Source organism: Neovison vison, chromosome 9 (assembly GCF_020171115.1).
Source record: "Neovison vison isolate M4711 chromosome 9, ASM_NN_V1, whole genome shotgun sequence".
In the NCBI taxonomy this organism is placed as follows: Eukaryota; Metazoa; Chordata; class Mammalia; order Carnivora; family Mustelidae; genus Neogale; species Neogale vison.
In genome coordinates, this window is record NC_058099.1 from 31,771,590 (window position 1) to 31,843,419 (window position 71,830).

The 71,830-nt window shown below is 38.7% G+C and overlaps 1 protein-coding gene across 3 annotated transcripts; it reads right to left on the minus strand.

Moving 5' to 3' along the window:
- Positions 1 to 889: 889 nt before the first annotated feature.
- TGFBR1 (transforming growth factor beta receptor 1) lies at positions 890 to 58,298 on the minus strand. Of its 3 annotated transcripts, none has more exons than XM_044265268.1 (9): positions 58,165 to 58,297; positions 28,025 to 28,270; positions 25,596 to 25,826; positions 20,184 to 20,414; positions 15,688 to 15,855; positions 13,839 to 13,995; positions 11,839 to 11,963; positions 10,692 to 10,822; positions 890 to 5,331 (listed from the first exon to the last, which is right to left on the minus strand). In XM_044265268.1, exons 1-9 carry the CDS (start codon positions 58,247 to 58,249, stop codon positions 5,206 to 5,208), a joined length of 1,500 nt encoding a protein of 499 aa, XP_044121203.1. In that variant the 5' UTR covers positions 58,250 to 58,297; the 3' UTR covers positions 890 to 5,205. The 3 variants fall into 3 exon arrangements, with proteins under 3 accessions (XP_044121203.1, XP_044121202.1, XP_044121204.1); XM_044265267.1 differs by having other exon boundaries at positions 25,596 to 25,838; XM_044265269.1 differs by lacking the exon at positions 15,688 to 15,855 and having other exon boundaries at positions 25,596 to 25,838; positions 58,165 to 58,298.
- Positions 58,299 to 71,830: the final 13,532 nt, after the last annotated feature.

Consider the following 71,830-nt stretch of genomic DNA (forward strand, 5'->3'; position numbering starts at 1 on the left):
AACTGGTTCTGCTGTTTCTCTACATCTGTGTTTTAAAAATAATTTCACTTTTTTCCATGTTTCGACAAAAGCTCTACATGCTGGTGATGTGTCTTCTTTACTATGGAGAAGGAAAAAGAAAATCCCTAAATCCAGTCTTCGAACTGAAGTGACAGTCTGTAATGCAAGAGCCACAAGCCAGTCCGCAAAACCCCTTCCAGCGGTTAGTCAAGAGTTTGGGGGCCACATCTCCTCATCCATTCTCTGCTCCGTCTTCTCATGAGCCAAGTTCCCACTCCCCGCATACTAACTGTTTAAATCTACTTTAAACAAAGGAGGTCGGGGGGTGCCTGAGTGGCTCAGTAGTACGGTTAAAGCCTCTGCTTTCAGCTCAGGTCATGATCTCAGGGTCCTGAGATCAAGCCCCACATCGGGCTCTCTGCTCAGCAGGGAGCCTGCTTCCTCCTCTCTCTCTGCCTACTTGTGAGCTCCATCTGTCAAATAAATAAATAAAATCTTTAAAAAAAAAAAAAGGAAAGGCTATTTTTACAAATTATGCCAATTCTCACAGATCCTTAAATTAGGAAAAGATGAGAACCCTCTAAATTTCCTTTGGAAACAACTGCAAAACTTTTGAGAATCAAAATACTTTCACTTTAACACAACCTTAGCAAATTTGCTGAGCAAGAGACAACGTAGTTCACAGGGAGGCAGGTCCCATCCTGCCCACCGACAGGTCAGCACCCCTGCGCATGTGGGAGGCACCTTGGGGCTGGGGCACTTCTCAACCATGTTAACCTGTACTGGGGAATAATCCAAAAGTTCTAATGTCTATCTACAGCAACTACATTTCATAACAGCATGGCTCGGTCAAATATACACACTTTATTTTAAATTATGCCACTAGTACTTGGGAAAAAAGTCATTTATTTGCACTGCTTCCATTTTTCTACTGTAGTGTTAGGACTTGACATAAGCATCGCTCTTCTACTTCCTATTTACAACTCATTCAGAATATTACTACAAATACAATATACAACTTTAAAAACTTATGGGGAACTGCAGTTTTTGTTTTTCTTTCCTCTTTACAGGTTTCTCAAAATCATTCAATTTATATGGATATTTTCTGTACACATCTGAAAGGGCAGAAATCACACTGATAAAGCCAAAAGAATTTTGCACAAATACAATAAAATACAGAGAACAAAAACTATAGAAGATGTTATTTGGGGTACAAATATAAACAATACAGTACCATTTGAGTAATTTAGCAACATAACACTCATACTGTATAGAAATAAAACTGCAAACCTGGAGAATGCTCTGACAAATATTAAACATTATATATACAATGAGGTAAATGTACCTTGGTCTCTTGAGAGGTAATTTAAGTTTAAAGCAATTGACATTTTGAAGCATCTCCTTGACATATAAAGAAATACCAAACACCCCATTCCATTGGCACAATGTGAAAAAGGGATATCAAAACATGGTTCATGATATTCAATTCACAAATCTTGTCAAAATATAAAAACAAATTCAATTAAGTTCTTTTTTTGAGCTTTAAGAAACAGGCTGAATGTTATTAAACACATTCTTTAAAGTTTACAGTTACAAATAAGATTGCATAATGGTGCTGACAAGTTTAGGAGTACTGACAATCCTCAGAAGGTCTTAGAATTTCAGCATTCCTAGAGAGAGGGCCTGTGGGTAGTCCAGCATTCCAAAGCAGACACAAGGAGCTACAGGTTACATGTCCAGACCCATTCTTTAGGATCTCAAAAATATCTGAACTGGCATTTCCTGCCATGCTGTAACAGAACCATTATTTGGAATCTCCATCATTTGGAGCCAGAACACTGCCACAGTCAAGAAACAAAAAGAAAGCTGACTTACAATCACTCTTTCAGTGCAAGGATAAAAATAAATGTCAACAGGACATGTCCAACAGGATACTGATTTTGTTCTGCATTTTAGTTGGCACTATGCCATCTTGTTTTAGAAAATATTCTATACGGGACAGCTCTCAGATGTACAGGGGGAACTGAAGGGAGCTCACGTGTGAGCTGCAGAATGGCCAAGTGGCCACTTTGTAAGAAGAACTGCAGTGTGCAATTGCTGACGTCACTAACCATGTCACTGTGCGCGGACTCGAGGCCCTTTTTGAGCCCTCTCACTATAGCAGAACTACAGGCTCCTCTCTTCTGACAGCGCCCTGTGCCCCTGCTTTGGGCACAATGAACTCCTGCCGCCGTAACTGCTACCTTGCTGCCTTCCACTGCTTGGCCATAGCCGAAGTCACAAAGCAGCCAGCAGGGCCATCATCCACCCCATCTCCAAACTTAGAGAACCCTCCCAGCATCATCCAGTGACTCAAGGAAATGAAAGCATGTTCCACAGCTATTCAAAAGGCTGCTGAGGGGAGATGGCTGGGGTGGTGGCAAGGCAATCTGTCTCTGAGTCAGGGGCCAGCAGGAAGGCAGGCTGAGAGAAATGTAAGCTGAAGTTAAGAAGGAAGGACCGGGGATACCCGTGCCCCATGGGGTCTTACCTCCCGCATCCCCAATCCTCCGGGGCACTGACGAAATGGATGTGGACAGGTTATTGGTCTTAAGGTATATTTTAAAGCAAGTTTAATTTTGAAAGGTGAGCATGTGAAGATGGGCAGTATAAACAAAGGCTTGTGTATCTAAATGACAAAATTAATATTCTAGTCAAACATATCTGCAGTTACAGCCATAGTAATCATGATCTATTTCATTTTTAAGTGACTTTCATTTTCAATAATAACTAATCGGGGTTTATCAAACTGTCATTACCCATAAAAGGAATCTGCTGCAGTAATTTGTAAACTGAATTTAGAACTAAACTCCAACTTTTAAAAAAAGTTCCCTGACTCACCAAAAGTACATTTTATCCACTTAGGCAAGAAGAGTATAATTATAATTCAATCTTTGATTTAATAAAGAATATCTTTAGTAAAAGTTGATTACCTTATATGAGAGTGAGAAATCATGTATCTCAATTTTAGATCAGACAAGAACTTTTGGTATGTTCTCAAAATTATATAAAAATAGTTTTAGCATTGGTCCCCTGGATTTCATAAAGCAGATGTGGCAGGCTTAGAATGGCGGGGGGGAGGGGGGAAGTACCTAATCACAGAGCTAGAGATTAAACAGGAAATAAAACATAATTATAAAACAAACCCCTCAAACTCATTCATTTGCTTTGACAAAATCATGGTAACTACAGAAAAAAACTCAAATTTGGAGTCAAAATATTAACCTCTAAGCACATTTTCCCCATGATGTTTTTAAACACATGAAACTGACACTAAATTCCTATGCATATGTCATTCATTCTAAAATTACTTTGGCTTTAAGACCAAATAGTCTTTCAAATTTATTCTATGTTTAAGAGATAAGACATAATCAGAATGCAGCTCAGTCAGTGTAAATGGCCACTATCTCTTATTGACCAAATACTATAAAGGTAATTCTGACCCTTTCATTTGGAAATTGATAGCACTATGAAGTCAATGTCTTGCCTCACTGCTATGATAGTTTTTCTCCCATCAGAATAAGATCACAGTGATAAAGAGAACTCTGAAAACTCTGAAAAGCCCTAAGACTTCAAGGACTGGAAGAAAAAATCAATTATAAGCTAGTTTCAACTTACTGTGAAGAGTTGGCTTCAAACATTGAATCTGACTGAAAACATCTGTTAAATGGAGAACCTATACCCAGAACGTTCTTTAGCTACCACTCTCCCAAATGTTAAGGGTGTACTAAACTTATTACCTAACCATGTAAATAAGCAGTTGCAGTATCTGCACACAGAAGGAAAGACTGAATTAGAAGCTGCCTTCCTCAAAGTGTAGTGAGACCTCAGAACCACGCTAACTCTAACCTTAGTTACAAAGACAGAAAGTCCACTGAACACTGACTCCTACATAACAAATGTGACTCTTTTGCACACCTGTTATCTACTCAAATGATTAACTACCTTTACCTTCCTAGAAAAAAGGCCTATTATTTAACATTAACCATACCCTAATTTTTAATGTAACTCATTTCTTAAAAAAATAACACTGTCTTTGAACAGATAAAGGAAAAAATGGCTTACAGAATGCCACACAACTTTTCACAAGCAGCTAGACAAATTTTCCCTTTTAGAAAAATCAGTCTGTATGCTACAAGTTTTAAATTATTAGAGTACTATAAGCATCTACAGTGCCACTTGGTTTTTTTTTAAGGTATACTTACAGACAACACAATTTAGATGCAAAAACTTGATGTGAGAATATTCAAAAATGGCCATGATAACATTTACCAATTAATGCCACTTCATTTCTTTAGTGGTTTAAGCACATTTTGGTAGGAGAAAGGCATTTTCAAAATGGAATACCAAATGACATACTACAAAAAAACCTTCCAAAAAACAAAACAGAAAATGTCTGGGTTACCCAGATAAATAAACTTTTTGAATTAAAATACTACAGCTTTTAAGACACACAGACTGTAAGCAATTCTACTCATTTTCATTAGAAAGACACAGAAGCGGCACTTACTGGTATAGTACAATCCCATTTTGAAGGCATGTAATGTTCTGAATATGTGAAAGAACAGTAATAGTATACAAAATACAATTGCATAAATTATGTTCCTCACTACTATATGAGGTCATTTTTAGACTCAAGAGAAGAGTTTTATAAGTGTTAGTTTTAAGATCCTGAAAATTATAGAACAGTACATTCAAAGTCTGAATCAAGGAAACTCTTTAGTGGTTCAGAATCCTCTGAGAATGTACTAACCAGGAATAATAAATCACTTTCTTTAAAAATAAGAAATGTTTTGTATTAACTCAACAATCCAGCTCCTTTACCCTTAAAGATGATCTTCAGCACAGCAGAGTTAACCTAAAGTTAAGACCAGCAATCATCTTTAAAAAAAAAAAAAAAAAAAACACCCAAGTTTTGTGTTAATAAAAAATAAAGGTAGACTACACAACATTTTGTAACTGTCCTGGGAAAGAAGTGTTCATAGTGCACAGAAAGGACCCTGGGTCCAAAGAAATCCTGGGGCGTTTCCGTTGACCTTATTACACTGCTGCAAAAGGAAGCAATATCCTTCTATTCCCTCTCAGTGAGGTAGAACAATTGACCTCCCAAATTAAAACCCAGGAGCAGATCTGAAGGAAAAGTAAAGTTCAGGCAAAGCTGCAGAACTACATTTTGATGCCTTCCTGTTGACTGAGTTGTGACAGTGTTTTCTTAATACGCAAAGCCGTAAGTCTTGCTGCTCCATTGGCATACCAACATTCTCTCATAATTTTAGCCATTACTCTCAAGGCCTGCAAAAAAATAGAAGAAAAATAATTAATGAGTGCCAATGAGTGCTCTCCATTCATCTGAATAAGATCCTTACTCTGTACATCTTATTTCCAAGTATTATATGTTCAATTTTTTTGTTTTGTTATATTTCCACATTATTTGTAATAGCAAATGAATAGAAATGACTTCAATTCCCATGAGAGAGTACTGGTGTCAGCGGCTGGAAAGCAGATGGATGAGGGCCAACCAACTTAGCAGACCTGAAAAAGCTGAATCCTAACCCGGAACTGTCAAGGCACAAGAGGAACCTGACTCACAGAAACTTCCCTAGAATCAAGGAATTAACTGCATTGAATTCCTCTGATGTGAATTTCAAGCTAAAAACAGGAGAATCAATCAGCTACAAGAGCTGGAACCCCAGGTACTTGCCCCTCCCCAAGCTTCACACAGTTGGATGACTGCCCCACTCCGACCCCAGCAAAAGATTAGAGGTTGTATCCAAGAGGGTAAAACAACTTGGGGAAGGTGGGGGCAAAGTTCCATACTGACAACTCGCTAAATGACAAGACCATAGGTTTTCTCCCTCAAACACGGGCAGCAACTTGTAGATACTTCTCCAGGCAAGAGACTGAAAGAGTCTTATTTGGGAAATGTGAGCCCAAGAGGAAAGACCTGAAGAAACCAACACATCAGTGACTCCCAATCACTGACAGAAGTAACCCAGTTAGGTCACTCTAAAGGTCACAGTGCATAAGCTCCATTCACATGCACAAAGTTTCCATCAGCTTCCAGCATCCTGTCCTTACACATGAGGAGAACAGGAGTTTGATTGGACGTCGGAGAAAGCAGTATGAATACAGAAGCTGATACAAAGAGACCAAAGTAACTTGGACAAAATAGTTGTACAGAGAAGAAAATATCAATAACTTATTATTAATATCCTCAAAGAGATAAAGAAAATACTCAGAGTCATCACTGACAGTTTTTTGCTTCTTGTTTGACTTTGGACAAATGTGACAGAAGAATTGGAAAATAAACCTGATTTTAAAAAAAAGATAAAAGTTGATAAACCTCTCAGAAATTTTAGAAAAAAACCTGATGGATAAGAGGGAAAAGATAAGAAAATGAGAAGGTCTCTTCAAGGGGCCTAACATTCAAAACTAGAGTGCAAGAAAGAGAATGGAGGAAAACAGAAAGGAACAAATCAAAGAAATACTTCTTTGTACTTCTAGGGACACTTCCTAGAAATGAACATTGGTTTCCATATAAAAACAACCAAATGCCCATCACATACATATACTTATTCCACATAATTATACATTTATGGGGAGCCTACCATTTATCAGATACCATCTTGGGTATTGTGGATACAAAAAAGAACAGACAAAATATCCCTACCCTCGTAAAACTCACGTTCTAGGGAGCCGAAGTATCTCATTAATAAGCAAGTGAGATACACGGACAGTCAGTGGTAAGTGTTAAGGAGAAACATCATTTAGGGAAGGAGATAAAATATGCCAGGGAAAGAAGGTGATATTTTAAATGGGTATAATGTCTACTAACAAGGTAACATCTGAGCAGAGACTTAAAAGATGGGGGAAGTTGAATACACCAAAAGACAGGAAGTCACTGGGGTCCAGGAAGGAAGATTCACTGTAACAGAAACAAAGGGAGGGGAGCCTGGGTGGCTCAGTGGGTTAAGCCGCTGCCTTCGGCTCAGGTCATGATCCCAGGGTCCTGGGATCGAGTCCCGCATCGGGCTCTCTGCTCAGCAGGGAGCCTGCTTCCTCCTCTCTCTCTCTCTGCCTGCCTCTCTGCCTACTTGTGATCTCTCTCTCTGTCAAATAAATTAAAAAAAAAAAAAAAAAGAAACAAAGGGAATCCCAGGACAAAAGGTGAGGGATATTCCAAGATGAAAAGTACACAGCTGGCCTAGGGAGCTATAGTTCCTGACTGGAAAGGATCAGAAGGTTCTGGGAGATACTTCCTCAGTTATTCTATCGGTTTCATGTTCTTAATGTATTTCAACTATTGAGAGGTGATTTATAAACCACAGAAAAGTGAAAGACTGACTTACTGTAAAGTGAAATAGAAAACTAAACAAATAGAGAAAAAACAAAAATGACAGCAATAGCATTAATTCAGTACACTGTGACAGTAACTGCAAATTGCATTTGTGCTCTTCATGTTTTCTGTTAACTTTTCCTCATGCTTAAAAAGAAATCTGCTTAATGCTCTACTTATTTAATGAATGCATGAATACTCTGGGTTTGAACTCCATAATATCAAGATCAAATTTGTAAAAGACAAAATCTAGCCCAATTTCATTTGTTAAACATGCAAATTCTCTGACCACACTAAGAAGTATTTTTATCTGGGCCTGGATACTTGATTTCATTGAAACTCTCTCAATGTCTTGACTATTGAGTCCTACATTAATTTAAGATGTAAAATCAACTACTTAAGTCACCAGCTTTTTATTCCTCTTAAGCTATAAAACTTCACATCTGGAGGAAAAAGTTCCGCCTTGCCAATATTATAATAGTGATGGCTAGCAATTGCATAAAGATTAAATAAAATTTGTCTAATGAATTCTTTAAATTTACGAGTACAAAAGCATTCTTAAATTTTTTTTTAAGAGCTGGGGTTGAGAATCTCAGGCACTGCTGGAAAGCATTTTCCCCACATTCCAGGTGAATGGTCACACAGGAAATCAGGTGAGTAAGATGTCAAATCATCGGAACCATCCTCTCAATCACCTTACCCAACTTCCTCCTTTTAAAAGGCACGTTAGGGTCTGGAACACTGAAATGATTTGCCCAAAGTCAGACTCTGAAATGGTGGCCAGGCTAGTCTAGAATACAGTTTTCCTAATTTCTATCCAGCATCCACCCTGCTGTTCTGGGCTGCCCTGATAAAAGGACGTATCCATTTGAAATGCAGGTGACTTCTATTTGCAGAAGACATGATACTATACATAGGAAACCCTGAAGACTCCACCAAAATAACTACTGGAACTGATAAATAAATTCAGTAAAGTCACAAGATACAAATCAATGTACAGAAATCTTGTTGCATTCCTATACACTAATAACGAAACAGCAAGAGTGAAATTAGGAAAACAATCCCATTCACAATTGTACCCAAAACAACAAAATATCTAGGAATAAACTTAACCACAGAGGTAAAAGACCTATACTATAAAACACTGCTGAAAGAAGTTCAAGATGATGCAAAGAAATGCAAAAACATTCTATGTGCATGGGTTAGAAGAACAAATATTGTTAAAAATGTCTGTACTGCTCAAAGCAATCTACAAATATAAAGCAATCCCTATCAAAACACTAGCAGCATTTTTCATAGAACTAAAACAATCCTAAAATTTGTATGGAAATACAAAAAAAGCCGAACCAATCTTGGAAAAACAAAACAATAAAACTGGAGGTATCACAAATCCAGACTGTTTTATTACAAAGCTGTAGTAATTAAAACAAGGTGATACCTGCATAAAAATAGACACAGAGATAAATGGAATAGAACAGAAAACCCAGAAATGAACCCAAGATTATACGGTCGTATCTTTGACAAAAGAAAAATGAATATACAATGGGAAAAATCTCTTCAACAAACGGTGTTGAGAAAACTGGTCAGTCACATGGAAAAGAGCGACACCAGACCACTTTGTTAAACCACACACAAAAATAAACTCAAAATGGATTAAAGACCTAAATGTGAGACCTGAAAGCACAAAAATCCCTGAAGAGAACACAGGCAGTAATTTCTCTAACATCAGCTGCAGCAATAGTTTTCTAGGTATGTCTCCTGAGGCAAGGAAAATAAAAGCAAAAGTAAACTACTGGGACTACATTAAAATAACAAGCTTCTGAACAGCAAAGGAAAAAATCCACAAAACTAAAAGCAACCTACCGAATAGGAGAAGATTTTTTTTAACTAATTAATTTATTTTAGAGAGAGAGAGAGGAGTGGGAGAAGGGGCAGAGGGAGAAGGAGAGAGAGTCTTGGGCAGACTCCGCACTGAGGGCAGAGCTTGATGGGGGGCTCGATCTCACCACCCTGAGATCATGACTTGAGCCAAACCAAGAGTCGGATGCTTAACTGAACTGCACCATCCAGGCACTCAGAGATGATACTTTTAAACGACGTATCGATAGAGGGTTAGTATCCAAAATATGTAAAGAACTGATACAACTCAATACCCCAGAAAACAAAAAAAACAATTAAAAAATGGGCAGAAGACACGAACAGACATTTCTTCAAAGAAAACATCTAGATGGCCAACAGACACGTAAAAAGATGCTCAACATCATGCACCATCAGGTAAATGCAAATCCAAGCCACAATGAGGTATCACTTCACGCCTGTCAGAATGGCTAAAACCGAAAACAAGAAACAACAAGTCTTGTCGCGGATGTGAAGAAAAAGGGACCCTCTTGTATTGTTGGTGGGAATGCAAACTGGTACAGCCATTGTGGAAGACAGTATGGAGGCTCCTCAAAAAATTAAGAAGAGAAATACCCTATAATCCAGGAATCACACTACTGGGTATTTACCTCCCCCACCCCAAATACAAAAAACATTGAGGGTTACAAGTACCCTATGTTTGTTGTAGCATTATTTTACAATCGCCAAACTATGGAAGCAGCTGTGTCCATACATAGATGGATGGATAAAGAAAATGTGGTATATATACAATGGAATATTAAAAAAGAATGAAACCTTACCACTGGCAACAACCTGCATGAAGCTAGAGGGTAAAATGCTAAGTGAAGTAAGCTAAGTGAAGAGAAAGACAAATACAATATGATCTCACATGTGGAATTTAAGAAACAAAACAAATGAGCAAAGAAAAAAGCTAGAGAGAGAGAGACACAAACCAAGGAACAAACTCTTAACTACTGAGAACAAACTGATGATAACCAAAGGGGAGATACATCGGGGGAATGGGTTAAATAGGTGATGGGAACTAGAGAGTGCACTTATTTTAAAACAAAAAACAAAAAAGGTAAACTTAGATCCATCCATACTGATAAGTGCATTTAATGTAACTGGATTGCACATTCCATGTAAAAGATAGATAAAATGAAAATGCAACTGCTTTGGTTCACTGGTAGATTTAAATACTATTCTGATACACTGATGGCCACTACAAGTGCTGCACAGCCCTTTTGATGTCCTTGAGACTGAACCTGAAAACCAAATTATTCCATTTTTCACTCACTGGTTTAACTGCCATGGGGACAAAAAAAAGAAAAGAAAAGAAAATTCTTGTGTCTATTTTCCTTAAAGAAAGGTACCAAATTTCCACACACCAAGCAGAAGCAGTTTAGAAAATTGTGTAGTATCCAAAATAAATACTCACTTCACAACTCTGCCATCTGTTTGGAATATTTGGCCTTAACTTCTGTTCACAAACAACTTTTCTCATTTCTTCAACTGATGGATCAGAAGGTACGAGATCATAATAAGGCAGCTGGTAATCTTCATGAATTCCTATATTGGTTAAAGAAATTTTTTTTGAAAAATTTACTCAGATAAATTTTATTCTTTGTCTAGGAACACCCAAGAGTTCTATTTCAGGGATTCATTAATTAATTAGTGAAGTGGAACAGGGCTTATAGCTTGCTCTCTCATAGACACCTGCCATCAACAGCCCATCTCTCTGAGTTGGTACTGGGCCCATACCCTGAAACTAAGTATCACTGTGGGATCAGCAAAGACTCTTTTAATGATGGTTAACTACGAGCTGTAATGACCTGATTATCTTTTCCCAAAGAACCCTCATGTGAAAAAAATGAGAGTTTTTATTCTGTGAGTGCTCAGCCTTGGTATAAGGATAGACACTTTACCATGAAGATGTAAATCCTACAAGCAAATCTGAGGTGTAAGTCCTTTACCTCTACTTGGATCTGTCCTCTTTGCTACAAAACAGAGACACAGTCTCCCTCTTATTGCCACATAAACCTGAGTCCCTAATCTCAACCAAGCCTGGACCCTGCAAGGATAAGAAACTACTGCTCAAGCAAATATCCAAAGTGCTCAATCTAAAATTTACTTAAAATAAACTTAGTTTAAAAAGTACTGAAATGGCAATGTAACTATATTCTGTATATATAACTTTCAGCTAAGAAGTTAGACAAAACAACAACATTCTTGGCAGGGGAGGGGAGAGGGAATGAATTTGACCCAGGTACATGCTAGAAACAGCTTCCTGGGTGGCCTCTCCATTCTAAATAACTATATTCCAAGATAACAAGGGCTTGGTTTCTGATGCTTCCCAAGAAGCATTACGGAAACAGTAAAAGAATATACTAGAAGTGTGTCATTGCATTTCCTCTTACTGCAGGTTTATCTCCTTTACTTTCTTTGGCACTTTCAGTGATCACCTGGTGAACATAATTTTAGACTATTGATGTATATGATTTCATTCAGGAAAAAAAAAAAAAAAAAGGCTCTCCTGGAACAGTCTCTGTTCATGACAAACTGTTGGGGGAAGGGGAGAAATTTACCACCAATGGAACATCGTCGAGCTATTTCCCAGAATACTAAGCCCATTGCATAGATGTCAGCACGTTTGAAGGATTCAAAGTGTTTCATATTTATGGAATCATCTAGAACTTCAGGGGCCATGTACCTAAAAAAGAAGTCAGCAAATTACTCTATGGAATGGTGGTCACATTACTTTTGAACTGTTTCATATATTTTCTTTTTCTCCTGAGAATTTTTTTAAAAATCAGTATTAACTTTAAGACTTTTCTCCCCTTTCAGCATGGTTCTGCTACTTTTTAAAATGACTCATAACTCTTACGGAAATTTTCCCGAAGTTCATAAAGTACAAAGTGAAAAATCATTCCATTATAACCACCCAGTGTTAACACTTTGATCAACATTCACAAATATTATATAGCCAAGATCATATTAAACTCAAGAAAAATATTAAATATTCAAACTGATTTGAAAATTAATGATGTTAACTAAATGCTATGAAAAGCTGAAATAACAATTTGATGCTATCTAGCTGTCTTATGATCTTAGTTTCCAATGGAAGACACATATGTGGGGCACCTGGGTGGCTCAATGGGTTAAGCGTCTGCCTTTGGCTGACGTCATGATCTCAAAGTCCTGGGATCGAGCCCCACATCGGGCTCCCTGCTCAGTAGGAAGCCTGCTTCTCCCTCTCCCCCTGCTTGTGTTCCCTCTCTCGCTGTCTCTCTTTCTCTGTCAAATAAGTAAAATCTTCAACAAAAAAAGAAAGAAAGACACATATGTAACAATCATGACTATTATCAATGTCTTAACATATACCACCTACTTTGTCAAGTACTATGCAGGGACCACATAATTTAATTTAGAAGTCTTCTCACTAAAACAGATGGAAGGCAGGATGAGGACATAATCCAGAGAACAAAATAATAGATAAAAAATGAATGCTGGGCCTCCTACTGATGACACATTATAGGGTTCTGAAGTTTTAAAAATGCTACTAAGGTTACAGATCAGGATTCCTGAAGACCTGCAGCAACCACTGTCCTGAACCCCTAAGTCAAGAGTTCTGAGAGTCCTTGTTGAATCCAGAAATCATAAATACAACTGAGATAGAACGAAGCTTGGCTCTACCTAAGGCCAAGGCAGTAATGTGAAGATACGCTGTGGCAACATGCTGTGACAATACACAGAGTAAGGCCTTTTGGGTCAGAAAAACTTAGGTTCAGTCTCAGCTCCTTAGGTTACCATCTGTATGAAGCTGACCCCATTACTTAATTTCCATAGGGCTGTTTCCTCATCTGTGAAATGAGGGCAACGACACCTACCTAGTCATGTTCCTTAGAAAACTCATGGATTCAACAAATGTTTACCGAGGATCTAGTATGTATTGGCACTATAATGGTCTCTGGTAAAACAAGTCTACTCTCAAGCAGCTTGCAATCCAGTGGAATACACAGACAGTAAATGGAGAGTTAGAATACGCTAAGTGCCTTAATGGTCCAGGTTCAGCCTGCTATGAGAGCCCTTGGTAAGGGTTTCCTCTGAGAAAGGGTGAGTACAAATCAGGGAAACAGCAGGGCAAAGTCTACTCTAAGATACAGTATATGCAGAAATTCTAAGGAAGAAAGAAAGGTGTATCTCCAGGAACTAAAAATCAGAAAATGGTTGGGCTAGCTATCATAGAGCATTTGAAGAGATCATTAACTGAGATTATATATATAAATTATATATGACAAATTAAAATGATTGGCACATATTGGGAACTCTATAAACATCAGCTACCATTACTATTATAACTAATATAACGAATGATAATATTTTCTGGAAGGGCCACCTTCATCAGCAGGCATCTTTAAAAGTCAGGTAACCTTGGCTTCAGAGCAGGCAAGACCATGAGATCTTCTACCTGTGGGCAATCTAATAAAGTAGAGGTTTGAGTTTCAGAAGATATGTATATACAAACAAGAAGGAAATGAAAAAGAAGTTGATTTCAGAAGATATTAAACACTCTTCACAAGCATACCTTTTTGTTCCCACTCTGTGATTTGGAGCAATATCTATCGTATCTGTGGCTGAATCATGTCTCACTGCCAGTCCTAAGTCTGCAATACAGCAAGTTCCATTCTTCTTTACCAAGATATTCTTGGATTTCAAATCTCTATGAGCAATGGCTGGTTTCCCTAAAGAAACAAAAAGTAAATGTGATTGCTTAAAAGGTGGTACCAATCACAGTTCTACCCTTTAGGCTCAAAGCCTCTACTCCAGCATTTCAGCCCACATTGCCCGCAATGCCTAACATGACTAAACAACCTCAAGTAAATCGTTATACCAAAAGTTGCTGAAATTACATTTCTTCAAAGAAAAGAGAGAAAATAACATGCTCCAAAAGATGGTGCTCAAAAAACACAAGTCTATCAACTCAAAGACTGGGAGTTAAAGATGTTTGTTTGTTGATATCTTATGAATTATTTATGGAACTCTTGTCGCAGACTGGTATTTCAGTCCAAGGACCAAGCATCTACACCACTTCCTTTACCCACCAACTGTAATATATGCAGTATAAAATTTACAACCTTTAATACTAACAGTGGAAATCCTGGAGTCCTCCTATACTGCTGGCAGGAATGTAAAATGCTGCAGCCACTTTGGACAAAAGAGTCATAGTCTAGTAGTGCCTCAAAACCATTAGTTACTGTATAATCCAGCAACTCCACCGTATAAAGGAACTAAAAACATATACCCACCAAAAAAGTGTACACCAGTGTTCATAGCAGCATTATTCACAAAGGCCAAAAGTGGAAACAACCCAAGTGTCCTTCAACCAATGGACAAATGCAGTATACCCAATTAATGAAATACTACTCAGCCATAAAAAGGAATGAACTACTGATACATGCTATAACAAGGATGAATCCCGAAAACATGCCAAGAGAAAGAAGCCAGTCACAGAAGACTACATATGATGTGATTCCATTTACAGGAACTATCCAGAATAAGCAAATCTAAAGAGGCAGAAAATAGATTAGTGGTTGCTCAAGATTAAGGAGTTTGGGAGGAAATGGGGAGTGACTGCTATGGGCATAGTGTTTCTTCTTGGAGAGATGAAACGTTCTAAAACAGACTGTGGTGATGCACAACTCTGTGAATATAGTAAACGCCACTGAATTATACACTTAAAATGGGTGAATTATATGACATGTGAATCATAATGCAACAGATCTGTTATTATCAACAGTAATGATTACAGAGATGAGGGAGGCTAAGATGTGAAACAGCATGTGTGTAGTAATGTGGGGAGTGAGGGAGCCACCAGGTGGCAAGGGGATAATCACTAGAGAAGAGAGATATATTGGCATTTGATACCCTACATGGCACAAAAATTATACCATAACAATTTCATAACCAAAATTTAGTATATAATTTATAACTATAAAATGATTTCAAACAGTCTCCTTATCTCAGGGTCAAATATAACTATTAGATGGCCAGATAACATTCGGTGGTGGCATGCTGATTTTTAAAAAGCATGTTTCATATTACATTTGATACTACACATAAAAACACACATTCTGTCAGACTTGAATTCTCAAATCGAGATCCTCAAAAATCACAAGACCAAATGCTACTTTTAAGAACTCATGTATCAGTGTTGCTACAATGACTAGAGACTCTCTGAACAAATTCCCCTATTCCTAACTCCACCTGAAATTTTCAACAGAGAGATAAAATAATTTCATCAAAATTTTAAATCATTTTAAATTTAAAATTCATTTTAAACATCTTCATTTAGGCTGACTTCTTACAAAAATTTTCTAACGGACATTAGATTCATGGGAATTTCAAGCTTAAATAACATAAGTACTTCGAGTTACCTTGGGTACCAACAATCTCCATGTGGAGATGGGCAAGCCCGCTTGCTGTGGACAAGGCAAGTTTTATCATTCCTTCCACAGTAACTGTATATCTGTTCAAATAATCAAAAAGGGATCCATGCTCATGATAATCTGACACCAACCAGAGCTGAGTCCATGTACCATTGTCTGTAGAGGAGAATAACAATGTTTCAAATGGGTTGCAGAACATCCATTTATCCATTCAAAATATTACTACTTTTACTCAGTCCTGAATTCCATGACTACAACATGAAGACGGTAATTAAGTCTGTATGTTATTTCCTTCATATTTTCCCATTGTCTCACACTAATACATACATAGCTTTTAGATCCTCTGAGTAAGCCCCCTATTCTTGAGATAAGGCAAGGAGAACTAATCCCACTTAAGAGATAAGGAATCAGGGACGCCTGGGTGGCTCAGTTGGTTGGACGACTGCCTTCGGCTCAGGGCGTGATCCTGGAGTCCCGGGATCCAGTCCCACATCAGGCTCCCAGCTCCATGGGGAGTCTGCTTCGCTCTCTGACCTTCTCCTCGCTCATGCTCTCTCTCACTGTCTCTCTCTCTCAAATAAATAAATAAAATCTTTAAAAAAAAAAAAAGAGATAAGGAATCATAGTTCAAAGATGGTGATTTTCAATCTACACAGATGATAGCAGAGCTGGGACTCCTGAGTAGTTAGAAAAATGTTTGGTTCAGGTTGGGTGCTCAGTGGTTCTTTCTAGGAGGAAAGGAAAGGGGAGCATGAGGAAGATGAGAAGTATCTGGAGCCCACTGTGGCCACAGTAGGTAGGAATGGAATAGTATAGGACAAAACTGAAAGTGAGCTTAAATGAAGTAATGCAAGCTTTAATCACAGACTGTACATTCAGTTCACAAAGAAGTCAGATAAGAGGATATGATTCCAAGGTTTCCAACTCAGAAAAAATGTAAAAATAGTGGTATCATTGATAAATGGGAAAGCCGGGACAGGTCAGGAGGAAAAAAAGCTGGGGCTGAATCCAGTTTTACATAAGGTGATTTTGAACCTCAACAACCAGGAATATGTATTCCAAATATTTGTCTATAAACTAATACATGGATTTGAAATGTGTTTTCCCATGGAAATCGTGGTAAAGTTTCTGGCTAGGCTTCTAGGTTAGGCTGGTCCACAAAAACTTATCTAGCATAGGAATAGCAAGAAAACCACATACTAGGAAGCAGCTCAATTCAGTAAAAGATACACACTTGGGGGTCATCCTGCCCTGGGATGAAATCCAGGGCCTAGTTATTATTGACTATGTGACCTCAGATAAGTGAGGCTCTGTTCCTTCTTTTACACAGCAAGAACACCTTACTTTTGCAAAACTGCTAAGAAGATTTAAAAAACAGGACAACCTTAATTAAGCATTTAGTAGAATGCATGGCTCATAAGAACTTAAAATGGGTTGTCCCCTCCCTAATGGTTGCAAAAAACAGCAACGACAACAAAAACCCACCCCAACTGACATAAAATAGATTCTATATTTTAAGGCTGTTACTTCAAGGAAAGTAACTGATTAGATGAGATTAAGAAGGGTATTTTCAGAAGATTCGGGAGGGGATTTCTGGGTACTTTCAAAAGAATTTAGATACTCAGGACACTAGTTCTTAGATACTCAGGACACTAGTTCTTTACAAACTTTATATATAAACAAAGTTTATTCTTTATAAACTGATTCTATTCAAACATATACCTTTTCTTTTCCCTGATACAAATGCATCACCATTTGTATCTGCATGCTTATTAATCATGACTGAATCCTGAAAGGCTGACAAAGAGGAACACAGGCAGATGGAAGAAAGAGAGATTTTCTGAGGTAATTAACAAGAGAGGCAGAAGAAGGATATGTAAGAGGCTGTGTAATATAAAGGGTTGCCTGAGGGGGAATTAACTAAATTAGGAGGATAAAGATAAAGGAGAAGGGAAGTGGGGTGGATGTAGCCCATCCTACAATGTTTGTAGGATGGACAAAGTCCATTAACCCCTGACAAAGAAGAAAGAAGAGGGTAGTGAAGACTCAAGAGGGTGAGCCAGTTCCCATGGTGACCACCAGATGACAGCATCAGCTTGGCTGCTGCCTGAGCAAATGGGAAAAAAAATTTCAGGGCACAGCAGCAAGGGCATTTTCTGCCAGGCTGTTTGCAACTTGGAACGTGCCTCAAACATGCTGGGCCTGGGTGAGGTTTGAGCCCCAAAAGGCAGATTTAAAAGCAACCACCACAGTCAAGTTTGAAACTATGCATGTGGCTAAGTCCTTAAAGGGAGCAATTACTGTTTGTAGACCTAGAGCCTTCACACAAATCAATAAAGAGTTTTTAGAAAACAAACACAACTACTAAGAAGTAAGAAATGAACACAGAAAATCTACAGTCACAGAACATTGTCTGTAAGGTTGTTTTAAGAGTTAGAAGGGAAACTAAATGGTGCCAAAGGCAGAAGAAAATGAAAACAAAGGACTTAATCGAACTATAACCACTGCTTTTGTTTTTACATTAAGTAATACTGAATTGGAAGTAACCACTGACAGATCACTTCCTACATCCATCACATTCATCACTGCCCCAAGTCACAAAAAAGAGATAATCAAGAAGTCCCTGGGAGGCTCAGTCAGTTAAGCATCCAACCCCTTCTTTTCCGCTCAGCTCACAATCTCAGGATTGTGAGATCAAGCCCCAGGTGGTGCTCAGAGTTCAGCCGGGAGTCTGCTTAAGATTCCTTCCCCTTTCCCCCTCCCTGCCCTCCCTATCTGCTCTTCCGCCCTGCTCATGCTCTCTCTCTCTCTAAAATAAATAAATAAAATATTTTTTTTAAAAAAGAAAGAGGTAACCAAATATTGTATGGCTCCTAATGTAATATATATATCGATATGTAATATACAATATACAATATATTTTATACAAGTATATCATATAAAGTGCATAATATATAGGCAGGTATACAATATTTTCAGGAAACCAATAAAATGACTCAGATTATCTCTAATCCTAACTACCAGTTTTTAAATACAAGGAGCAAGTTCAAAGGTACTATGGAAATTCAATCAACACAATCCAGAATGTGATAAGCCCTACAGGACAAACAATCCAGTTCTTCAAGAAACCACAAGGTAAAAAAAAAAAAGAAGAGGAACAAAGGAATTTTAAGGGATTTAAATTAAATATCAACCAAATGCCATGTGTGGATTTTGCATCCTAAAAGTGAATAACCAATTTTTTTTAAAAACAGAATACACAACTGCAGAATGTGAAACTAACTGGATACTGATGACATTTCAAAAATTAACAACAGTAGTGTGGTCACGCTGCATTAAGATTCCTTAATCTAAAGATACAAATGAAACATGTTTATGGATAAAAAGATATATTATCATATCTTTGGCTTCAAATAATTCAGAGGCAGAGTAGGTAGAATCAGATCAAATATGATTGGCAATGAGCTAATCACTTTTGAAGATGGGTGATAGGCTCTATTCGCTCCACTTCTTATATATTGGAAATTTTCTAGAAATAAACTCTAAAAAAGAAACAAGTAATAACTGCTTACTTATAATAAATTCAAAAATATGGGAAAGCAAAAGGGAAAATCATAAACAGACCATAGTTCAGGCCAATCTCAAAGACAAAGTGACAGCATGCATCTGATTGCAGGCGGGGATGAGAGTGCTAACACGAGTCTCTGATGAAGTTACAAAAGCAGGAACTATGGGCACAACAGTAGAAGCCGGAGCCAAGACGGCAGATGAAGTACAGGGTGAAACCACTGGTCCCCATCAGCACTCATTCTGACTCTCCACTGACATACCTTCCGTGCTTCTTACAGCATCGAACTGAGGCCAGGGCCCCAGGCACCTGTACCACAGGCAAGAAAGCAGCTAGACGGTTGGTTACCTATGGGCACGGTGGCCCTGGAGAAACTATTTCTCTACTTAATGGAATTGATTTAAAAGTTTGTTTATTTAAAAGACTACTTAGCCCCTGCCAACTTAAAACACAGAATACACTGAGAAGTTATTTTTAATAGATAAGGTCATTAGTATCTATTAGAATGCCCTAATGGTCATGAAGAAATGTAAAGGAAACAGATCTCTGGGCTCTAACTTACCTCAAAATTTTGAGCACCCAGAGTTTATAAAACTCTATCTTTTCTATGCTATGACTATACTCAAATAACTAACTGCCTAAAACCAAAATAACAAAAGCACATCACTTTTAAATTTAAATATAGCTCTTTTATCTTATAGAACAATTGGAGATTTAGAAGCATGTCATGAGTCAAGAAAATCTTTAAGAAGTTCCTGTTTGTAAAGGTTTCTCATATATTCTATTTGACTTAATGGGTTTAATCTGTATGACAAACATTTATTTCTCATCAAATCTGACAATGTTTAGTAGCCGTATTTGTAGAAAGGCTCAAGCAGATTTCATTATACTCAAAGGAGAAGCAGATGTTACTGACCTTTATTGTCTGCTGCTATAAATCCCAGGATGTTTTCATGACGTAACATTACGGTCTGATAAATCTCTGCCTCACGGAACCATGAGCGCTCTTCTCTAGAGGAGAATATTTTAACAGCAACTTCTTCTCCTCTCCACTTTCCCCGCCAAACTTCCCCAAATCGACCTTTGCCAATACTTTCTTGTAACACAATAGTTCTTGCAATTGTTCTCTGAACAAGCAATGGTAAACCTGAAAATGAAAATAGGCATTAAGGAGTGACAGAATAACTCCAAAAGCTCTATCTTTAAAGAACTTACAATCTCACTGAAGAGTGACAAACTACATTTGCAAAAAATAGTAATTCATAATAAAATGAAAATAAGATAATAAATATAATAGAAGAATCTAGAATTTGCCTAGAGAGTCCAGGTAGGCTTTATAAAGTAAGTTGAATTTGACTGTCCTTTACGGAAGGGATAGGACCACAGGAGAAGGGGAGAGAAGGTTTTCAGGTAGGAGGAATATTAAAGCGAAGGTAGAAGAGGGAAATGAATGGATGTTTATGGAACCAGCTCAGTTAAACAGAAGGTGATATGTATGGTAAAGCAGTGGAAGAGAGGAAAGCTGTCAGAGTATGAAGGGTACTGAATGCTGAGCTCAAGATGACCACCAAGAAGGGTGCCTGGGTGGATCAGTGGTTAAGCATCTGCCTTTGGCTTGGGTCATGATTCCAGGATCCTGGGATCGAGCCCCACATTGGGCTCTCTGCTCAGAAGGGAGCCTGCTTCTCCCTCTCCCTCTGCCTGCTGCTCCCCTTGCTTGTGTGTGTACTCTCTCTCTGTGAAATAAATAAAATCTTTAAAAAAGAAAAAATGACCAATGAGAGCTATGGATAAAACAGGAACTACTAAAAATTTCTGAAAAGGGTTTATGAATGAGAAGAAGCAATTTAAAAATCTTGTTTTAGAAGGATGAATCTGGTAACGCTTTTATTGATGGGAGGAGAAAACTATGTGAACACAAACATAAAATCAGTATGTACAATCCATACTGATTTTAAAAAATCAGTAAAAATTACCACACAAACCATTTCAAGACAAGTAATTTATGTGCTAGGAACTGGCTGCATAGGCAACATTAGTATCTTAAAGAATGATGCCAAGTAACTGAAAGTGGTGACAGGACGCTGGCATTATTTCACCATCTGAACATGCCCTACTCTAAAATAAGTATTTTTAAAATATTGCCACACTTACTTGTTTACAGAAAAGGATTTTTCACTACCTACAACATTTAAGTATCACTATGTATGGGACTATTCCAATTCACTCAGTATCATATCCCCTCATAGACTAAGTTAAGTGTTTTATTATACTGACCCTGACAATAAAAATACCAGTATCAACCATGTTCTGCAAACTACAATTTCTTTCAGACAATCTATACACATAAATTTGTATAATTTATAATCTATATTCAGAGTTCCTTGCTAGACCAAATTAGCCCAATGGTAGTACATGAAATTATGTGCTGTCTTTGGTTTCCTGACGTGAAATATTTCTTAATTGAAATGTTAAGTCTTTAAAGTGATCAGAAGTTTTTTCTCTTTTCATCTCTAAGTTTCTCAAATGGGTCCTTTTCCTCTTCTTGCTCTCTATCCTCCCCACCTCCGGCAAAGCAGTTAGCAGTCTGATTATAAATAATTGTTCTTATGTTATAAGGAGGCTGCTAGCTAAAAATAGATCTGTGAAAAATCCTTATTTAAATCAAGGAGCTCTTTTATATTATCAAGATTCTTTTTTTTTTTTTTAAAGATTTTATTTATTTATTTGTCAGAGAGAGAGGGAGAGAGAGCGAGCACAGGCAGACAGAGAGGCAGGCAGAGGCAGAGGGAGAAGCAGGCTCCCTGCCGAGCTAGGAGCCCGATGTGGGACTCGATCCCAGGACGCCGGGATCATGACCTGAGCCGAAGGCAGCTGCTTAACCAACTGAGCCACCCAGGCGTCCCTATATTATCAAGATTCTTAATTATGTGGTTTAGTATAGATACTAATTTATGAAATTTTCTTACAGCCTTTGAATGGGGTTATACCATATACTTAAAGATTTAAAGTATACTTAAGAGTTAACTTCAGGAGGCTACTCTGGAAGTTAGAAAGACAAGGAGTACAGAAGAAAGGGGAATTACACACGGGAAGTCTGAAAATGTCTAACACATTCATGTCCCATGTAAATGATATGGCCAAGAAAGGCTACCAGGACAAGGAAAGTTTTTGTCTCCCCATTATCACTGGATTCTAGATCCCAAACTAAAATTCAAAGCCAAATCGAGATTCATCATATTATCTATATTTAGTTACCATAACCGACACGAATACATGTGCATTTTTAAAAAGTAGTAATTTTCTTCTAAAGAGAAAAATAAATAGGCCTAATTCAAATCTCTATGTTCTCTGCTTTCCTCTCCTCTATCCTTACAACTGCTTGAGAGAAAAACTTCCATAGGGAAACAGGGTTTGTTGCAGCTTTGCATGCAGTGAACAGCAGAGGTAAGACCCGAACAACCTGCATGCGCTGTTGTGAGAACACAGGCATGAACAAGCATAATGAGCAGTGGGCCTAAGAGACTCACTCTCTTTCAGAAACTGGCACATGTGCACACACACTTTAACAGCAGCTTAAATAAGGGCACACATACAACATGTGATTCAAATTTACACAACAGGGATTAGGTTAGCTTCAGACATAGAGCTGCCCACAGTTCCCAAGTTAAAGATACAGTCTTTGAGAAATAGAGATAGACCTTTCCTCCACTAAAGTCACGGTACTGAATAATAAACATATGAATATAACATGAAATGTTTAGTTTTACCTTTTCTCAATGAGCAAAAGAACTAAAGAGGGTATACATAAAGCCACTGTACTGATTCACAGTCGTGAGTCCCATGCATGAGACAGCGTTAAGGCTTTATAATGAATAGAAGGGAAACAGGTGGCATTTTCTGCTATCATTCAACACAGGATAGCTTCTGTCTCAATAAATCTGGAGGCCATTCAGCACATAATGAACTATGACGGGGAAAGAAGGCCTTCAACTAAGTTTTTTTGGTACAACGCAGCAAATTAATACCATATGTCAGATTTTTCTTCCAAGTATCTTTCCAATAAGTGTAACACCTGTCATTTGGACAGAACTACAATTTATCAAAACATCTTGTCTCATTTGAACCTCACAACAATCCAATGACGTTTACAGGGCAGGGTTCATTACTTTCAAAGATAAAATAACTTGGGCATGAGACATCAGCTAACTGCCCGAAGTCACAGAGCTAGCAAACAATGTAGACAAGTTTTTGCAGAGTAAGGCATAAAAGAAAGAGAGAAACTCTCAGATAACAGAGCTGTAGTTCCTGATGCATCTAAAAATACAGGTAAAATGGAAAAAGAGTGATTTCATCCTTGACTTCATGTCTGCATCCTGAAAAGTAAATAAATGTATTCTTATTCAGAAATCAGCTGCCATCCAGACAGCAATTTCTTCTAATCCTTTAGGTAGGCTGATTCCCCCAGAGGCCTGATACAGCACTACCGTGCCAAGTGGCATAAGCAGCTGTGATTTCTCTGGGTGGAAGTCTGGCAACGAGGGACTAATTCCAAATGAGCTTTAGACACCCTGATTTTCTGGGACTTTGGTCTTTGTTTATCATAGTTTTTTGATCTAGGATGACTTCTAGAATGAGCCAGATCTCCTTTGGGAATGCTTTGGATTAACTCAGAATCAACTGGAAACTCCAGGGAAACCCTAAAACAAGCTCTCTCCTCTCCTCTACCACTCTGGCCCAAAGACTGTCACATCTTCAGTGCCAAGGCTGTTCCATCTCAACCCAAATTCTTGCTTCCTCCCTGCTCACTGTGGTCTCAGGGATCCTTAAAGGCTGTTTTGAGGGACCTAGGTTCCAGTGGCAAGCCTGTGTGTGTCCAGTGTCATGGACAGAAGTCACTTACTGTATATACATGGCCAACAGACAACTTCAGGCCAAGAAGTCAGTTTCTTCATACTTTTATGACTCAACAGATATACATATAATATATATTCATTTCCTTAAAATAAACAGACATTTGTCATTGCATGAACTTTTGTAGTACTGTATGTGATTTCATGCTTCACTCATATTCTCCCCCCAGTCATAACTTCTGCTTTAATGTTCGTTTAGTCACTAAATTATAAAATTATAATATATAATTATAAAATTAGTGAGATTTTCTTTCTTTTTTTAATTTTATTTATTTATTTGACAGTCAGAGATCACAAGTAGGCAGAGAGGCAGGCAGAGAGAGAGGGGGAAACAGGCTCCCCATTGAGCAGAGAGCCCGATGCAGGGCTTGATCCCAGGACCCTTGGCATCATGACCTGATCGGAAGGCAGAGGCCTAACCCACTGAGCCACCCAGGCGCCCCTAGTGAGATTTTCATTATGTATATTTTCAAATCTTCATTTTATCCACAAACCAGGGCTTTCTTTGAAGTTGATTTATATTTTTCAAAAGACAGTATATCTCAGTATCTGTTCCATATTTGTGATGAGGAAACAGAAGCCCAAAAGAAGAAACACAGTTTAACAAGGTCAGAGCCAATCAAAGACAAACTTGCACTGGAATCTAGATCTCTTGATTCCTAGCCCAGTGTCAAGTTACAATATTGTGGAGGACAGGGGTCTGCCTCTCTTAGCATCCTTTCAAAGCACATGCAAATGGAAAAAAATAAATCCCTTTCAGTTTAAAGATGAAGCACTGCTGTACCAAAATCTACTTCAAGGAACAATTCTGGCAATTAGCCAGTCTATTTCTGAAACCACAAGAATCAGCAAATGGAACTGAGAAAAGCAAACATCACAGAGGCCATGGATCCATAAAACTATATGAGATAACAAGGTGGTTAGACATTTTTTAAAGTGAGAAAATCATTTGTTTAATAAAAAAAATAGGTCTGAGCTAAAGACAGCAATTTCATATGTTAAAAAAGCAAATAAGCTTCACAATTCCAAACACATTTTCTGTCATGCTTGCTTTCAAGTATAAAAATAAAGCTGCTAAACAATCCTGAATAGAATAGGTAGCCGCAGATCATTTGAGTATCTGTCAACTTCAGCCTCATCCATAAGAAAATAATTATCCTTATTCTTTCTATCTCATGGAGTCAAAAGGTGAGAAAGCTTTGCAATTTATACAAACAGGAAGCTGACTTACTTATTTCAACAGTAAAAGTACATTCTAATTTTCTATGCTAAAATAGTCATAGACTTCTATTGGGCTTAAGGTTGAACTAAGTTTTAAACACACTAAGCCAAATTGGCTTAACCAACTAATAAAATAAATAATATAGCTAACTTTTAGAAGATTCCTTAGGAAAAAGGAAAAATAATTCCCTTACCTGATCCAGAACCTGATGTCGTCATATCATAAATTAAATCTTTTAATGTAGTGCCCTCAGAAATAAAAGGGCGATCTAAGGAAGGATCCTCTTCATTTGGCACTCGATGGTGAATCACAGTACGGTTATGGCAGATATAAACCATCAACATGAGTGAGATGCAGACGAAGCAGACTGGTCCAGCAATGACAGCTGCCAGTTCAACGGGACCAAGGCCAGATGATGGCTTTCCTGAAAAAGGGCCTCAAATGAAATAAACATCAACAATAGCAAAAACACTGAAGGTGGCAACCGCAATTTCTTAATCCTCCCTATTTCCTCTACTTGGCCACTACTCCCATTAGTCAGAGATCCATTCCAGAAGCTCACAGGGCTCAGATACAGAACAAGTGAATCATCCAGTCTTCACCCATTGCCCCCCTACCCGCTTCATGATCACCAGCTCAATCAACATCCACTTACTCTTCCTCTGCTCTTCAGCCTTCAACTAAGGAAGTAACTTTCCCATTCTTGGGATATTTATTTGATATCTTATGATCCAATCCTAATTCTAGTAATTTCTTTTAAGAAGAAGGGTCCTTATACACTGAATACTTAATTATCTAAAGATGGCTATTGCTTTTATATATGGAAAATCTTGGCTTATCTCAAGAATTCTGGTTAACAATTAATATATGATGTTTCACTGCCTTTTGGTATTTAAAAAAAGAAGAAAATCTGAACTTTTTCTTTTTTATTATATGTATTTGGGAAAGTATTTTTTTCACTAATTTCATTAATTTTGCTAGCACATTCTTTTCTGTCTGCTTCTATGTCATTTTCTGGAGTTTTTGCAGTAAGTATTTGGGTCACCTAGGTTTATCCTCTATCTTAATCTGTTTATTATCTTTTCTCCCTGAATTGTAAACACAATTTCTCAAGCTTTTCTCACACTAGGCTATAAAATATTAGTCTCCAGTCTGCTACTCACTTTCAATATTACATTTTTTAAAATAATCAATTGAGTTTTCCATCTAAAAAAGTGATCTTTAACCAAAAACAAACTTTGGACTATCTGAAAGTTCTTCCCTATCATGACATCTACCCAGTTCAGTTCACTTCTTTTCAACCACTGAATCTTTTTAGTTGGTAATTTTTTTGCTGTTTGCTTAACAGAAACCTGGGAATGAGGGATTTAGGTATGCTTAGCATTAGAAATGAAGTTAGTTCTTCACAGGCTTTATGAGCCCTCATTTAGAAATTTTGAGCCCAAACAATGGAAATGGGAAATTCTGGAATTAGAATTTTCTTTTTCATATTAGAATTGCAGATACCCTGAACAGAAGTCGGAAAAACTATAGTCCGATAGAAACTTGCCATGGGGAAGCTTCCCTAGAATGCTGAATATCTGGTTTTTCTCTGCTGTTAGCACTCGAATGAAGTGCAGGACTGCTTCCCTCTGTAACCTGTGGAACTGGCCCTTTTCTGCTGGGCCACAGCAGTGCTTCCTACTTCAGTTAGCATCATGCCTGGAACAGCTGAGTGGAGAGTGCGCAGTGGGTCTGCCTCTCAGAGCAATGAAACCAGGTGATTCTTCTAAAGGAGAATGGAGCCTTTGCTTCTGTAACGTCCTCACCTCAAACCCCTCAGAGTTTAAGGTTTGGTGGGATTTGTAAGAGGTCCTTTCACTTACTTCTTTTCATATGGGTAGTCAATCTTCACTAGTCTGAAGTTATCTGCAGTATAAATTATAGAAGTTTTCACAAGCACAGGAATGGGGGTGGTATTCTTCCATCAATTTGGCTAGCATGAATACAAGTTTCCTGCATTTTTATATTCCTTTGATTATGACAGTAGAAATTTGGGATTTGAGGAAGGATAGGATCAGACTAAGATCTTAAACCAGAACCTGAAAATTAAACTAACCCTAAGAGGGTATAAAGCCTTCAAATTCCTGGCTCTGCTTGGACACTAGAAAATGTAAACTACTACAGTGAAGGACAAAAAAATTTAGAAATCATATGATTTATACATAAAGATCATAAAGCAAGGTTAAAATTACAAAATAAAGGCATCTGGGCTGTTTAGTGCTGCCCATTATCAATTACTTTAAAAGGCTGGATGATTATACAAGGAAAAGAAACCCACTCTAAAAATAAAGTAGGGACGGCCTGAGGACATACTGCTATGGCAGCTTTGTCAGAATTCGCCTTTAAGGGGCTAGCCTTTTAGACCTAAGTGACCTCAGAGAAAGTCTATTACTGGAACCACGTTGTCAAACAACACAACACCCAGAAGTTGGGATCTTGGCTACTCCTGTAACTCTACAACCACTGACAAGTTCCTTCTTGCCTCTGAACTGGATTCTAAGATCCCTTCCAGTTCTAAAACCATAGTCGGAATCAGCTTTTCTTGTAGTGTTAAGAAAAAAAAAATCTTATACAACTTACCAACAGTTGGGAGTTCTATTTTATTGCAATGGTCCTGGTTGCAGCAATAGGTTGTAGTAACAGACCCAGTTTTTGAAGACGGTGCACATACAAATGGTCTGTCTCGAGGAATTAGGTCAATTTCAGCTATACACATGCTATTGTGTATAACTTTGTCGGTGGTCTCTGTGACAGAGACAAAGCAGAGCCCATCTGTCACACAAGTAAAATTGTCTTTTGTACAAAGGTGGCAAAAACACTGTAATGCTGGAAAAAGAGAATAAGATTCTCTTAGAAAAAAATTCTCCAGGTTAACAATTTGAAATTATCCCATATTCCCTAAAATAATACATTCCTGATCCTATTATAATCATACAATTTCTCTGCACTGTTCAAAAAACAAAACTCTTATTACTCTCAGAAGTTCCAAATTCTGTGAAAACCATACATACGTATGAGCCAAATATGGTAAAATTGGACCCAGGTTTTTTTCTAAAACCTTTTTGCTTCCAAGTACAAATTCTGACAAGTAATTTCATTAAGTTAAGGCAAGCATTTGCACTCCTATTTGAAACACAGTACATTTAAATTTTTAACGGTCATACTTATTCTTATTAGTTGAAAGCTATGTATTCACATATTCCCCCCACTGGGTAGCAATGTGTGAAAGTACTTCTACCTACTCACAGTAGGTCAGAAATGTCATTTGGGTGGATTTATGGCAATGGAGTAAAATGGAAGTAGATTTGTACTAAGCCAGACACTCTTTCCTCTTGTGCAAATGCTAAGAAGCACATACATCTTCTAGTTAGGGTTAGTGTACTTGCTCAGTAAGCCAAGAAGACTGCACCAGTAATACATAAATGCTCCAATCACACACCCAACCATACACTGGAGAAACACAATGCTCCATGACCATTTGTATCTTTTGATCTTCGTGGCTCAAGAGGTGACTCCTTTCAGGAAGTCTTCGCCTAATTACCAACACCTTCCAATATACACAGACACACGGACACCCTCTCCACCATGTTCTCCAATGAGGTAAAATGCTGTCCAAAGCACACACTGCTTACCAGAATTGCTAGTTTTTTCTCTCCACTATGAAACTGCAAGATCCATAGTAATCATTTCTGTAAATCGATATTTAACATGAGGCCTGGTAAAAACCAGCATTCAAAAATTTTTTTTTGTTAAATCAATGATAGAATGGGTACTTACAATCTCATGAAACTGCAAAACACAGGTATGTCCTTAAGTCCAAAGAAACTTGCCAATTACTTTTTGGAGAGGAAAAAGTTACAGTTCAGGTAATGTAGTATACAGAATGGCTACTTATGATGAGACCAAGGAGGTCCACAAAGACTGTGTATTTAGAAAAAGAACAGCTCTGCAGGCAGGCCAGAAGAAAGCTAACTCTCTGCACAGCTAACTTGCTGTGCAGGAAGGGTTAACTCAGCAGGGTTGAGTTGCTCAAATCCTGCACATTCCCAAGAAAGACCTGTTTTCAGGCTTGGCCCTTGGCCAGCCCCTAGGAAATGAGCTCTGAGCCCTTGAAATACTCTCCATGATAAGAATGGAGTCACAAGCCTGTGTCACTGAGCTCCAATAAAACCACTGAGCACAAAGGCTCTGCTGAGCTTCCCAGGCTGGCAACACGGTGCACGTGCGGTCACACTGTTGCTGAGCTATGGCATGCACCTGTGCTACTGCACAGGCTGAGGACACTTGGAAGCCGGCATCTGGTTTCTCCTGGGATTTGCCTTTCCCTTTTGATAATTTAATGTGTATCTTTCCCAGTGTAATAAACCATAACCAGGAGTACAGCTTTTCTGAGTCCCATGAGTCCTTCTGGCCAATCACTCAGCCTGAGGGTGGTCTTGGGGACCTTACCTCACTTGCTAAACCAAATTCAGGAATGTCAGGATCCCTTGAGAAAGTGATTCTTGGTTGCTGGATTAATTAATATACTTGTTTATTACCTTTACAGATTAGCAAAGTTTTACCTTAATCATTATTAAAAAAAAAAAAAAATTTTGTTCTTTCTTCTTAGACGTTCAACTGTTTGAATTAACTCCTCCCAAACACAGTAAGAACTCAAAATGAGTATTTAAAAAGACACAATCATAGTTTAACATTTACAAATTATTTAATTTTTTCAATTTTGTTATTTAAATTCTATTTAGTTAACATACAGTAAATTGGTAGCTTCAGAGGTGATTTAGTGATTCATCAGTTGCATATAACACCCTGCTCATTACATCAAGAGTCCTCCTTCATGCCAGTCACTCAGTTACTCCAGCCCCCACCCACCTCCCCTCCAGCAACCCTCAGTTTTTTTCCTAGAGTTAAGAGTCTCTTATGGTTTGCCTCCCTCTGTTTTCATCTTATTTTATTCTTCCTTCCCTTCCCCTATGTTCATCTGTTTTGTTTCTTAAATTCCAAAAGTGAAATTATATTAACATATAAAGATTATTAAAAGAGATGGTGGTTATTCATGGTGAGGTTTAGGGGTGGTTATTATAGATTCAATTCCCTAAAGAGGAATTCTGAATAAGAAACCCATGGACTGGTTTCAGGGATACATGAATGCCATGAAACTGCCAAATGTTGTATGTATTTGCATTTTGGAGGTTCATAGCTTTCAAGAGAATCACAAAGGGGTCTATTACCCACAAAAGATTAAAACCACCACCATAGGAGATTATCATCATTCTCTCCTGAATCCCCTTTACTTGTGGTTAGTCAACCAATATTTTCTAATCATTATTCTTATCAGTTACTGTGCCAAAAGCTTAGTGTACAAAGATTGGTATAATCCATGGTCACAGCCCTTGAAGAGCTCCAAAGCCTACAGAAGGAGGCCTTGTTAGTCGATACATTACTTAATTAATACATAATTAATTAATAATACATAATTAATAGTATTATTATATATTAATTATTAATATATAAGTGATTAATAATACATGATACAATGTGGCAATTGCTATATATATATAAATACTGTCATGAATATCCTCTAAGTTCTAAGATCTTCATCTTCTCCCTTAGCATATATGAAATGAGACCTAAACACCTGGTCTAACAATTAAGACTTTTACTTTTGGGGTCCAACTTACCACTCACATTATAAATGCAATCTAGGGCCTCATGCTTCTTACCATTATAACAATCATGTCTTTCATGGCCATGGTCTTTACATGGTCTTTACACTATGCCTAGTACAAATAAGATCTTTTCCATGATAGGCTCTAAACTCTCCCCTACTCTTAAGGTAAGTGGCAGGTCCTTACAATATGTTCCCATAGTCCTCTTTGTATACCTTTCAGATAGAACAAATCAATCTATTTATAGTTTGCTGTTAAAGTGTCTCTCATTACACTAAGAAGGGCCAAGTTTTTTAAAATTTATTTTCCCACCACTGAATCCTGAACTCGGTGATCACAAAAATGTATACTAAAACAAGTGTTTCCCAAACAGGAGGTCACAAGTATGTTGGGAGAAGGGGAGTCTAAGAATTGTGTACAAAATTTTGCTAATGTTTTCATTTAAAAGATAATCTAAATAAGATAATCTAAAATGAATGATAAAAATGCTAACTAACCACAATCTAAACAAATACTATCAGAAGGCGTTCACTGATGTTTCTTCAGTTCTGTTAAAATCTTCTTCAGGCCAAATGTCCTAATGGCACTCTGTATAAGCAAAGCTCTCACAGTAACTGTAACCAACAGTGAAAAATAAAGGAATCTAGAATCATCACAGCATATGATAAGACCGGCATGGTATATTCAAAGCTAATACCATACATATGCTACCATAATTACATGGATCCTATCTTTGTAGTACAATTGCAAAAGTTGATTAGAAGTAAATGTGATTGAAGTATCCAGTGACATTTTTCCATTCCCATTTCCAGCATGAGCTAGTGTAGAGAACCACTTAATAAAGATTTCAGTAATGACATAACGTTAACCTCATCTTCAAATGAACACCACAGCTGACATCTCATTAAAATTGGTATTTGAGGAATGCTTGCTGGCAAGTGTTTTGGTTAGATATGAGGTCTGACAATCCTGAACTTAGAAACAAAGCCTGAAGTCATTAATAGCACCTTGCACAACGTTACTTAGAATGGGTACTTGCAGCTTTTAGTATCACTGAAGTTAAAATACAGAAACAGATTTAAAATGGAATGAGACCTAAGGCTCTTTTTTTTCCTACTGTGAAACCTAAACATCACCTGTCACACTGAATAACAATATTAACTTGAAATCTGTTAGTTGTGTAGTCGTCTTTATATTTAATTTGCAGGCTTGGTTTATAGTTTTAAATGAGCCAAAAATAAAAAATTTTATATCTAGTTTCATAGCTATATAATTTAAGTAACATGACAAATACATTCCATATGTTTTCTTTTAAAGAGGTCATTACTTATGGCAAGTATGAGAAAGTCTGTGCTAAAGGGATTCTCTTAACAAGAGTCTTTCAGTAAGAACAGGTCGCTGGACAAATAGAAACATTACTTAACATAAAGCTTAACCAGGTAAGGGTTTACCTCTTGAAGAAATTTTAAACTTCTATTTTACCACTTTAAATCAGAGTTGAGACTGAATACAAGACTGCTGTCAAATATGAGATGCAGTAATATAGTTTAGGGAAAAAATAAGGTAATTTAAAAATTCCCATGAACTCATGAACTTTAATTCCCATTTTTAAAAAATTCAAACTTACTTTATTAATAGATAGATCTGACCTCTCGTTATCTCCCTTTCTTAATTAGATTGTTGTTTCTGTTGATTTTCAAATGCATGTACAGGGCAAAATTTCTACCTAACAAAGGTATACAACGATGGCTTCTTCCCACCCCACAGCCCATAATTTCACGCCCCATGCCACCCTATCCCTTAACATCAGCCTCTCCTCATCAACTTGACTTTCATTTAATTCTGCCATTTTTCATTGAGCATACCCACAGGCCAGATGCTGAGCAGGCTGTGGGGTGGAGGGATAAATAAGACAAGCTGGACTGAAGGAGCTCACCAGGGTGGAAGAGTAAGGCATTAAACAGATCATTAAAATCCAGATGCTGGAAGAGAATGATCAAAGTGCTTTAACTCTGCCAACATAGAAGGGAAGGCAAGGAAAGCTGCCCAGGACATCCAAATCAGAACTTGGAGAATATGTAAAACTGATCAATAGTTGAAGGTGAGAAAGCAGTCCTGATAGGGTTTTCTTTTCTCTGTGGTAGGATTTCATCATTGGTGGCTAAAATGTGTTACTGAGACTATCAGATTTAAATAACTATTCAAGATACTAACCATAATGGTTTCATTTTATCAACAAAATGAACATAATACATTCCTGACCTATTTCATCATCTCAATGAAGTCATCAAATGAGATACTGTATATCAGCACATTTTGAAACTATTAATATAAATCATATGTGGCCATATAGAATTATCAAATATAATAAATGGCATTGTTCCAAACACAATTTATTTGTAGGCCACTAGAAAAACACATCTTCCCCAAAGTAACGTGTAAAATTCCACTCTACAATCTAGACAAACAGGGCCCTAGGAAACCTCGAAGATCATCTCATTTTAATTCAGTTCTATCATTTTATCAATGAAAAAACAAACCTTAAGAGTACCAAAAAAATTTAACAATACTCCATCCATATTAGAGGTCAATGTAAATCCCTACTACATCACATCACAAATGTGATGGTGTTGGTATCTGTACGTTTCTGTGTTGGTATCCTGAGTTAAGTAACTCAAAACTTTCAAGACTCCCCCTGTGGTTCAGCAGTACAGCTTCCTGTTTGGACCTCTAGTTTGACTCTTTTGCCCGACAGCAAAGATAAGAATGAAATTCCCTGTTGAGGACATTTCTCCTACCTGTGCCCTAATATCTACCAGCAGCCAAAGCTTCCTCCATTCTAAAATGCATATTTGCCCACACTTAAACTTCTGAAATTTGCATCTGCACTACAATCAAGGTAATAAGAAAACTCCAGTTTCTAGACAGAAAGTTAAGACATGATTACAGTTGTTGCGATTTCTGCATGTGCAAACTTGGCCACGTATGGAAGGGATTATTCATTTAATCACTATCTTACTCATCTGCATTGGTAGCTCTCCTGAAACTAAAATTTAACTTAACCTTAATCCCCATTAGTCTTCATAAAGATTTCATTATGGCTCAGCACATATCTGTTGTATTCACAGAAAATTGTCAATCCTGTGCCAGGAAATAAAATTACTAGCAATAGAAATTTCCAAAGATTGCAGAATAAATCAAAGAATTTTCGAAATTTGAAGATGTTGGTGTGATGTGAAAGACTGTCAGAAACTGAACATCTAGATGTCATCAAAGAAAGCGGCAACAGTAATGAGAGATGGCAGAATCCTTGAGGTTATCATCTTCAGTGATGGTGATATATCTCGAGTTGAGATTCTGGCTCTTCATCCCAACTATAAAGGAAATTTCCATCATTGCCTCATTTCAGTGTCTGGAGGTCACACATCAAAACACCATACTTCTACCAAATGCTAGGGCCACCATGGGTTGATTCACAAGCTTAAGTATCTGGCTAGACAACTGGGATAGTAGACAGCCTGTGAAGAGTATACAAAACAGATATCTATGACCTTCGCTGATTAAATAAAAACTAGTATCAGAAACCTTGTCTTCCAGGCCAAGAGTGATAGTGTCTATAAAGCTTATCCCCCTCTTGATGTATATACTTCAATACTCTTTCCTTTTTCAATCCTTCCTTTCCTCTATCAAGAACTTGACCAAAACATCTGGAGAAACTCACTCGTGAATTCACAATGTTCTTTTCTAAAATTCTTTAGGATATGAGACACACTGACACAACTTTGTTAGTTTATATGACATCACACTTCCCTAACTTAGTCGATAGTCCTTTGGGATATTTCAGATCTACGTCTCTATACTTCTTGACCTTATACTTGTGCTCCACACTCATAATGCAACTTCCAAGAAATGCTCTGCTTGGGCGCCTGGGTGGCTCAGTGGGTTAAGCCGCTGCCTTCGGCTCAGGTCATGATCTCAGCGTCCTGGGATTGAGGCCCACATAGGGCTCTCTGCTCAGCAGGGAGCCTACTTCCTCCTCTCTCTCTGCCTGCCTCTCTGCCTGCTTGTGATCTCTCTCTGTCAAATAAATAAATAAAATCTTTAAAAAAAAAAAAAGAAAAGAAAAGAAATGCTCTGCTTGGCTTGCTTTTTAGTGCAAAATCAAAACATTTAAAACCAAATACAACATTATTCCTCTAATAGTGGTATATGTGATAAAAAAAAAAAAAAAAAGACCCCTTTCTTGCTGAGACAGCTCAGCAGTTAAAAAGGTACAGAGGGATGAAGATTTCTCTCACCAGAGACTGAATTCTGATTTTGCTGGTCATGATCCTTCTTTTCCTTTCCTTTCCCATTACAGCACAATTATACTTTACTATATAGAGAGTATTTCTAAATATTACAAATATGCACCAACAGGCTGGTGAAGGACATGCACAATGCCTTTTATTCAGTCTACTTACCTACTGTTAAAAACAAGCTCATTTTTTGACATGATTATGTTTTTCGGGTGTTGAGTTTGAGGAGTTCTTTATAGATCTTGGATATCAGCCCTTTGTCTGTGGTCATTTGCAAATATCTTCTCCCATTCTGTGGGTTCCCTCTTTGTTTTGTTGACTGTTTTCTTTGCTGTGCAGAAGCTTTTAATCTTGATGAAGTCCCAAAAGTTCATTTTCGTTTTTGCTTCCTTTCCCTTTGGAGACATGTCTTGAAAGAAGTTGCTGTGGCCAATGTCGAAGAAGTTATTGCCTATGTTCTCCTCTAGGATTTTGACAGATTCCTGCCTCACACTGAGGTCTTTCATCCATTTCGAGTTTACCTTTGTGTATGGTGTACACACCATATTCGAATGGTCAATTTTCATTCTTCTGTACATAGCTGTCCAGTTTTCCCGTTTATTGAAGAGATTGTCTTTCTTCCACTGGATATTTTTTCCTGCTTTATCAAAGATTAGTTGACCATAGAGTTGAGGATCCACAGCTGGCTTCTCTATTCTGTTCCATTAATCTATGTGCTGTTTTTGTGCCAGTAATATGCTGTCTTAGTGATCACGGCTCTGTAATATAGCTTGAAATCAGGCAACGTGAAGCCCCCAGCTTTTTCTTTTTCAACATTTCCTTGGCAATTCGGAGTCTTTTCTGGTTCCATACAAATTTTAGGATTGTTTGTTCCAGCACTTTGAAAAATGCTGGTGGAATTTTGATTGGGATGGCACTGAAGGTATAGATTGCTCTGAGCAGTATAGACATTTTTACAATATTTATTCTTCCGATCCATGAGCATGGAATGCTTTTCCATCTTTTTGTGTCTTCTTCAATTTCTTTTATGAGTGTTCTGTAGTTCCTCAAGTACAGATCCTTTACCTCTTTGGTTAGGTTTATTCCAAGGTATCTTATGGTTCATGGTGCTATAGTAAATGGAATCAATTCTCTAATTTCCCTTTCTATATGTTCATTGTTAGTGTATAAGAAAGCAACTGATTTCTGTGAGATTTTGTATCTTGCCACATTACTGAATTGCTGTATGAGTTCTAGAAGTTTGGGAGTGGAGTCTTTTGGGTTTTCCACATAAAGTATCATGTCATCTGCAAAGAAAGAGAGTTTGACTTCTTCTTTGCCAATTTGAATACCTTTTATTTCTTTTTGTTGTCTGATTGCTGTTGCTAGGACTTCTAGTACTATGTTGGACAACGGTGGTGAGAGTGGGCATCCTCGTCATGTTCCTGATCTCAATGGGAAGGCTGTCAGCTTTTCCCCATTGAGAATGATATTCACTGCTGGTTTTTCATAGATACATTTTACGAAGTTGAGGAATGTTCCCTCTATCCCAATATTTTGAAGAGTTTTAATCAGGAATGGATGTTGTATTTTGTCAAATGCTTTTTCTGCATCAATTGAGAGGACCATGTGTTTCTTCTCTCTTCTCTTATTGATTTGTTCTATCACATTGATTGATTTGTGAATGCTGAACCACCCTTGCATCCCAGGGATAAATCCCATCTGGTCAGACACACGAAAAACCGTTCATCATCATTAGCCATCAGGGAAATCCCAATCAAAACCACATTGAGATACCACCTTACACCAGTTAGAATGGTCAAAATTAACAGGACAGTAAACAACAAGAGTTGGAGAGGATATGGAGAAAGGGGAACCCTCTTACACTGTTGGTGGAAATGCAAGTTGGTGCAGCCACTCTGGAAAACAGTGTGGAGATTCCTCAAAAAATTAAAAATAGAGCTACCCTATGACCTTGCAATTACACTACTGGGTATTTACCCCAAAGATACAGATGCAGTGAAAAGAAGGGCCATCTGTAACCCAATGTTCATAGCAGCAATGGCCACAATCACCAAACTGTGGAAAGAGGCAAGATGCCCTTCAACAGACGAATGGATAAAGAAGATATGGTCCATATATACCATGGAATATTACACAACCATAAGAAAGGATGAATACCCAACTTTTGTATCAACATAGATGCGACTGGAGGAGATTATGCTGAATGAAATAAGTCAAACAGAGAAAGTCAATTATATGGTTTCACTTACTTGTGGAGCATAAAGAATAACATGGAGGACATTAGGAGAAGGAAAGTAAAAGTTAAGTGGAATAAATCGGTGAGGGAGATGAAGCATGAGAGACTGTGGACTGTGAGAAACAAACAGGGTTTAAGAAGGGAGGGCATGGGAGGATGGGTGAACCTGGTGGTGGGTATTAAGGAGGGCACTTATTGCATGGAGCACTGGGTGTTCATTAAAAAATGAATCTTGGAACACTGAGAAAAAAAAAGAAACACAGAAGCTCACACAACTGCTAGCAAAGATGAAAGCAAAAGCAAAGTTAGAAGTTGTAACAAATCCTTTCAGGTACTAATGGCTACCCTATTATAGGCTCGTCTATGTCTGTACTCCAGCTCTTCGGCCTTCCCCTCCCCACTACTCCCAAAGCCATGCCCTCTCTTGAGGGATTTGTCCTCTTCCTCTTCCAGTTCCAGCTCTGGGGAAAGCATATATATGCTCTCTTCCTCTTTTGAATATGCTGCAAATCTCTGTGAACAAGACTAAAACCCTGACCATCAACTGAGTTTTGGTCTTCAAAGCACTCAACTGAAAAGAACTCAGTTCTTCTCAACTCCACCCCTTTAGATTACCTGGCAGCAGTAATGTCTAAGTCAGCTTGTCAAAATACAAGTACAAAATACAAAATACAAAAAACAAGTACCATACAACATTAAAGTGAATTCTCTAGTCTAGTTCAGCTAACACTGCAGTTTCAAATTTAGGGCTTCAAAACAAAAATATGATTTATCCAGACATTTCTCCAGGAAGTCCAAGCACTTAAGAAACATCATTTTTATTCACATACAACTCCAACTTGCAAGACTAGGGACCCACTTAAATTCTCAATCACTTGCTTCTCCACAATACCTCCATTTGCTAATCTCCTGAGCTCCATGGAATTAGTTGATATTATGTTAACTGATATCAGAGAAACCCACACTAAGAACAGGCTGCCTAAATGGCAAGATGAGATTTAATAGGGGCAATTAATATAAAGGCTTTCATTTAGTCTCAAAATAAAATAAACTGCACAAGTACAGAATAAAGATTTGCTTAGCAGATTTGGGGAATCTGTTTAACAACAGATTTGAAAAGAGTCAACAGCATTTACTATTAACTGTAGCCATGGTGATGGGGGAAACAGAGGGAGAATTGGACACAAAATTCCACAAATGTCCAAATAATAAGTAATCAGTACATGTTACTTGAACATCAATCTGCCGTGTAAATATGAGTCAGAAAATCAAAGAATGAATTCAACAAAGTTCAATCTGAAACTTTGGATCTGTGGAGACAACCACCTCATTTTATAGATGTAGTGTCAATTCACCTTACTCCAATAATAAATCAAATCATGAGGTCAGGATGTGGTAAATTTTGTTTCATAAAAATCATTTCCAAACTACAGCTCCTCCCTATAATGAATTGACTGCTCCACAGAAGATAATGACTTCTCTGTCATTAGAGATACTTAAGTAGAGGCTTAATAACCAGTAGTCAGAATTTGTGAAGTAAAGTAAAAGTAAAAGGTTAATCTAAAACGTTACAATTCTTTTTTTTTTTTTAAGTAGACTCCAGGTCCAGTGTGAGGCCCACCATGGAGTCCAATTTGGGGCTTGAACTCAGGACCCTGCATCAACACCTGAGCTGAGATCAAAAGTCCAACACTTAACTGACTGAGCCACCCAAAGTCACTTCTACATTTCTTTAAAAGTAAGATTCTATTATTTTACAAGTTATATCAAATATTAAACATTCATGTTTTCATTTTTTGACCAATTGAACTTAAGTTCACATCTTCAAGGTACAGCGATTATGGTAGCACATCTCATTTTATATTGTTTGTTCATCTCGTCATTAAACTGTGAACTTCTTTGGGTCAGGGCCTGGGTTAGTATTTTATGAGTACTTTATGCATCTCTGCATTACTAGACCCTGGCACACAGGAAGGGATCCAGTATGTTTCTTGAATAAACATTCAGGAGTATCTCTTTAGTATGTGGGTGGTCACTACCACCAAGGTCCTCAATAAAATGGCAAGCAAACTTTCTCTTTTATCCTTTACTACCTTCATTTTTGAAGTCCTTTTCCCATCTCTCAATGCTCTTTCAAATATCCAAAACTCCCACTTACGTACCTCCCTGGTGCCCAAGTGATAAAAAATACCCCCTTATCCAGAATAACCTATTCCTCCATATAAATGGAAGGCAACCCGACACTTTCAAAATGACAAATGAACATAACCTGTGACCCAGAAGGAATGTAGCTTATAGATATACTTTACATGTGTTAATATGCCTTATGTACATGGTTATTAATTTCCTAAGAGTTTATACTAGATTGTTTCTAATCTTGCCTATGCAGGGTGGCTCAGTTGGTTGGACGACTGCCTTCGGCTCATGTCATGGTCCCGGAGTCCTGGCATCGAGTCCCGCATCAGGCTCCCAGCTCCATGGGGAGTCTGCTTCTCCCTCTGACCTTCTCCTCGCTCATGCTCTCTCTCACTGTCTCTCTATGTCAAATAAATAAATAAAATCTTTAAAAAAAAAAGAACCGGTAAAATAACATAATGGTACCACTATAAAATGGAAGACTGTAATATCAAAAAAATGTTTTCTATGTATTAATGTATTATGAATGTGTTATATATGTATATATGTATTATATATGTAATAATGTATTAATGCAGACTGACCCCTAAGATGTATTAAGTAAAAATCTGCATAGTGCAGAACTGTGTATTTGATACAGTAACATCTGTGCTAAAAAGCAAAGGAAAAAGGGAAAATGCACACACACAGATACTATAAAGTATTTCTATGGGAAAAAAGAAAAACACTGGCTTCCAAGGAAGGGAACTGGATACCCAGAAGATAGGGGTGGGAGGAGACTTTTCACTACACACTCATTTGTACCTTTTGAATTTAGAAAAAATGTTGAGTGTATTAGATCTATTCAAAGTTACAAAAAAATTAAAAATGTCTTTCCGCTCCCATCCCTTTTCCCTATACTATCTTCAAAACTCCAACTCAGGATATTTACTCTATGGAGCATGGATACTTCATGCTGATTTCAAAACTTTAAAGTTCTTTCTGGAAAACAATTTGCCAAGTAAGAGACTGTAAAGCCTAGTTCTTTTTTTTTTTTTTTTTTAAGATTTATTTATTTATCTATTTGACAGAGATCACAAGTAGGCAGAGAAAGGAGGAAGCAGGTTCCGCGCGGAGCAGAGAGCCCAATGTGGGGCTCGGCGTTGGTGGTATAGTGGTGAGCATAGCTGCCTTCCAATGTGGGGCTCGATCCCAGGACCCTGGGATCATGACCTGAGCCGAAGGCAGAGGCTTTAACCCACTGAGCCACCCAGGCGCCCCAAGCCTAGTTCTTTTTAATTCAGGAATTCTACTTCTTAGAATTTAGTCTAAAGGAATAACAGGAGATAAGAACAAAGACATAAGCACACAGATGGTTGTTACAGTATTTTATGGTTGAAAACACCCTATATGGATGACAATATGGCAGTGACAAAATAAATTATGATACAATCATAAATGGGATACTATATAGACATTAAAGCTGATATTTCAGAAGCATTTCTAAGGACAGGAAAATGGTCATACTACTAAAACTATATATAATGGGATTACAATTTCATCACTGTCGAGTGGTCATCTTTTTTTTCCCCACGTCAACGAGTTGGGGGTTATGTTGGTATACGTAACAGATGTATGCACTGTGCCTTACCCTAGCCCCTAAAAAGAAATGGAGAAACTTTTATTTATGATTATTAGTGCTAAAACAATAATTGAATATCTTCTTTTTCCCAATCTAAACACACTTTTATAGTTTCTCATTATTATTATTTTTTAAAGATTTTATTTATTTATTTGACAGACAGATCACAAGTAGGCAGAGAGGCAGGCAGGAAGAGAGAGGAGGAAGCAGGCTCTCTGCGGAGCAGAGAGCCCGATGCGGGGCTCGATCCCAGGACCCTGGGATCATGACCTGAGCTGAAGGCAGAGACTTTAACCCACTGAGCCACCCAGGCGACCCTTTCATTATATTTTATGTTGACTAGTGGGTATTACAAAAGTATGGTAGTTAACATAATGGAATTCAGAGACAAAAAGACTTAAATCCTATTTTTGCCAGACAGCCTCTAAGTAATCTTGGGGAAACTGCTTAACTTTTTTAAGCCTGTTTTCTAAATCTGTAACAATAGCAATTTCAGAAGATGTGGACTGAGATAATATATACAGATATAAGAATACTTAGCATAGTACCTGGCAGATAAAATGCTCGACAATTCATTTATGCACTCATCCAACAGGCATTTAACAGCACCTACCATGTGCCAGTTCCTGTTATATATGCTGGACAGAAAATCACAGAAAACCCTTACACAACTGTAGAAGACAACACTGACACACAATATCTAATGTAAACAGTGTGCACATAAAGCAGTGAACAGTCCCCAGAGCTATCTCTGTATCTCTGCACTCACAGATACCCACAGAGTTTTTCCAGCAATACGATTGTTTGAACAGGGTTAGGTCTAAGAACTTCACTGTAGTAGCATGAGATGTACCTACAAGAAAGTTTATTTTCAGTTCCAACCCGAACTAACAAGTGTTGGAACACAGCCAGTGTGCACATATCCCTAACTAATCATCATAACTAGGGGTACCTGCGTGGTTGAGTCCGTTAAGTGTCTGACTCTTGCTCTCAGCCCAGGTCTAGATCTTGGGGTGGTAAGTTCAAGCTCCCTGTTGGGCTCTATCGTGGGGGTGGAGCTCACTTTGGGGGGGGAAAAATAACTCATAAAATGCTCATGCAAAGAAGAACCTGATAATTACCTGATCTTAACCTCCTGTTTTACAGATGAGGAAACAGAAGTGCCCAAATAGTTACATCTACATAATCTAGATATAATCTAAAGGCACAGGATAAAAAAGGATTGTTAGAAAAATCTATGGTGATTTCCCCCAAGTAGGACAAGATGAAGGACTCAAGCCTTCCTCTGGAGAGCAAGAGTGGCTATAGGTGATGTAACTTGGTTGCATAGGTACTGAGGTACAATGATGAACCTAAATCAAAGTGGCGAATCATTGTGGGGTAAAATAAAGTTGAAACAGAACTGTGGTAAGAGAAGGAAGTGGTAACCACCCACCAGCTGCCTTTGAATTAAAGGAAGAGCAGAGTCAAGAGTCACACCTGAGCCTGCAAACAGCAAAAGGCCTCCTAGAGGCACAGCTGAAAAAAAGAGCTGGTGGCACTACGCAGTTCACTATTTTAGAAGCACAGAGTAAGGCCTAAACATCTTTTACCAGGAAAGAACAGTGTATACAACCTGTATAGGAACAAAAAAAAGACCTTTAGGAGGGGAGAGATACCTACCATGAGATTCCTGCTCTTGAGGAGCTCACAACGTAAGGTGAAGAAGAGCCGACATGCTACAGATGGAGGGTAGCGCACACAAGGGGCTGAGAGAGCAGAGAGAAGGGACACTTACAGATGGTGCCTCCCCTGAGCCTTATAGAAGGCTAAAGAAGAAAGGAAAAAGTGTTCCCAGGAACATGTTGTACAAAGATTTGTACATAGATTCGGAATAAGAGAGTTAAGTAGTTTAGAAAAATGTAAATGGATCATATAATCGTGACATAAACAAAACTAAAAACAAAACAAAAAAATTAACAAAATTCAGCACCTATTCATGATAAAACACAAAAGTCACTATATAAAGAAAGCCAATTTCTTAAACAAAGTGCTTTTCTTAAACAAGCAATAAATAGAAAACAAAAATTAGGGATGCCTCAGTGGCTCAATCAGTTAAGCACCTGTCTTCAGCTCAGGCTGTGACCCCAGGGTCCTGGGATCAAATCCCACATGGGGCTCCACATGAGACACAGGGAGCCTGCTCCTCCCTCTGCCTGCCACTATCCTCTGCTTGTGCTTACTCTCTCTCTCATTCTCTGACAAATAAATAAACAAAAATGTTAGAAAAAAAAAAGAAAAACAAAAATTCAAAAATATATCATTTACAAAAGCATCCAAAATCAAATATCTAGGAATAAATCTAACAATACATAAGACCTGACCTCTAAAGGGAATGCTTCAAAGCATTGCTTATTTGACATAAATTATGAAGGATATAAAATAAAATTTATTTATTTGTAAATGGAGGAACATGCCAGTCTCCTCACTGGAAGATTCAATATTATAAGATATCAATATTCTGCAAAGTGATCTGTAAATTTTAATAAATGAATGTATTATTTATTTTAACTTTTTCTTTTAGTTGTTATGAATTTCTACTTTGGGTATTCTTTGTAGACCTTCTTATCCTCAATTTCTGGAAAAACTCAAGAAGTATTTTAAAAGAATACTGTTCATGATCAAAAACTGGAATGTACTATATCTTTACTATTGTTATTCAAATATTCTTTTCTTCATCTATAGTGAATTTATCAATTTCTTATTGTATTTTTAACAGTTCTGGCCTTATATATTTTGACATTATTAGTTGCACAAAGATTCATGACATCTCTTGAGAGACAGTACTTCATCAATATAAAATACACCTCTTTCTTCCCTTTAATGCTTTTATTGCTTGAATTTTTGTCATGTATTAATCCTACTGTATTTAATCTTTTGGGGTCAGATTTGCTTTTTTCTATTCTACTATTTTCAACTTTTTCATGTCACTTTAGGTGTCTTTTGAAAAAAAAAAAAAGCTAAGTTTGAAGCCCTCCATGTACATATTAATCCAACCTGAGAATCTGACTTTTCAACAGAGAAATTCAATTCCTCATTTTTATTAAGCATTCATAGACTTATAACTGCCACACATTTACCACTTATTTTTTTAACCTGGGTTTTTTTTTTTTTAAGATTTTATTTATTTATCAGAGAGAGAGAGGGGGAGAGAGTGAGCACAGGCAGACAGAATGGCAGGAAGAGGCAGAGGGAGAAGCAGGCTCCCTGCCAGCAAGGAGCCCGATGTGGGACTCGATCCCAGGACGCTGGGATCATGACCTGAGCCGAAGGCAGCTGCTTAACCAACTGAGCCACCCAGGCGTCCCTCCTGGGTTTTATTTTTGTTAAAGTTATGTATGTATAGAGTTTAAGGTGTCAAATAGTTCTACAAGACTGTTATCCACACAACAAAAGAAGATTTCAGCCCCCCAACAGCCAGCCCTTCCTATTCCTGCTCCACAGAAGGAATCACACTTTCTGTACTTGAGTCTCTTAGTATTTAGCTTTATGTCATTCCCATACATTTTCAGAACAAAAACTTACTGAATTTAGCTAAAAGAGGGATGGTAGAGACACTGCTGGAAATTTCAGGAACTTGATGAACCACAAACACAGTTACTCAAGTTTTAATTTCTTGACTTCCCTAGTCTGAAATTTTCATCTTGCTTGTCAAACAAAATATCAAAGCAAGTTGTTCAATTCTGGTTGCAGTCTCCTAGAGGAATATGGCTAAATTAAACCAAGCAAGGACAAGAAGGCCATCTAAAATGGTGGGACTTTTATACTTTTACAATACTCATGTTTCTACAGTATTTTATAATATTTCTCACCATTAAATCTATGACTTCTTTGGGGGCATGAAGATGTGAGCATCTAGTGCTGTCTGAGCTCCTTTCAGAAGAACCAACCAAGGAAAGTTTTCAGACAACACGAAACAAATATCCAGGGGCTTAGCACTGTGAATATAGGTTTCAAATTGCTGTTAGCATTGATGCTACCTAGCATTTTGGTTACTGAAGAAGACCTCTAGTAGGGGGTTGGTTATTAAAAGATAACGGTCTGCCAGGGCTTGATGTTATTAGCCTTTGGAGAACTGAAGATAACAACACTGAATTATGCTGTACAGAATTATGTAGCATATGTATAGAATTGATGACATCTATACAGAAGTCAGTAATTACTGGGCCCCAGCTATGGTTTAGAATGTTTCACAGGTGATTGTACCCATTTGCTCCATGAGATTTTTTCTCCAGTTCCAGGATCTCTCAGCTAAATTAGATGCAAGCACCCAATTGCTTAGAACAGCTATTTTCTTAGGATATACCATCTGTTTGCAATGCCCAGCTAATTCTGAGTCTGTTGCTCCCTGAAGACCATCCCCCACAGTTTCCTGCCTGACTCCTAAATTCATATTTATTGAAACTCCTCCCTTCTTCTCATTTTCCCATCATAAGGCAAGGGAAGGATAGATCTAACAAAACTTAAAAAAAGTTTAGCAAAAGAATACGTGGCCATGTTTTTTATTTTTTGGTTTTTAAAGAATAAAGTGGAAGAAATGACTGTGATCTTGGAAAAAAAGACTACATGAAGGGAGAGAGGCCCAAGCTTATGAATGCATTATAAATAAGGAAGAGAACAAAAGTTAAAATGTACCATGGGAATGATGAAAGCAAAACAATAGAAAGAAAAAAAATTAGAGCATTTGTTCATAGGAAAGTGATCTACAGTGATGACTATGTTAATTGGTTTGTTTGTTGGTGATTAGGGAATTTCAAATTCGCATTGTACAAATACCCTTTATAATTAAAAAAAAAAAACAGGAGAGAGAAAAGAAAGAAAAGGAAAAGAAAATGTCATGACAGATCTGTGGTTCCCAATCAATCCTTAAAGAATGTCAAAGAAAGGGCCTAGAATGTGTATACCAGAGGCACTGGATCCTGATTGTTTTATTTCCTTTGGCTAAAGCAAGTACTGCTGGTTTGTCTATATTTAGAAAGATCAATGACAGAAACACATCCGGGATGATAAGGAGATACTACAGATTTATTTAAAAATTTTTTTAAAGATTTTATTTATTTATTTGACAGAGAGAGATCACAAGTAGGCAGAGAGGCAAACAGAGAGAGAGGAAGGGAAGCAGGCTCCCTGCTGAGCAGAGAGCCCAATGCGGGACTCGATCCCAGGACCCTGAGATCATGACCTGAGCCGAAGGCAGCGGTTTAACCCACTGAGCCACCCAGGCGCCCCTACAGATTTATTTAAATTAAGCTCCAGCAACTTTTATTATGAAAATTTTCAAATATTCAGAAAAACTGACAACTGCGAACAACTATATACTCACAACCTAAATTCTATAGTTGTTACTATCTTGTTATATAGATTTCATCATTATTTATCCATCTATGTATCCAACTGTTGAGGGTCTTATTTGATAGCATTTAAAAAGATCTTCCACAAATTTAGGTAATTAAAAAAATCATTCTCCCTAATGGAGACTTGGGTCATGATGAAAAGGGATGCTAAGTGAGGTTCTAAGTGAGGAAGACGCTGGATTCCTGTTTAGTCATTAGCTTAATTATTATCCTGAAATTACCCTGATTATCCTGAAATACCACATACCTTCTGAGCTGGTTTCCTCATCTGTAAAATAAAGTGAGAAAAAATGATAATCATGATCCCCTTAGTTATGATCCTTTCTAGCCTAAAAATTCTGTTTCTATGAAAAAATAGTTTCCTCAATAACTGCCATTTACTTTGTCTTCTATGTAGCAGGAGGTATGCTATAATTTTATTTACTCTTCACAGGTCCTTTAAAATTTTTGAGATACCACATGAAAACTACCAACTGTTTTTAGTAGCACGTAGCCAGTCTGACCTATTTCCAGTTGTACTTCCCCTTCACATTTTCAGTACTTTTTATTAGCATCAGTTTTGTACTGCTTTGATGAACTAGTTGGAACCAGCAAACAGAAATTATCTATGCTCACTGAGAAAAACAAGCAACCTCTAGTCCCTGGTTTGTAATTTTTTTCCAAATGTGAAATGAGATAAAACAGCTAAAACTACTTTAACTTGTTTATTTTGGTAAAATAATTACATATAATTATTGTTGAAGAAAATCTACAATACACAATCTTGGTGTTTTTATTTAAATCTGTTGCACACTGAATAACAAAATTAAAATGTCAGTTTTTCAATTGCAGAAAGTACTCAAATCAACAGCCATGTGCTAAACAAAGAGACTCAATTAGAGCACATTATGGTTTGATTTGGGAATGAATACATCAAGGAAAAAAAACCAACAAAGACCATACATATATTGTCGTGTTTGTACAAACGAAAAGCCATAGTTAGTGACTTTCTATCTCTACATTCCTCTTCAGGCTTAACTATCTCCATGTTCATTACTGTCAAATATATTTATCAGTTCTCACTTCTAAAAGAAAAAGCCATTTGTTTTTGCTTTTTTCCATGAGAGCTATTTGTATTTCGATGCATATTTAAAGATCTTATATTGTAGAAATGTAACAGGATGCCCGCACAAGGTGTCCTAGTACTATAAATACGCACTATTATGTAATCAGTGAGGTTCACACCTAGGAAATCTGGATGGAATGGTTATCCTAAAGCAAATGAACAAAAATAAGGAGGCTCAGCCCTGTTGATGAGAACGAAACCCTGGAACTGCAGGATAAGAAAGGAAACTGAATCTACTCAAGTCATGGAGAGTGATAAAGCCAAAATTTTCACTCAATTTCCCATGCCCCTATACAAAGACTTCTATAATAGATGATGTTCAAGAATAGGAAGAAACTTATTTTTCCCATTGAACTCGGCATGTCTCCAATCAAAGAATAGCCTTCATGGTAACATCCGTGGGTATCTTTGACATGGATATTGGGGTTACTATGCAACCTACATGTGTAGGGCCACAGTCTCCGAGTAAGTGTGGTCTCTCCAAAAGGAAGTCATCGTTCCCAACATCCATCACCCAGAAAGGAGGCAGCTCTTCAAAAAGAAAACCAAAGCAAAGATACTCTCTGGACCTTGCTGTTTTGGCCCTGTTTGAAGAAAGATAAATGCCTAGCTCTATTCACTTCTGGTGGCAGCGCTCAGATGATGGAGACAGGCCAAAAGATAAGGACATGAGGAAAAAGTCTTTGTATGCCAGCCTGAGCAGTTTCATGTTGCTTTCTCTATTCATTAACCTCCAGCTTTTAGCCAAGCTTGATTTAAACGCTACAGTCTTACCTCAGCTGTTCCACTGGCATTAGGGTAAGACTAGTGTGTCATACTTGGATCACAGACTTAGTATGAAGAAGAAAAATGGTAGCATGCTCCTCAATACATGTTGAAGAGATTCTCTGAGAAAGAGAATCAGGGCTGAGGTCCAGCAACCTCTTACCACTTAGAGGTTCTCCCTGCATTGCATCTTTGTGCCTGGGGTTCCTCATTATTAAGGAAAGTGGCAACCTCCCATAAATGCTCAATAATAGGCAACAAAACGCAAATTATCAGGTTCCCTTATTTCTCTCACTGCCTGAAAACTCAGAGCTAACTATTGTGTTCAGCTACAAAAGCTTTCCTCAGCTAAAAGTTATGGATAATTGTTCTTTCTTTTCCCCTTTTATTTATTGGCTCTTATCTTTCTGATCATTAGTTCTGCATATGTTTTTATTTCAAGTTTCCTAAATCCTTTTTTATGTTTTTATTTCAAGTTTCCTAAATCCTTTTCTGGAAAACAGCCAGAGTACACAAGCTGATCAGTTAATAAATTTTTCCCACATAAGAAAGTTACAAAATAGTGCTCATCTCAAAGCTATGAATGCTAGGGAGGTTGAGAGCCTGTATGTTGGCCTCTTTTCTACCTCATCCAGGAACCAGAGCAGATTTCCAAGAAGTAAAAGAGAGCATGAAGGCTAATGTCAGTACAATCAAAAGATCACAAATAATTCTGAGTACATACTTCTTTGGCACTGGAGGGGGTAAAGGGAACAAAGCACAGATCTGCAATCCAGGAGAGAAGAGTATCTCAGTGAACAGAGCAAGGCTCCAGATCTAAGCTAGGAGTTCAGGGTCAAAATAAATACTTCACTTAAGGTGGCTTTTTTAGGGCACCAGAATTAAAAGAGAGCAAGAGAGAGAATGAGGTGGAAGGCAAATGTTGGTAATTGCTTCTTTGCCTAAGATTCCCTCCCATTACCAGCCATGTTCTAGTCTTACATCTTGCTGCCTACTCCAATTGATGATGCTACCTTTACCTCAAACTCAACATGTTCAAATCAGATTTCATTTCCCCTCAATCTTTCAGCTATTTCATTACTAGGCATTGCTAGGCATAGTTAGGCATTATGCGGGTGTAAAAATCCTGGTCATTCTTTTTTGATTTCATGTAGTCCTTAATTTTCACACTTCAGCTTTCTACAACTAAAATCTACTGCCATTTAAACAAATACTTACGGAGAGCCTATAACACACCACATACTGTCTATGTCCTTTACACTGGGGAACAAGACAAAAATATCCATTATCACAGAGCTTATATTCTAGTAGGAAGAAGGAGATAACAGACACAGTAAATAAGTAAATATGGGTAAGTAAATAAAGGATTTCAGGAGGTAGTAAATTTACAAAAAAAAAAAAAGAAAGGCAGAATAGGATAATAGCAATTTTTTAAAGGGTGGTAAGGGTAAGCCTCATTGAGAAAAAGGTTAACATCTGAGCAAAGATGTGCAAGAGGTGAGGGAGGAGGCTGTGCAGGTACATAGGGAAGAGCATGGAGGCAAAGTGACAGCCATGCAAACAAAGGCCCCACTACCAGCTCCTATGATTTCTTTGAAATGTCATAGAACCACCCTTCTACTCCATTCCTAATGCCTCATCCACTCTAACTCTACCCATCCCACAAGGCAGATCAATTCCTACTATTTCTATAAAGCAGTGCCTGTGGTTGCTATTATTGAATCTGTAATTATCATATTTCCCAACCATCTTATTTCTTTTTTTTAAGATTTTATTTATTTATTTGATAGGCAGAGATCTCAAGTAGAGAGAGAGAGAGAGGAGGAAGCAGGCTCCCTGCTGAGCAGAGAGCCCGATGCGGGGCTCGATCCCAGGTCCCTGAGATCATGACCTGAGCTGAAGGCAGAGGCTTTAACCCACTGAGCCACCCAGGCACCCCCCAACCATCTTATTTCTTGAAAGCAAGTTCGCCTCTTTCTATATTTCCCATTGTGTTGGTCTCTACTAAATATTCATTAAGATTGAATGAGCTATTTCTTCTACAAAGCTGAAGCTCTTTGCCAACTTAAAAACACGTTTTTTCAAAGATTTTATTTACTTATTTGAGAAAGAGAGAGGAAGAGAGAGAGAGCATGTGCCATGAGAAGCAGGTTCTCCACCAAGCAGGGAATCCAATATCGAACTCTATCTGGGACTCCAGGGTCATAACCTGAGCTGAAGGCAGATGCTTAATCAACTGAGCCATCCAGGTGCCCCTAAAAACACTTTTATTAGCAGGGTGCACCTGGGTGGTTCAGTCGGTTTAGTATGTGCCTTCAGCTCTGGTCACAATCCTGAGGTCCTGGGATGGAGATCAAGCATGGGGCTCCCTGCTCAGTGGGGAGTCTGCTTGTCTCTCTCTCTCTCTCTCTCTGTCTCTGTCTCGATCCCTCTGCCCATCCCTGCCACTTGTGCACCATCTCGCTTGCTCTCTCTCAAGTAAATAAATAAAATCTGCTTTAAAAAAAAAACACACAAACTTTTATTAGCTTTGATAAACTACTGAAAAAGACAGAATGATTAAAAAATGGTTTTGTCATATTAAAAAAAATCATGGAGGGGTAGAACAAGCCAAAGTGTTCACGGTGGACAGTGACAGCTTTCTTTTCTCAATTCAGATTTTCAGATACTTTCAGGTCTGTGCTCATGTTACTCTGAAAAGCAAAGAGTTTGCTATGAAAATACATAAATCAATACAACTAATGAGTGATGAACTATCATTAGACTCATCAGAGAGATTCAAATTACCTAAAACTATAATTCAAAGACTACAAGCCTCTGAGTAACTTGGGAGTTGTGGAGAGGCAAACTATAGTCAAGACAAGCTGAAGCAAAGGCCCATGGTTAAAAAAAAGAGGAAACCTTCCTGATGAAGTAAGTGCCAAAACAAAGACTTTACTGTCTATGGAAGCAACACGATATACAGGAAAGAGTGCACCGTCCTATATGCTCAAGCGCAGGTTCCACCATTTATTAACATCATGACCTCAGTTTCCTGGTCTGCAAAATGGAAACTCAGAACCTCTTATTTTGACAAACTTTCATAGATACAAACTAAGTTCCAATCTGAGCAAAAATCCTGTTCATTCTGCCTACCCAAGCAGATGGAGTTAATGGTCATGCACAATCATCTGAACCTCGGTGGTTAGACTATTGTTAGTCTACAGACCTCTATTCTATCTGAAGCAGTGTCTTTTTAAATACATATATATTTATGATTAAAAGATGAAAGAATATTAATATCTTTGGATAACATCTAAGAGAGCTGAAAAGAATCTTTGGTTGGAATCAATGTCATCAAACCTACAGTTACCTCTTGAGCACTGGTCACCTGGACTTAGTAACAAACGGACGTTAGAAAAATCTTTTGGAATGGGGCACCTGGGTGATGCAGTCAGCTGAGAACTGACTCTGGGTTTTGGTTCAGGTTGTGATCTCCACCCAGGTCATGAGATGGAGCCCCATGATGGGCTCTACACTTAGTGAGGAGTCTGCTTAGGATTCTGTCCCTCTCCCCCTCCTGCTTGTGCTCTCTCACATGCTCTCTCTCTCTCTCTAAAATAAATACATCTTTTTAAAAATCCTTTTGGAAGGGGCGCCTGGGTGGTTCAATGGGTTAAGCCCCTGCCTTCAGCTCAGGTCATGGTCTCAGGGTCCTGGAATCAAGCCCCGCGTCCGGCTCTCTGCTCAGCAGGGACCTGCTTCCCCCGCCCCCTCTGCCTGCTTCTCTGCCTTCTTGTGATCTCTTTTTCTCTCTCTCTGTGTCAAATAAACAAAACAAACAAACAAACAAATAAATAAATAAATGAAAAATTAAAATTCTCTTGGAAATTACCTGGTACATAAGTAAGAAGACTTTGTGCTATTATACAATTATCACCCAGGGTTGGCTATGAGAATTAAATGACATAGGCAGATAGAATCCTGCCACTTTTTTTTTAAAGATTTATTTATCTGAGAGGAAGAGAGAGCATGAAGCAGGGCGAGTGCAGAGGGGGAGGGAGAGAGAATCCCAAGCAGACTCTGCACTGAGCATGGAGCCCTACATGGTGCTTCTGCTCCATCTCACAACCAGGACATCATGACCTAAGTGAACCCAAACCAAGAGTCGAGGTTTAACCCACTGAGCCACCCAAGCTCCCCTGGCACATCCTTATATGTTCTTTCCAGACTGATAAAATGGTACATGGACCACTGAATCTTCAAGAAATGTCAAAGCAACCTATATCTCCTGCAAGTCATATATATATTTTTTAAAGTCAGGAATCATTCTTTATAATGTGTATTCTCTTGGAATGCCAAAACAAGAGATCAGTTTTACAAAAGGCCAGAGCTGATCTATAAAATTGGACCCATACAAACTGAATCCAGACTTACTCTATTCTTACTCTTCATAATGTTTTTCAAAGTGATTGTCTTAAGGCAAAAGCACTACAAATCAACCAATCATAAGTCCATATCAAAAAAGGTAACCAGGGTGCCTGGGTGGCTCAGTGGGTTAAGCCGCTGCCTTCGGCTCGGGTCATGATCTCAGGGTCCTGGGATAGAGTCCCACATCGGGCTCTCCGCTCAGCAGGGAGCCTGCTTCCTCCTCTCTCTCTCTCTGCCTACTTGTGATCTCTCTCTGTCAAATAAATAAATAAAATCTTTAAAAAAAAAAAAAAAAAGGTAACCATAAGAAACCTATCTGTATTATCTGAGCCAAAACTGTACAGCTAAAACTGGATCTATTTCAAAGTAGCAACAAACTTAATGTTTATGAATAATGTTTGGATTTGATATTGAGAAAACTCAGTTAAGAAAGGCATTAATTACGCTAAGTATTGGAGCTAGGCTCAGTCAAGATAAACCATAATTTTTAAGAAAGTTTTCTCAAGCCAGTTCTATGGGACAAAGCATGAAAATCACTGAGAAACATGCCAGCATCTGCTCAATTCCAGAAGCAGGAAGCAAAGATGTGACCCAATCACATGATAATAAACCACAGTCCATCTGTTCAGAGAACTTGCATTATGTAAGCCACAACCAAGAAAGAACAGCAAAAGACAGACAGTTTGTTGACATGTGCAGAGGGCTCTGTGGTTTGAGGAAACATGTTCTCACATCAAAAGAGCCATCCATAAAATAATGGCATTTTCAAAACCCACGTCATTAGAAATGAACATATCTGATACACTACAAAGATACTACCTGAATGGTGCAGAGGTTCAGATAAACTGTTTCAACAGGCCTAAAAGAACCTTTCAGCAAAGATCTACACATAAGCAGCCCTTCACAGAGTAACAGATTTATCTCCCTCCCCATTACTTTGTTCATGTCAGTTTCCTATTTAATTTCAACAACAGAGGAGATCATCTAAAATTCTAAACCTAGGCCATGTAACTGCAAGGCCTTTCAATTACATCCATTTTAATTAAACCCCAGTTTCACCATCTTTTAAACTACTAAAGCCTACTCTTCTCAGTCAATAAACTCTACACCAGGTCTTTTTATCATCAATATAAAAAAGATATTTACCTCCTCTTGAGGACTTTTTAACTACCACCACCACCACCACCCCTCCCCGCCCACAGTCCATCAGAAGTCACTTTTCATAAGTTCTGTGAAATTCAAGATAACTTCACTTAGGTAAGTCACTCCATTAATCCTGCCCTCCCCCCTCCAAATCCTTCATACCTTAAAGAGCACAGATTAGGAATGAGATAATCTAAATTCTTGTCTTAGTTCTGCCTGACCCTGAGAAATTCACCTAACCTCTGATGTTATTTTCTTCCCTTATAAACTGAAGTGACTTAGAATCTTCACCAATTGAACGCTCACCCCTAGTGGGCGGCCCATAGTATTATTTTCCCTTATTCATCCCACTTAGATTACCTTTTTATTTTGTTTCCAGTCACAGATTACAGAGTTTTCAGAACTGGGGGAAAGAAATAGTGGTTAATACATCCAAACCCTACAGTATAGAATAAGGAACTCAACTCTAAAGAGGAACTTGCCAGCCAGTCAATAAAACTTTTGGTTCTGCCCTGGAGTAGGCCTCAGGACAGCTTACCACTCATCAAATCTCCCTCTCTGCCCACTTGAATTCTAGCTACCCTTCAAAGTCAATTTAAGTTCTGAAGTGTCCAGGAAGCCTCCCCCAATCACATCAGCCTACATTAATCATTTTTCTCTTTGACTGCTGATGCCTTTCTGTAGGGGTGATATTAAAACTATTTAACAACTGGTTCCAAAATGGTACCAACCAATCAGAAAGGATGTCTGATCAATCAAAACACATGTGACCCGGTGGCAACTGCTGCTTGAACACCAGCCCTACCTATTACTGTCAATACAAAATAGCAATCTCAAACTCCAAAACAACTCTCATTTGGTCTTCAAGAGCTCATGAATTAGGAAATGTGGGTACCATTTAGATTTTCTGCATAACTGGAGGTGAAGTTGGGACTAATAATCGAATCTAATAACCAACTGCTCTTTTGTCACATTACACAATTTTCCTATTATTATATACACAGAATGGTCAATTAATAGTGCATAAACTGTACTCATGTAAAACAGTATAAATACCAAAGAATGTTCAGTCAAATGAAATTCATTTAATCAACAAGCATGTAAATGGAACAGAATATAAAACACAGTGCTAGGTTCTGAGAGCATAAAGGAAAGAAAAGACATACCTTTGCCCTCTGGAGACCTATAACACATTCACAGGTATAGATAAATAACAGCACAAGATGGTAGAAATAAACAACCAAACTATAACCCTAAGTGCTCTACAGTTCAGGGAAATAAAGAATTCAGGAACTAAACCAGTACATGAAGCCAGAACTGAGAACTTCTCTCCTCATACTCCCAAAAGGGACAAAATTAAGTATGTAGTTAAAAGGGAAAAAGAAAAAGAAAAAAAAAAAAATCGGGAGTCAGTGGAAAAACAGAAATGGTTGGAATTGAGGGCTTAGAGTAGTAGCAAGAAGTGAGATCTTTGGTTGAATACTCAGAGATGGCTCTAATCATAAGTCACAAGTACTTCTCTAAGTGCTGAATACAAATGGAAAATCTTGTAAGCCCTTTGTGAGGATGCCTGAGAAAGATTAGCTTGGCAGTAGCCTATAGAAAAGCCTACATGAGAGAAACTGGAAAGCAACTAAATTTAAGAGTAACAGGCAGGACTAAACTGATGGCTGCATACAAAGAAAGGAAGAGACATTCAAGAGGCACTGATAAAAAGAAGAGTTGGGTTCTAGGCATGTTTTCAAAGAAAAAACTCACATGACAGCAGAAAGGAAATCAGATTCTCACAAGGGATATATGTGTATATATATACATATATATCTCACAAGGAATATATATGTAGACATAGTACAGTACTCATCTGTGTACTAGGGACAGGAACTAATCTCCCTAGAGAAATCAATGTTAGAAAGAGGAGAATCTAGGCAGAGAAATACAAAACTGATAGCCAGACAATAAGGAACAACTGCAAGGTCTTAAAAAGGAAGCCAAATTATAAATTTAAAAGTGCATTTGAGTTTCTTCAGAATGTATGAAAGATCAACATCAACATAACCAACAAGCGTGGGCAGACCAGTTGAGGTAGTCTAGACTTAAGAATTATTACTCACCGGAACCAGCTTTGTATTGTATACATGCCAGTGCAGTCTATAAGCTTCTCCCAAACATGGACTGAGCAATGTTCCTTATATCAATTAAGTCTAAAACTGTTACTTGAATACATGAACGCTTAGTGTGCCAGGCTAAGTGGAAAAGGGTGAACTTAATGCCAATAGGTAACTATTGATTCTCCCACCTGTCCACATATTTACCTTGCCCCCACTCCTTAGACCAGTGTCAAATATCCAGTTTCCTCTAACGTAGGCCCAATATGAAGAGACTCCAGGAATGTGCTAAGAGTCAGAAGGAAGCCAACCTGATTTACATATTGTAAGGGTAAAATTAAAAATTAGGTAATAAAGACCAATTGTTAGTGGACTGAATAGAAATATGGGTTGTGCCAGTCATGTGTGTGCGTGTATACACACACACACACACACACAGAGTTTGGTTTTTGTTTTGTTTTGAATTAAAGCGCGTAGGTTTTGGCAACACTGAACTCTGGGTGCAAATCCTAACTCTAGTCCCTAGGAATTGAGTATTTAACCTGTTCCAAATTCAGTTTTCTCATCTATAAATGGGCCAAATGCCACTAACCCTGAGGGTTTTATCATAAGCGTTAGATAATGTACTCTGGTGTACTTTACACGTCTACATCATAGTAAGCTCTTAACAGACAGCTACTGGCACTCTCATCCTTGAGCTTTTGTTTTTTAAAACATTTAGTATTCAATTTTAGAGACAGAAATGTACTTTCACTGTAATTTAGTTTCTAACACTAAGGATCTATATTTCAGTTTCTAGTATTTTAATCTGGATGTTAACAAAGCTTTTCACTGCTCTTTCCAGGGAGATTGGTTATGACCACGTACCCCATCCTGATTTAGTATTTTGGAAAACGGAGCAAACATTCTCCCTTGAAAGCCCATTACACAGAGACTACTGATTCAAACCACTGTCACTCAAGAAAAGGAACACTAGCGATATTCCTTCGAGGAAATAAAAGCATTTGATCAATTCACAGAGTCATTTCCATTCAAACATTCCAAACCCCGCAGAGTGAGCAAACGTTCAAGTTTCTACTACGAAAACAATCTGTAGCCTTCTGGTTACTGGATTCACTTCAACACTTCCCAGACGCACGAAAGAAGAAACATTCCGCACATCTTCGTGCCTCCTCCTCCTCACACAAAGCTTCGCGACTCCCCTTCCAAAGCCACCCCTAACTGGAGAAGTAGCCCCTCTCAGCGGGGTCGGGCCGGCGACCCCAGCCAGGGCGGCCTTGTGACCCGGAGGTCTCCATCACACGTCGCCCCCTCCCACCGCCCGGCAGGCTCAGAGTTCCTACCCCGCCCGGGAAGCCTCGGTCGACCCCAACCCCGCCCCGGGCTCCGGGAACCCCGGGCACCCTCCCGCTCGGGGGTGGGGGGGTGCCCAGACAACGCCACACAGCGCCCCGGCTCCGCCAGGCCCGGCCAGCCGCACACCCTCTGGCCCTCGGTCCGCGCCTCCTTGCTCCCCAGAAAGCAGCCCAGTCCTCGGACCGCTCTACCCGACGCCACCTCCCCCAGGGGAGCCGGGAGCAGGGGCCGCCACCGGCTGCCGGGCACATCCACCCGCGCTCAGACACACGCCCCCGCCCCGCCCCGTCCCGCCCCGCCCGCGCTCCCTGCCCGCGGTTTGCGTGGCGGCCGCCAGGCCAGGCTAGCCCGGCCCCGGGCCGGCGCCTCCACCTGCGCCCCCGGCCCCGCGCCATGTTTGAGAAAGAGAGGGAGCGAGCCAGAGGCCGGGCCCGGCCCGCGCGCCCCGCAGCCGTCCGCCAGCCCCGCCGCGTTGCCGCTCACCCGTCGTCCCCGGGACCACCGTTGCCGCCGCCGCCAGCACGAGGAGGAGCAGCCGGGGACGCGGAGCAGCGGCCGCCGCCTCCATGGTCCCGCCACCACCGCCTGTGGCCCGGTCCGGCCCGGCCGCCGCCTCGCCTCAGCAAGCCTTGCCTCGCCCCACCTCCCGCCGCCGCGGCGGCCTCGCTCCGGCCCTTTGTAACTGCTCGGGGGCTGAGCGTCCATTGGCTGCCGGGCTCCCGCCGGCCCCGCCTCCCAGCCGTCTGCGAGCGGCCGAGAGGGACCCAGCCCGGAGCCCCGCCTACAGGCCCACTGGACAGCCAATCCACAGCCGCGGGCGCCGGCCTCTGGCCACGCCCCTAGACTTCCCCGGGGGCAGTGCTGCCAGACCCCTGCCCCAGCCAGAGCCGCTCCCCGCAAGGAGGAGGCCGGGTAGAGGCAGGGTGTAGCGCGCCCTGGCATGGCCTAGCCTCGGGCCCCGGAGGTCTAGGGTTATGCGAGGGGTGTGTCTGGGTGTGAGTCGCTTTCGGAAAAAGGCTGTGGCCGCTCTAGGCTCTTTTCTTGTAGCTTTCTCCAAGATCGTAAGATCTAGTACTGACCCCAGTCCCACCCGAGCCCCGTTCACAGCCCTGCACCACCAATCCCCAACACGTTCACGCAGCCTTCAACTTCCACTTCCCAGATCCACGCCTCAACTTTCAACAAGCCCCCCAAATCTTTCCTCAGTACCTTCCCTATACGACTCAGTCTTCTGTTTCCTCCCGCTGTTAGTGTCTAATCCCAACCGAATTCCAGGCCCTGAAAGTCCTGAAATCCTGGCTTCAGACTTCATTCAGATCCTGAGCTCCGACACGCCCCCCAAATAGCCTCTCTCCTTCGGAACAAAGAGCAGACCCAGAACGGGGCTCCAAATCACACTCCTTCCTTCTGACCTCTTCCTAATCCAGGTGGGAAAGGGAAGGACCCCATCCTCACCCCCAAAGGACTAGGACTCCTCTTCTTAGCTCGCAGCACTCCTCCTTTGGCGGAGGGGGAGCAGTCAATACTTTGACTTGCCTCTGACACGCCTGCACAATAATTCTGAGGTGTCACTAGAAACCCAAATAAACTCGGCTACGTTTTCATTCTGAATTCCTAATTTATTGTGAGACGCTCCACCCACCTTCCCTCTGGGACACCAAAATGAGCTCCAGATTTGTAATTCTTCCTGTCAGACTAGTCCTCTTTTCAGACACAAACACAGCCGAGGAGGCTGTTACATAGAACAGAGAACATTTTTCCACAGAACCTTTTAAGGAGAAAATTTTATTTTCTGTGTGATTTGAGCTTGGAATTAAATAAACCTTGGTAGCAGGAATCAGAGTCACCCTCTAGGATCGATTTGCAAGTCACTTTAGCGCTGCTCCTCCGTGAGCACTTGACCTGCCTGCGAAGACTTCCGTCCAGAGCTGTAAGAGGACAGGGTGGGGGTGTTGGAGCTGGGATCTGGGACCTGCCCTATTCCCCTCCTGAGTAGGACTCTTATTTGAACAAGTCCGTTAACCTTTCTGAGTCTCCATGTCCTCATCTGTAAAATGGAAATAGTATCTACCTCCCAAGGTCAGTGAGAAGATAAAAGATTTGGGGCTTCTTCTCCCCCTCTTTCAAGTTCTATTTCTAGGCCGTTCCTCCAGACACTTCATCCTCTTACCTGGACGAGTAAGGGGGTGGGGGAGGGTTGTACACGGAACTGCCTACCTAGGGATTCAGCTACTAACAAAAACATGGCATAGCCTGCTCTCTTGGGCTCTCTTGGTTGCTGGAGGCCATCAGGAGCAAGCTCTCAGCCTGCTCCCTGCCATGGGCCAACAAAGCAGGGAAAGACAGCTTCTGGCTGGTTCCAGTTCCAATCTGCGCTCTCAGTTTCAGTCTTTTCAGAGGAGATGTGGAGGGTTAAGTCCAGGTCTTAGGACACCTGATGTCTGTAGACTGTTTTTCCACTGCTCTAGTCTCAGTGTTTTCCACTGCTCTAGTAAATAGATATTTATTGTATGAATGAATGAATGAGTCTCCTCAGACAAGTGAAGTGTCCTCTCATCAGATTCTCTTATTAGATTCTTCATCTCTAAAATGAAATATGGTAGGGGCCCCTGGATAGCTCAGTCAGTTGGGCCTCTGCCTTCGACTCCGGTCATGATCCCAGGGTCCAGAGATCGAACCCCCCATCGGGCTCCCTGCTCAGCGGGAAGCCTGCTTCTCTCTCCCTCTGCTGCTCCCCCTGCTTGTGCACGTGCTCGCTCTCTCTGTGTCAAATAAATAAATATTTTATTTTTTTAAAAAATTAAAAAATAAAATGAAATATTGTACTTACCCCATTTATAAATAAAAGGGATTGAATCACATGTCTTGGGCCCCTTAGATGACGTAATGTGTCTGGAACAGCGTCTAGAACATAGTAAATACATTTTTTTTAAAGAACATAGTAAATATTTAGTTAACGCCATTTCCTTTGCCCAGCCCCTTCAGGCTCTGTTTGATTCTAATCAGCATTCATGTTCGGTTAACCTGTGCCTTTGCCTTACAGAGCCTCAGTTAATCAGTGTTGGGTTATCTTCTATGACACACTTCCAGTTCCTTAACATTTTCCATGGAATCGAGTGTCTTCGTTAGAACACTGAAGAACAGGAAGGAGAAACAGACTATTTTTAAATTTTATTTTCCTGATATTAGGAAGAAATTTCCATGAGCCATGGATCCACAAATAAACTACATTGGAATGGAACAATAAATTATAAGTTTAAAATCATAGTTCTCAAACTTTAAAACGTCTCCAAATTAACTGGAGAACTTTTTTAAAAATGCAGATTCCTGGGTGTGAGCCCTAGAGAGTCTGCATCTGTTCATCTGAAGGAGGTCCATCACTTTGCATATGGAACAGAGGCCCCGGGTGATTCTGAGGCTGGTGTCACCAGGCCACACTTGGAAAGACAGTGGTTTAGAAAGTGTTATCTTGAAATTCAGTAAATAAAAATGCATGTACTTATTTTACCTTTTTTTAAAATATTATTTTATTTATTTATTTGACAGAGATCACAAGTAGGCAGAGAGGCAGAGAGAGAGGAGGAAGCAGGCTCCCTGCCGAGCAGAGAGCCCGATGCGGGGCTCGATCTCAGGACCCTGAGATCATGACCTGAGCTGAAGGCAGAGGCTTAACCCACTCAGCCACCCAGGAACCCCTTATTTTACCTTTTGAGAAAGGGAGGGCAGTGGAAAGAAGCCTCTGGCTTTGGAGGCCTAGCTGAATTTCGGCTCTGCCATTTACTAGATATAGGATCTGTGCATGCCACTTGATTTCTCTGAGATTTCACATCCCCCAGTGTGAAATGGGATAATGACACTGACTCGTATACTTGTTGTAAGGTCTAATTGAGCTATGCACATGAAAAATCTATCATTAATATGAATTCCTTTCACAGTCTCTATGGCTCTGGAAAAGGCCTTTTTTACTCTGTCTTGATTTGATGGGGAAGAAACTGAGGACCAGCCCCCAGTAAGTCAGCTTCAGAGCCAGGACTAAGAAACTCTCCCTCCAGTGCCTTGTCCTATGCACAATGCTACTTCTCAGTCCTTATGTCAAGCACATTGTTTTCTTTTCCTTTTGGATTATTCCCTCAGGTAAAATGTTTTCTCCTAAATGGAGAGCAGACACAGTTAGTTGCCTAAACTATATTCATTCCTACATTCATTCACTTTATGAACAGAATCCTCATTTCCTTTGGGAAAGCCATTCACCTAGCTAAAAATCTTAATTTCCCAGGCATCTGTACCTAGATATGACCATGCGACAGAGTTCTAGCCAGTGAAATATAAGAAGTCTACCAGGAAGAGCTTGTCTGTAACATACTGTTTTCCTTATAAAGACTCATCACAGGGCACCTGGGTGACTCAGTGGATTGAGCCACTGCCTTCGACTTGGGTCATGGTCTCGGGGTCCTGGGATGGAGCCCCACGTGGGGCTCTCTGCTCGGCGGGGAGCCTGCTTCCTCCTCTCTCTCTGCCTGCTTCTCTGCCCACTTCTGATCTCTGTCTGTCAAATAAATAAGACGTTAAAAAAAAAAGAAGAAGTAAAAAAAAAAAAAAAGACTCATCACATTCTCACCTTCTTTCCATCTGGAAGAAAGCTGCAATGCCTGGAAATACAGCAGCCACTTTGTGAGCATAAGGATGGTGTCCATAACACCATCTACACCATCATTCCTAGAGAAACTAGGAATGAATAGAGTAGATAACTAGGAGTGGAGAGAGTCTGGGTCCTTGATAAATTCCTTGAGCAACCGTACCAGCTCTAATCTAAATGCTTACCACTGATGTTCATATTATACGAGAAAAATAAACGTCTCCTTTTTTTAACCTTAAAACACTTTAATTCTGGTCAATGCTATTATATATTTTTATTTCTGTCTTATTTTTTAGCCTACAAGCTAGTATTGATTTATACCATTATTATCTATTGCTAACCCCTAGGCTCCTAACTAAATAACAAATCACCTCAAAACTTAGTGGCCTAGAATAATAACCATATATTATTTCTCATGAGACTGTGGGTAGGCTGGGCTGTTTTTCTTGGTCTAGGCCAATTTAAATTGATCTCAGCTGAGCTCACATATGAGTCTGCTATCAGGTGGCAGGTCATCTGGGAACCAAACAGATCTATAAAGGTCTAGCTCAGCTCCTTTATGTGGTTTTTCTCTCTCTAACAGGCTAGCCTGGGTTTGTTAACATGACAGTTCAGGGATCCAAGATAATGAAAGGCAGTTTACAATGGGCACATCATTTCTGTCACCTCCCATTGCTTTGGGAATGAATTAGGCCAAACCCAAATTCAAAAGAAATAGATTCCACCCCTCGATAAAAGGAACTGCAAAATTACATTGCAAAGGGGTGTAGATATCAAGAGAGATGCAAGTGTGGCCATTTTTTGCAAACACTTTTTACCACTTTTTCTGATCTTCGTTTTTTTTTTTTTCCCCTAGACTTTCCATCTCAAATCACTTTAATTCCGCCTGAAGTACATCCTTTCAATTTCCCCTTAATGAAAGCTGACTGGTAGCAAACAATTTTAGTTTTTGTTTGATAGAGATGACTACATTTAACCCTTATTTTTGCACAGTGTGTTTTTTTCCACTGGCTACAGAATTGTAGATTGGCAATTGTTTTTTCTCAACAACTAAAGCGATCATTTCACTGTCTCTGGTTTCCATTGTAGTTCATGAGAAATCAAGTCCATTTCTTCTTGTAAGTAATTGGTCTTTTCTGTTTAATTTTTTTTAATGGACTTTATTTTTATAAATAAAAATGTTTATAAATGTATAAATAACAAATAAAATATTCATTTTTTAGTTTCACAGCAAAATTGAGCATAAATTACATAGAGTTCCCATATATTCCCTATCTCTACCCAGGCACAGCATGCCCCACTGTAAATATCCCCCATCAGCGTGGTCCATTTATTATAATCAATGAATCCTGCACTGCACGTTATTACCCAAAATCCATAACTTACTTTAGACTTCACTCTTTGTGTTGTATATTCTATGGGTTTTAACAAATGTTTAATGATGTGTATCCACCACCCCAGTATCACACAGTAGTTTCACTGCCCTAAAAATCCTCTGTGCCCAGCCTCCTCCCCCTCTCTCCCCCTAACCCTTGGCACCCACCGATTTTTTTGCTGTCACCATGATTTTGCCTTTTCCAGAATGTCACATAGTCAAAATCATACTGTAGCCTTTTAAGATTGGCTTCTTTCACTTAGTAATATGCATTTAAGTTTCCTCTCTATCTTTCCATGGCTTGATGGTTCATTTCTTTTTAGCGCTGAATAATATTCCGTTATATAGATTCACTAGAGTTTCTTTATCCATTCACCCCCTGAAGGATATCTTGGTTGCTTCCAAGTTTGGGCAATTATGGATGAAATGCTATAAACATCCCTGTGCAGGTTTTCATGTGGACATAAGTTTTCAACTCATTTGGGTAAATACCAAGGAGCATGATTGCTGGATCATATGATAAGAGTATGTTTAGCTTTGTAGGAAACTGCCAAACTAGCTTCCAAAGCGGCTGTACTACTTTGCATTCCCACTAGCAGCGAAAGAGAGTCCTGTTGCTCCCTATCTGGCTGCTTTTATTTTATTGAATTTTTCATCTCTGGAAGTTTCGTTTGGTTCTTTTAAAAATCTTCTTTCCTCCTCTCGTTATGTCTACATTTTTCTTTATATCCCTAAACATATGAGGCATATTTATAATAGCTGTTTTAATGTACTCATGGGATAATTCCATCTACTCTGTCATTTCTGGGTCTGTTTCTGTTTACTGGTATTTTAGGCTCACATTTTCCGGCTGCCTCTTATGTCTAGTGACTTTTTATTGGATGCCAGACATTGTAAATTTTCGGGTATGGAATGCTTTATTTTCCTGAAGAGTCTTGAACTTTTTCTGACAGTGAGTGAAGTTACCTGAAGATTAGTTTCACCCTTTTGAGGCTTATTTTAAAACTCCTTTAGGACAAGTCCAAAATAACCATTATTCTAAGACTAATTCTGCATCACTTATAAGATATGTTCTTTCTGGGATCTCTGTTAAATACTCTGTATGACCCACAAGATCTCTCCACTCTGGCTGGAGAGAACACAAATAATTCCTGAGCTGGTCTGAACTCTAAGAATCTGTTTTATAGCTTCTTAGCATTTTTTCTTGTCTCCAAAGTTGTTCTTGCCAGCCTTGTGGGGGTTCACTCTCTGCATTCATAGATTAGTATTCAGCCAAAGAGTCCAGAGGACCCCGATGTGGATTTCTCAAGCTCTCTGGAGAACTCCTTCCTCTCCAGAACTCGGCCTGGCACATTCTAGCAGCTGCAGGCTCCCTGAGCACCGATCTCTACCTCCTCAAATCAGAGGAAGTGCTGAGTATCCGTGTTTGGTATTTATTTGCATATCATCTTCTGGGACGTGCATGTCCAAGCCTTTTGCTCCAGTCCCATATTAATGATTTATAGGAGTTACCTGTATTATCTGGATATAAGTCCATTGCCAAATGTGTGTATGGTGAACGTTTTGGTTCTGTTATTTTATTAATGTTATTTTTTAAAGAGTAGTGGTTTTAATTGTTTTTCTTTACAATTAGTTCTTGTCGTGTTTTGTCTTAAAAAAAAATTGCTTACTCTCAACTCCAGAGCTAGTCCTCTATGTGTTCTTCCAGTTGCCTTAAAGTTTTAGCTTTTACGTTTAAATCTTTAAGCCACCTTGAATTAACTCTTGGAGTCAAGCCTTAATTTTTTCTGTACTGACATTCAGTTGCTCCACTATGATTTGCTGAAAAAACTTTTCTTTCCCTTTGAAACTACATTGATACCTTTCCAAAAATTATTTGAGGGCATGTTTGCAGACTTATTTCTGGACTCTCTTTTCTTTTACCTTGGTCTCATTGTTCATCTTAATGCCAGTATCACTGTCTTAATTACGGTACATTATGGTAACTTTTAAGATCATGTAGAGTTTGCCTCCCAATTTTGTTCTTCTTCAAAATTGTCTTGCCTATTTTAATAAGTAAATTATAATAATAGTTTGTCAATATCTACCAAAAAAAAAAAGCCTGCTAGAATTTTTATTGGGAATTGCCTTGAATCTATAAATCAATTTGGGGAGAACTGACATCTTTATGGTATTGATTATTCTGATCTAAATGCATAGCATCTTTCTCCACCTATTCAGGTCTTTAATCTCTCTCAATAATATTTTATAGTTTTCATTGGTAGAAGTCATAACATTTGTTAAATTTATTTCTAGCTAAATTTTTATGTTACAGTAAATAAAATTCATTTTAGATTTAATCTTTAATTATTGTTTCCATTAAGTTTCCTAAAATTTTTTAATTTTAATTCTAGTATAGTTAATATACAGTGTTATATTAGTTTCAGTTGTGCAATACAGTGATGCAACAATTCTCTACATTACTCAGTGCTCATCATGATAAATGTCCTCTTAATCTCCCTTCACCTATTTTACCCATCCCCCCACCACCCCTCCGGCGACTAGTTTGTTCTCTATGGTTTGTTGGTTTGTTTCTCTCTCTCTCTCTTTTTTCTTTGCTCATTAGTTTTGTTTATTAAATTCCACATGGGAGTAAAACCATATGGTACTTGTCTTTCTTTGACTGACTTAGTTCACTTAACATTATAGTCTTTATTTATTTTTTTAAGATTTTATTTATTTATTTGACAGACAGAGATCACAAGTAGGCAGAGAGGCAGGCAGAGAGAGAGGGGGAAGCAGACTCCCCGCTGAGCAGAGAGCCTGATGCGGGGCTCTATCCCAGGACCCTGAGATCATGACTTGAGCCGGAGGCAGAGGCCTTAACCCACTGAGCCACCCAGGCGCCCCAGCATTATACTCTTTAAGCTCCGTCTATGTTGTTACAAATGGCAAGATTTCATTCTTTTTTTATGACTAATAGTCCATTAAACACACACACACACACACACTTTCACGTCTTCTTTATCCAATCATTTATAAATGGACATTTGGGCTGCTTGCATAATTTGGCTATTGTAAATAATGCTGCAATTAATATGGGGGCACATGTACCTCTTTGAAGTAAGGTTTTTATATTTGGGGGCTAAATACCCAGCAGTACAGTTACTAGGTCATAGGGGAGTTCTATTTTTAGATTTTTGAGGAACCTCTACACTGTTTTTCATAGTGACTGCACCAATTTACATTCCCACCAACAGTGCATAAGGGTTCCCTTTTCTCCACAACCTCGACAACACCTGTTGTTTTCTTGTATTGTTGCTTTTAGCCATTCTGACAGGTGTGAGGTGATATCTCATTATGGTTTTGATTTGCACTTCCCTGATGATAAGTGATGTTGAGCATTTTCTCACATGTCTGTTGACCATCTGGTTGTTTTGTTTGGAGAAATGTCTGTTCATGTCGTCTGCCCATTTTTAGTTGGATTATTTACTGGGGTGTTGAGTTGAATATGTTCTCAAATATTTCGGATACTAACCCTTTATCTGATATGTGATTTGCAAATATCTTCTCCTGTTCTGTAAGTTGTTTTCCAGTTTAGTGATTGTTTCTTTTGCTGTGTAGAAGCTCTTTATTTTGATGTAGCCCCAATAGTTTATTTTTGCTTTTGTTTTTCCTATCTCAGGACATATATCTGGAAAAATGTTGCTACAGCCAATGTTAGAGAAATTATTGCCTGTGCTCTCTTCTGGATTTTTATGGTTTCAGGTTAGGTCCTTCATCCATTTTGAGTTTATTTTTGTATATGATGTGAGAAACTGTCCAGTTTTCCCAACACATTTGATGAACAGACTGTCTTTTCCCCGTTGGATATTCTTGACTTCTTTGTGGAAGATAATTGTCCATATAATCATGGGTTTATTTCTAAGCTCTCTATTCTGTTCTATTGATCTATGTGTCTCTTTCTGCTCCAGTACCATATTGTTTTGATTATTATAGCTTTGTAGTAAATTTTGATACTTGGGATTATGATGCCTCCAGTTTTGTTCTTTTTATTATTTTATTTTTGAAACAGTTTTGTTCTTTTTAAAGATTGCTTTGGCTATTCAGGGTCTTTTGTAGTTCCATACAAAATTTGGAATTATTTGTTCTAGTTCTGTATAAAATGCTATAGGTATTTTGATAGGGAGTGCATTAAATGTGTAGATTGCTATGGATAGTGTGGACATTTTTTTTTAAGATTTTTTTAAATTTTATTTGTTTGTCATAGAGAGTGAAGTGAGAGCAAGCACAGGCAGACAGAGTGGCAGGCAGAGGCAGAGGGAGAAGCAGGCTCCCTGCCAAGCAAGGAGCCCGATGTGGGACTCGATCCCAGGATGCTGGGATCATGACCTGAGCCGAAGGCAGCTGCTTAACCAACTGAGCCACAGTATTTGTTCTTCCAGTCCATGAGAATGGATTGTCTTTCCATTTATTTGTGTTTTCTTCAGTCTCTTTCACTGATGTTTTATAGTTTTCAGAGTACAGGTATTTCACCTCCTCAGTTAAGTATATTCCTGGGTATCTTATTATTTTTGGTGCAATTATAAATGGGATTGTTTTCTTAATTTCTCTTTTTGCTACTTCATTATTAGTGTATAGAAATGCAATAGATTTCTGTATATTGATTTTTGTATCCTATCACCTCACTGAATTTATTTATCAGTTCTAATAGTTTTTTTTTTTGGTGGAGCCTTTAGGATTTTCTATGTGTAATATCATGTCATGTGCAGTAGCAAAAGTTTTACTTCTTCCTTGCCAAATTGAATAACTTTTATTTATTTTTCTTGTCTGATTGCTGTGGCTAGGATTTCCAATACTATGTTGAATAAAAGTGATGAGAGTAGACATCTTGTCCTATTCCTGATCTTAATGGAAAACCTCTCAATTTTTCACCACTGAGTATTATGTTACTGCATGTTCTTCATATATGGCTTTTATTATGTTGAAGTATGTTTCCTCTAAATCTACTTTGCTGAGGGGTTTTATCATGAATGGATGTCATCACTTCTCAGCCTTTTGGCTAAGATCAACTGTAGTACCGTGAATGGATGTTGTACTTTGTCAAGTCCTTTTTATGCATCTATTAAAACAATCATTTGATTTTTATCCTTTCTCTTTTTAATGTGGTGTATCAGGTTGATTGATTTGTGAATATTGAACCACCTTGCACGCTGGAAGTAGATCCCACTTAATTGTGGGGAATGGTTTTTTAATATATTGCTGGATTCTAATATTTTATTCATGATTTTTATATCTATGTTCATCAGAGATATTGGCCTGCAGTAATTTTGTATGTGTGTGTGTCTTTATCTGGCTTTTGTATCAAGGTAATGCTTGTCTCAAAGAATGAATTTCAAAACTTTCTTTCTTCTTCTATTTTTTGGAATAATTTGAGAAGAATAGGAATTAGCTTTTCTTTAAATGTTTGGTAGAACTCACTTGTGAAACTCTCTAGTCCTGGGCTTCTGTTTATTGGGAGTTTTTTGCTTACTGATAAATTTCATTGCTAACAGTTGGTCTGTTCAAATGTTCTATTTATTCCTGATTCAATTTTGGAAGGTTATATGTTTCTAGGAATTTATTCATTTTTTCCAGGTTGTCTAATTTTTTGGTATATAATTTTTCCCAATATTCTCTTATAATTGCATTTTATAACTGATTATACAATTGTATACTGTAATTATTATTTTTTCTCTTTCATTTTTAATTTTATTTATTTGTGTCCTCTCTCTTTCTCTCTCTCTCTCTCAGTGAATCTGATTAAAGGTTGACCAACTTTGTTGATCTTTTCAAAGGGTCAACCCCTGGTTTCATTGATCTGTTTTATTAAACTTCTATTTCATTTATCTCTGCTCTAATCTTTATTAATTCCTTCCTTCTACTGGTTTTGAGTTTTGTTTGCTCTGCTTTTTCTAGATTCTTTAGGTGAAGGTTAGGTTTTTTATTTGAGATTTTTCTTGCCTCTTGAGGTAGGCCTGGATTGCTATAATCTTCCTTCTTAAAATAGCTTTTGCTGCATCCCAAAGATTTTGGACCATTGTTTTTTGTTTTCATCTGTCTCCATGTATTTTTTTTTTAATTTCTTCTTTGATTTCTTGGTTGATCCACTACTATTCAATAGCATGCCAGTTAACCTCCATGTATTCGTTTTCATCAAGTTTTAATTTTAATTTTTTTTCATTTGTAGAAGTTGTATTTGGAACTTTTCCAAATATGTTTGGTCTTCCTTTATTGTTCCTTGTTTCCAATATGTGTTTTTCAGTTTGGCCTTTTTTTTTTTAAGCATTTAAAGCATTGGTATGTTAAAAAAAATTGCAATCATAGTTATTTCATATTTGTATTTGTATAAATAATTCCAACATTTGAACTCTTGCAGATCTATTTCTGTGTCTGTTGTTTCTTATTTACAGTGCATCTATATTCTTATTGTTCCTTTTTATTGAAAGTGGTGCATCTTCAGGGCACCTGGGTGGCTCAGTGGGTTAAAGCCTCTGCCTTCAGCTCAGGTCATGATCCCAGGGTTCTGGGATCGAGCCCCACATCGGGCTCTCTGCTCAGCAGGGAGCCTGTTTCCCTCTCTCTCTGCCTGCTTCTCTGCCTACTTGTGATCTCTGTCTCTCAAATAAATAAATAAAATCTTTAAAAAAGAAAGTGGTGCATCTTCTTTGGGATTTTAGTTGCGAAAATTCTTTAAGTTCTGAGGTAAAAGTCGGGTCCTCTGAGGAATATTTACATTTGTTCTTGCAATCTACTGCTAGCAGTCTCAGGTTACTTCAAGAAATTATTGGCTTGAATTGGGGTGGGGGAGGTTAATGTGTTTATTGTTTAGAACTCACAAGTAATATGATGTGGGGCTTCAGACTGCATGAGGGACAGCTATGCTTCCAGATTCTCAGTGATGACTTTTCTTTTCTTTTTTTTTTTTTGTGCTCAGCACCCATGTTCCTGCAACTCACTGGTGGTTAATAGCTATTTCTGGTTCACCTTTTCACTGGGATTATAGAACTTTGGGGTCTCGTGTTTATGGAGGAGGTGTCCGGAGTCCTTGAATGGCCCCTGATCTTTGTGCTCTGTGATTCCGTGTACTCTGTGAGACCAGACATCAGAAAGTCAAGTTCATCCGGTTCAGTAAGTGCCCTCAGAGCATCAGCCGGCTACAGTGCTCCCATTACCATGATGTGAGTCCCTTCTTTCTCTTAGTACTTTGACCCAAGAATCTTCTTACTTTCCTGCCAGCTGATAAAGGCATTTAGAAAGCCATATTTCCCAGGCATTTTTAGGTTTATCCCATGGGAGGGTCAGTCCACCAATTTTCAGGAATGCAACACCTACTGCCTAACCTCCTATTGCGCAGACATCTTAAAAATCACCGAGGGGTGCCTGGGTGGCTCAGTGGGTTAAAGCCTCTGCCTTTAGCTCAGGTCATGATCCCAGGATCCTGGAATCGAGCCCCGCGTCAAGCTCTCTGCTCGGCAGAGAGCCTGCTTCCTCCTCTCTCTCTGCCTACTTGTGATCTCTGTCTGTCAAATAAATAAATAAAATCTTTAAAAAAAAAATCACCATCAAATTTTCTGCTGCAGCGTAAGACGGTTGTAACTGTTATAAGTATCAGAGGGGATTCAAACAAAAGCTATGTTGCCAATACAGTGCAAAAGAGATTCAGCTTCTGCCATTGTCTCTGCTGCTTTTCAAACATTAAAAATATGCTCACAGGCTGTCTATCCCACTCGCCTCTGTCAAGCTGGTCTCCCCAAATGCTTGGGTTGCTTTAAGAAAATGTTTTGTTTTATGTTTTGTATTGTTTTGTTTTCATTTAGACTTTTGTTATGGATGTCTCCTTTTAAACACACTATGGAGAAAGAATTTGTCCTCTGGATACTTTCTTTGCTTTGGGGGCTTTATTTATTTGTTAATTTTTTATTAATTTTGTAAACGCCCCCATGAATACTGGAAAACAGAAGCAGACTCTTGGGCATATGTGAATTTTTGTGTGTGTAGGTTTAATCCTGGTAGTTAATCTTTGCTTAATTTTGACTGCCTGATCTGCAAAGACACAGCCGTGCATTAAGCTCTCCCCATTGCTTTCCCTGTATCCCCAGATATATATTCTCTGGCCT

Bases quoted from the DNA above. Each gene is read 5' to 3' on its own strand.
- TGFBR1 (XM_044265267.1), bottom strand. From the start codon at position 58,249: ATGGAGGCGGCGGCCGCTGCTCCGCGTCCCCGGCTGCTCCTCCTCGTG. The intron at 15,856-20,183 runs GTCAGTAACATC...TCTCCTCTACAG, and splicing joins TATAGCAGCAGACAATAAAG to ACAATGGTACATGGACTCAG. The intron at 5,332-10,691 runs GTGAGTATTTAT...ATTTTTTTGCAG, and splicing joins ACAGATGGCAGAGTTGTGAA to GCCTTGAGAGTAATGGCTAA.